The sequence below is a fragment of the Malus domestica genome, chromosome 16, assembly GCF_042453785.1.
Source record: "Malus domestica chromosome 16, GDT2T_hap1".
Classification (NCBI taxonomy): domain Eukaryota; kingdom Viridiplantae; phylum Streptophyta; class Magnoliopsida; order Rosales; family Rosaceae; genus Malus; species Malus domestica.
Genome location: NC_091676.1, coordinates 24,082,216 through 24,154,304, shown reverse-complemented (window position 1 = coordinate 24,154,304; position 72,089 = coordinate 24,082,216). Strand labels below are relative to the sequence as shown.

The 72,089-nt window shown below is 35.5% G+C and overlaps 4 protein-coding genes across 6 annotated transcripts; 3 read left to right on the top strand and 1 right to left on the bottom strand.

Moving 5' to 3' along the window:
* Nucleotides 1-31,930: 31,930 nt before the first annotated feature.
* LOC103404065 (26S proteasome regulatory subunit RPN13) lies at nt 31,931-38,676 on the top strand. 2 transcript variants are annotated; one of them, XM_029095769.2, is made up of 14 exons: nt 31,931-32,216; nt 33,136-33,195; nt 34,335-34,427; nt 34,566-34,625; nt 34,944-34,982; nt 35,069-35,143; nt 35,222-35,288; nt 35,715-35,796; nt 36,400-36,518; nt 36,610-36,633; nt 37,571-37,665; nt 37,757-37,834; nt 37,939-37,993; nt 38,387-38,676. In XM_029095769.2, the coding sequence occupies exons 2-14, from the start codon at nt 33,157-33,159 to the stop codon at nt 38,527-38,529; spliced, it is 969 nt and encodes a 322-aa protein (XP_028951602.1). In that variant the 5' UTR covers nt 31,931-32,216; nt 33,136-33,156; the 3' UTR covers nt 38,530-38,676. The 2 variants fall into 2 exon arrangements, with proteins under 2 accessions (XP_028951602.1, XP_028951601.1); XM_029095768.2 differs by having other exon boundaries at nt 31,958-32,216; nt 35,712-35,796.
* A 1,235-nt stretch (nt 38,677-39,911) lies between these two features.
* LOC108169750 (uncharacterized) lies at nt 39,912-42,089 on the top strand. Of its 2 annotated transcripts, none has more exons than XM_029096614.2 (5): nt 39,912-40,217; nt 40,305-40,396; nt 40,499-40,567; nt 41,151-41,211; nt 41,892-42,089. In XM_029096614.2, the coding sequence occupies exons 1-5, from the start codon at nt 40,020-40,022 to the stop codon at nt 42,015-42,017; spliced, it is 546 nt and encodes a 181-aa protein (XP_028952447.2). In that variant the 5' UTR covers nt 39,912-40,019; the 3' UTR covers nt 42,018-42,089. The 2 variants fall into 2 exon arrangements, with proteins under 2 accessions (XP_028952447.2, XP_070671934.1); XM_070815833.1 differs by having other exon boundaries at nt 39,936-40,217; nt 41,163-41,211.
* Nucleotides 42,090-46,884: 4,795 nt separating this feature from the next.
* Nucleotides 46,885-56,484, top strand: LOC103404064 (U3 small nucleolar RNA-associated protein 21 homolog). Its single transcript, XM_008342918.4, has 18 exons — nt 46,885-47,289; nt 47,411-47,438; nt 47,916-48,016; nt 48,300-48,503; nt 48,635-48,878; nt 49,925-50,100; nt 50,866-50,948; nt 51,319-51,391; nt 51,487-51,552; nt 52,618-52,660; nt 53,020-53,159; nt 53,392-53,604; nt 53,948-54,032; nt 54,134-54,428; nt 54,948-55,209; nt 55,351-55,561; nt 55,686-55,900; nt 56,063-56,484. The coding sequence occupies exons 1-18, from the start codon at nt 47,164-47,166 to the stop codon at nt 56,210-56,212; spliced, it is 2,715 nt and encodes a 904-aa protein (XP_008341140.2). The 5' UTR covers nt 46,885-47,163; the 3' UTR covers nt 56,213-56,484.
* An 86-nt stretch (nt 56,485-56,570) lies between these two features.
* LOC103404080 (cycloartenol synthase 2-like) lies at nt 56,571-70,913 on the bottom strand. The gene is made up of 18 exons (XM_029095704.2): nt 70,684-70,913; nt 70,354-70,557; nt 67,928-68,020; nt 67,152-67,346; nt 62,345-62,429; nt 61,367-61,533; nt 59,951-60,139; nt 59,623-59,736; nt 59,258-59,380; nt 58,971-59,093; nt 58,614-58,712; nt 58,219-58,275; nt 58,070-58,116; nt 57,835-57,978; nt 57,525-57,702; nt 57,144-57,224; nt 56,957-57,040; nt 56,571-56,741 (listed from the first exon to the last, which is right to left on the bottom strand). The coding sequence occupies exons 1-18, from the start codon at nt 70,879-70,881 to the stop codon at nt 56,637-56,639; spliced, it is 2,286 nt and encodes a 761-aa protein (XP_028951537.1). The 5' UTR covers nt 70,882-70,913; the 3' UTR covers nt 56,571-56,636.
* Between the last annotated feature and the right edge of the window lie 1,176 nt (nt 70,914-72,089).

The following is a 72,089-nucleotide window of genomic DNA, read 5'->3' as shown; positions in this document are numbered from 1 at the left end:
TGATAATGTGGGTTCGGTACCATACTAGAGTTTCGTTAAGAAACGTTAGGGTCCAAAATATAAGGTAACAATATTTCTTTTTCTTTTATTCAAATATATCCATTTTGTTTTTAGTACTTCCAATCCATAACAATTATGTTGAATAAATTCTAGATATATAGGAGATAAGTGAGAGATTCAAGAAAATGAGGGCAAAGCAAACTGTGCTACACACAATGAGTAGCAAAGGCTAAGCTCGCCTTGAAGATGAGATGGTAAACTATAGTTTTTTAGACTTGGCATTCGTGTCGTGTTTCCCGTGTTCGTGTCGTTTTCGTGTCATACCCGATATCTTAACGGGTCGTGTCGTGTAACACCTGTTAAAATAAACGGGTAAAATGACCCGACCCGATAATATTAACGGATAATATGACCCGACCCGTTACCCGTTAAGGAAAATATAATTTAAACCAATAAATAATTAAATAAAAAACATAATACTTTTTTTGAGTGAAAAAAAGGTTGAACCCACAATTGCTTGATTAGAACCAAAACACAAATCAATCTTCTAATCGTGCAAGAATGGTATTGCAGGCCACCGACGAAGACTACTCTTGCTATGTGCCATTAGAATTACCAAAGCACCATAGCAATGATGGTGAGTTCTATGGCGTAGGAAGCTTTGTGCGGAAAAAAAGGGTTTAGGAAGCAATAAGTGAATGAAAGAAAAAAGGCGCGACAATAAAAATAAGAGCATAAATTATCTACTGTCAAAGGAATGCATGTGGCTCAGTTATTTGATTGGTGCAATTGACAGGAGGATATATATATGATTGCCATGCCTATAGGCACTGACAATAAAGGAGATCATATGAGACTATATGATTATGCAAGGGATCCCATTGCCCACCTTATTGCGAGTGTGATGCCTTACACAATGGACATAACCTAGACTTTCTAGAGTTTGCTAGAGCCAATATGTGTACACCAATTTAATTCACACCCATACCCCTGCTTCCAAATAGTCATATTATTTGTTGGTATGGTCTATAACGATAGATAATACATACCATATTGTCACATCCAAAACCAAAACATAAAAAAGCATTTTTCGTTTTAAGTATATATTTACATATCCAAAATAAGAGCATAATAAAAAAAAAACATTAGAACATTACAAAATATCAAATGTTCAAAAGATTTGCAAAATTAAGGACAATGGAACATTAGAACATCTTGCACATTTTCTTCCAATCAAACCCTTCAATTTTCCTCAATCACCATGGGAAAAAGTATTGGAATTTTGGCTTGATATATTATCTTCAAGAGTTATATTGAAGATGTTTTCATTGAGGCTTTCCACATTAGCACTCTCTTCCGCATAAACTAAACATAGAAAAATCAAACATTGTATGTAAACCATTCAAATTATGGGTACTAAAAATAATTATGAAAAGAAATAAAAAATAGTTTTATATTATAAAAACGATATACTACCTCCTTTTCCAAAAAGCCAATCTCGTGTACACAGCAAAGCTTGAACCGTGTCTGGCAACAATAAAGTACGATATTGATCTAGCACTTTACCCCAAATACTAAAAGCAGATTCTGAAGCAACAGTTGAAATAGGAATTGTTAGCACATCTCGTGCTAACTGAGAAAGTATTGGATAATGAAAACGCTTCATTTGCCACCAAGAAAGAACATCTATATCTTGTCTTCTATCTGGTCTTTTATCATCCAAATACTTTTGTAATTCACCTTTTTCAACTGAGTTTGGACCATTGTAATTATTATCAAAATCCTACATCATAAAAATAAAAAATAAAAAATAGAAACATCATAAAAATTATGCATAACCCAATTTCAAATATAATATTAATAATTTTAAAGTACTATGTATAAAAAGGAAAATACAAACTTTATGTTACCTCAAAGAGAGCATCTCCACCTTCTGTTTGATGATTAGGCATTGAGTTCATTGGAATATTTGAATAATTAAGATGAGCAGATATTTCCGAGTACACATTAAAGAGAGCAATCAATGTGCCATGAACATTTTTATATTCCATAGAATTCACGCCATGAAGCTTTGTGTAAGCCCAATCCACAAAATGTAGCTTATAACGAGGATCCAAGATGATTGCAATTGACATAATCAAACTGTGGTATGACCAATACTTCTGAAACTTCATATGCATATAATCCCCCATCTTATTCATGAAACTATCACAATCATCAATGGTTGCCTTAATTTGAAACTGAATTACGAACACTTTAGGGAAGAATAAATTTGATGTGGGGTACTTTGTCCCAGAGAATAAGCATGTAACATCATAAAAGTACCCTAAAAACTTCGAAATCTTCACCACTTTATCCCACTCTTTAGAAGAAGGACAACTTTCAAAATTTGAATCACTCAACCCTAAATTAATAAAAGCATATCGATAGAAAATGGCACTATCTAGCATAAGATAGGTTGAGTTCCATCTAGTAGGGACATCTTGTCTCAAACCTCTTTTACTATCCAATATCCCTACTTGCTTAACACATTCTTGAAACTTTAGTTTCCTAGCCTCAGAACCCTTTACATACTTGATGCATTCACGAATTTTTACCACCGAAGAATCAATTTCTTTAAGTCCATCTTGGACTATCAAATTCAAAATAAGAGCACAACAACGCACATGAAAAAAGTCACCATTCATCAAGAGAAGACCTCTAATATTTAATTGATTCCTCAAAATGTTAACAAAACAAATATTTGAAGAAGCATTATCCAAAGTAATAGAAAATAACTTCTTCTCAATCCCCCACTCAGTTACCAACTCACTTATTTTCTCACATAATGCAACACCAGTATGCGAATGAGGCATGTGACAAAAACTTATAATTCTTTTATTCAATTTCCAATCCTTGTCTACAAAGTGAGCAGTAAGTGCAAGATACCCATCAATGCACTGAGATGACCATAAGTCTGATGTCAAACAAATTCTACCTTCAACCGAGCCTAACAAATTATGCAATGCTTGTTTTTCAATTTTGAACATCCTCAACACACAAGCTTTGATAGTATTTCGACATGGTAGCTTAATATTAGAAGATGCATATGCAAACAAAGCCTTGATTCCCTCATGTTCAACAAAATTAAAAGGAAGATTATGCTTGATGATTGCCTCTACTAATAAGCCACAGAATACCAAAGGATCAAACTTTTGGGAACACAATTCAAATGCCGACATAAACAATTCAACATTATTCTGTGCAGGGTATGTATTCAAATGTCTTTTCATATTTCCTGTCCCATGATGACTATCATCTATCATTACCTTCTTACAATCCTTGCATTGAGCACGTCTTTTACTATCTTCAAAAATAGTATCCAATTTAGTGAAAGTGTTCCAAACAGGAGATCGAAGTTTTCGCTTACCTAAATTGATTGCTCTAGCCTTTTTCTTTGTAGAACTCGAATTTGTATTGTCTATACTTTCGCTTCCAAGATCTCGTTCTGTTCCCATTATAATCTCCACGAACTCATCATCGTTTACTGAATCTGAATCTCTAGCATCCATTGCTTCTGAATCAAAATGGGTATAAATTAATTAATAGCCTTTTAAACTAGTAGGATATTACTAGTGGGTTGCAAAGTTGCAGTACACACACACACAGCAGTGAGATGCAGACTTGCAATACACACACACACACACAGTGCACACACACACACACACATCAGTGAGCTAGCTGTAAAGAATATAATTTACATATGAACCTACAAGAAATTGTCAAGAAAATAATACTATTTTAATATATTGTTCAACCTCAAAAACATGTAGGTCCGTTCAAGATTGAAAATATAAAATGACATTTAAATGATATCCGAAGAGGTAGTGAGTTTCACACTCTGTTCTTTTCATTATGCATTTATTTCTCTTTTTTATCAGTTCTAAGACCAGAAAAAGCAAGAAGAATGCATGGAGAGAAAGTGGCGAAAATATTTCCCAAAGTAAATAGTTGATGCAAATTAATGTATAGACTTGATAATGTAGAATCCAATGAAAGAACACAGCTTCTTTGCCTTGGTTTTATGCATGGATGCGGGTCTGTCAAGCACTAATAGCACACACACTGGGTTGCAGACTTGCAGTACACACACACAGCATGATCTAGTAGTTTAGATGTTAGCTCGATATGAAAAAAAAAAAACTAATTCATATAAAGGAGTGTTTCAAAAGGTTGTGGAAGAATAGACACAGACACACACAGCACACACAACACACACACAGAGCACATACACACAGACACAGAGAGCATAGACACAGACACACACACACACACAGAGCACACACACACACCAGATTTCATTCAAATATTGTTATCCAAGTTTTAGGTTTTAGATGTTTAATGCACAATTGAAAACAAAACAATCAAAATTGTACCAAGTGTAATCGGACATGAACGCATATCAAAACTGGGTGTTCAAAGCAAGGGAAAAATTGGGTGTCCAATCCCGATTCATAAAAAAAAACAACAATAGATGATGATAGTGAATTTCTTACCTGGACAATGTAACACTGAAAAGATCAACAAGAGGAAGAGAGGAATCCAACGCAAGAAGCTGTGTCAATCGTTCGTGGTCAAAAATGGGAAATATGAGCGTAGAAAGAGTGAAGAGAGAAAAAGGTTGGAGAGGGAGAAATACTTACATAGGAAGATGTCATACGAATGGAAGACGAGAAGATCGTGGCTGTCAGAATTTTGGAAGAAAGACGGCGGGAGAGAGGGGCTAGGAAGAACAAACGGCGCCCTGGGCGGGTTGGGAGAGAGGGTTACGGCCGGGAGTGGGGAGACTAGACAGAAAGAATTTAGGGCTAGGCAGTGGGGTTTTTTTGTTTTGATCAAATCAGTCAGGACTCATATGGAAAACAATGGAAAATATGAGGGGTTTTTTTGTCCAAAAAAATTGTAATAATATAATTGAAATAGAATCCAACTGTACAGATTTATTCTCATTGATCTAATGGCTGTTATTTAAGTAAAGTCTTTAATAGTTTTTTAATTAATGTAGAAGTATAAAAAATATATAAACGCTCGTAATAACAAGCTTTACAACTTTCGTGAAGAACTTAACTTCGAAATTCGCCACTACAATCGTATAAATCATAGATCAAAATTTAACCATTGATTATTGTTTACATTTACGCTTTATTTTTCTCATCAAATTTTGTTTTTTCAGATTTTCTTTTTTGAAAACATGATCTATTAGAGGATGCAAGAAGATGAACGGTTTGGATCGTTGATATTATGTTCAGAGTTTTACGATTAGTGAAAATATTGCTTGATGTTTATAAAGTTTATACAAACTATATGACATCGACTTATATTTCAATTAACCGTAAATATCGAAACGTGATATCAAAGATATGAACCGTTCATCTTCTTACATCCACCAGATGATCATGTTTTAAAAAAAAAAGAAAATTTAAAAAATGAAATTCAGTAACAAGAATAAAGCGTAAATAATAATCGACGGTTAAATATAAATTGAAGGTTTATGGATTATAGTGTTGGATTTCGAAGTTGACCCCTTCATGAAAGTTGTAAAGCTTGTCATTATGAGTGATTGGATATTTTTTTTACATTTTTTACACTTCTACAATAATTATTATTAATTTTATTAATTTTGCCTTCAAATAAAAAACATTATTCATGAGGAATTGGGAGGATTTTAAAAATCTAAACGATAAAGTGTAACCATTATCTACTCGTAGAGGAATAATGATGAATCACAAGTGTTTATATATTCTTTCACATTTTTCATACTTGTATTGTATGTATGTCTTCTTAGTTCTTGCCTATACAAATACTATACTAGTTTATTTTAATTTTGGACAAGAACATGTTAACTGTTAAGTAAAATTTATTATCCTAGTAAATTAGTAATGATAATAAAGAACTCTCATAATAAAAATAAGGGGAAACTTGATATAAGTCCAATTTTTTTAGCCAATAGTAGGAATAGTCCAATTTATTAAAATAAGTCCAATTCTTTAAATTTAATTATTTTATTATCAATAATTATCTATTCAATAATAAGATTTATTATAAAAATCAAATTTCTTCCTAATTATCTCTTTGATTATTATTATTATTATTATTTTGTTCTTTCTTGTTCTTCCTCCCTCTTTAAACCTCATTTATAGATTTTATTTTTAATTTTTATAATCAACCTATATCACAGGTTAATTATTTTTATATATCTATATGACAAATTCTTCTTTATAATTAACATGTTACAGATTAATGTGTCTTGCTTCGCTTGTAGGTATATTATGTTTTTCCTACTTTTTAGTTAGGTTTCATATCTCACTTACAGGTATAATATATATTCATATATTTGTTGCTTGAGTTAAGGTAGAATGTTTTGTAGATAATTTATGTTAGTATATTAGTTTTTTATGTTATAAGATATTAATTAGATTTTTTGGAGTTGAAAAATGCTTCACATTAGAAGATTTTAATTGATTTTTAATATTTTAAAAAAATATAAAATGAGTATAAAAGAAATAAAAACATGTAATTATATAACTGGACTCACTCCTAAAAATCATCTATATTTTTGGACCTAGATCTAAAAGCCCCTAAAAATAAATAATGACTAAAACTTTTTTTTATAACTTATATAGAATAATAATACAAAACTATATATTTAATATAGAATATATTGTATATATTAATATGGCTATTGTATTTTATAATAAATCTTTTAGTAATTAAACTTTAAAATTATCAAATTAATTTTTTTCTTAACGGGTCGAAATGGGTCACCCACGTGTTACCCACGTGTATACCCGTTAATAACGGGTTCTTAACGGGTCACCCGATAATGACCCGATAAGTTATCGTGTTGACCCGAAACCCGTTATTTTCGTGTCGTTTTCGTGTCGTGTCAGAAACTGCCAAGTCTATAGTTTTTATTTTTGTTAGTCATATTTTACTTTTGGAGAAATTAGGTTCTCATCCTTTCTTTTGCTACTCAATTGATTAAAATCCTATTCATTTTCAAATTTTTATCAAGGTCCTTGGGTATTAATAACATCATTAATTATTTCAATAATAAAATATTTTTTTATTTCTAAATATATTCATTTAATGTTAAAAATGTTACAATTAGTATATTTATATTTATGACTAAATTTTTTCTCATATATTTTTAGTTTTAGTTTGTACCCATTTTTAATTTGTAATTTTTTTAAATTTGTACCAATTTTCTTTTCACTTTTAATTTGTACCCATATATTAATTTCTTTTTGTGCCCATATTTTTTAAAGTTTATTTGTATTTTTACCCATATATTTTTTTTATTTGTACTTTTTATTTTGCTAAATGTACCCATGCTAATTATATGTACCCATTCATGTAAAACTTTTTAATCTTAAAATGTACTCATTCTTAAATATACCAATTCGTTATATCTAAAATGTACCATTTTTTTAATATAAAATCTATTCAATTTTTTTTTCTAATCCATTTTTAAACTTATATGGGTACATTCTTTTTTCTTTGATTTTAAAATGTATCCATGTCAAGTTTAATCAAAGAAATTTACTAATGTTATTAAGCCTAATATGTTTTTTTTTTTTTTTTTTTTTTGTGATTTTGAAGAATGTACCCCTGTTTTGATACAATAATTTTTTTGGTTAATTTTGATGAATGTACCCATGTTTATATATATACACATACACACAATAGTATATTTATATTTTAATATTTTTAATCCCACAAATTATGATTTTTTTATTTAAAATCTCATTTATATAAACAACTAAAATTTCTAATTTTTAATTTAAAAAATATAGTAACGTACATAGAAATAAATTATCACATTAATTTCAAGGACCTCGATCAAAAATTAAAAACTAACAAGGTTTCAATCAAAGAATTTTCATAACTAAGGACCTAATCCAAAGTCTCCCTTTACTTTTTAACATAATTGTGAGTGGTGTTGTTGTATGGAGACTGTGATTCAATATTTTCTCTTTGTGTTTGTTTTTTAATTTCTAATGATGTAGATAAGGGAAAGTGAAACGCATGATGCAATAACAAGGGGAGCTGTATGGATTCGTGGGCACACAAGGAAATCTGATGAATTTTTAAACAAAGAGGTTGCAAATACAACGGTAATTAGTATTATAGTCTTTATTTTATAAGTTAACATTTTGCTTTATCATCTTAGAAAAAAATAAAAATAAAAGCAAATAAGAATATAACAGATGTTGGTAAGTACTCTATTAAGAATGATGCTCTTGCCGAATCGCTTGGACCCGAACTTAGAGGTAGAGTAAGGGGGCTTGGGTTTGGTGCAACACCTTCACAAGTGAGCGTTCAAACATATAATCGTGAGAGGGTTATTATGCTAGAAAAAGAGTTGAAAGATTTGAAAAATATTGTCCATTCCTTACTAGTTGGACAAATGGGGAAAAATGCTAACTCAGTAAGTACATTTTGCCTACTCTTTATAATTTATTAAATATTAACTTAACATCAAACTCATAGATTATGGTATACTTTAATGGCAGTCTCCTTGTGTTAGCACAAATCATCATGAATCTAGAAACTTACCAAATAATTCAACTAGGGCCGGCCCTGAGGGTAGCCGAGGTAGGCGGTCACCTAGGGCCCCCAAGTTCGGGGGCCCAAATTTTTTATATATCATGTAGAAAATGTAAAAAAAAACATCTCAATTATTTCGTTGGTGCAGTGGAAACGGTTCCACTCCGTTTTCATTGGGGTGGGTTGTTTGAAACACCTTGTAGGCATTAGTTTTGCTTTTTTCAAATCTATGAAATTAAAGATAAATTGCTTTTTAAAAATTTTAAAATTACAAGAATCAAAAGGAGTTAAAATAATTCAACAAATATTAATTTTGAATGAATTTCAAATTTTCAACTTTAGAAAAAAATAACAAAACCTCATGTTATTGGGTGGTTTATGTTTAAATTCTTATTTATTTTCAAAAATATTTTAAATAAAAAATTTGTATAAATAGAAAAAACTTGAGTTTTTTAAATAAAAAACATACAAAGGCCAATTGTCACACGCCTACGCGTGTGACAGAAGGCTAGTGAAATTAATGGCCTCAATTGTCCAAATGCTTTTTTTTTCTTTTTCTTTTGAAAATAACCTTAAAAAATAACAAAAACTAGAAGAATCATAACTTTGTAATCCTTTTTCTTTCAACTTCCCAGTCTTTCTATTTCTATTGAATATTTAAGCAACTATCACTTGATCCTGAAGATTGTAATTTGAGGTAACCATAACTTTGAATTTAAATTTTCTTTTTCAATAATTTATTGTTAAAACTAGGTTATTCTAAAATTTGATTCGCTAGTGTGTGTTGATTTTAGAAAGAACACAAGAGAGCCACTTGGCGTTGTTGAATTATTATATTCGTCAATCAAGTTTTATTGTTTTTTACACTTAGTGCATTTGGTGTAAACACATGTGACATGTAATATTAAGTAATGTTAGTATATCTTTTTTATTTTGATATTAATTTTTAATGATGTTCGATGAAGAAATAGACTTTTTATGTAATTAGCGAATTTTTATTTACTACATACCAATATACAAGTAGTCGGAGGTCCGAGAACTTTAGGGCTCCACTTTGAAGACTCGCCTAGGGCCCCCAAATTCTCAGGGTTGGCCTTGGATTCAACCAATCACCATGCTAATTCAGAAAACCATCATACTACTTCTTCCAAGCCTTAAGCTAAATCTTCCAACCTTGATGCCTCTTTTGGTAATCTAAATCATAATTCTCCCAAACCTTAAGGGACTAAGTGCAAATTACTAAATTGGACAAGGACTAAAGAAGTTGCACTTGCTGAAATTGCAAATCCTTAAGATTTGGTGCATTTTGTGCCACTTGGACCAAATCATTGGAAATTTTCTATCCTTGAGATACTTGTATCTGGGATAAACTTACCTCGACCAACACGTGAGTTTTTTCTTCTCAACAATACACTTCTTAGTACAAGGGCATGGCCAATCGGATCCATCTCCTTTGACTAGTTCTTAACTAAAAGGTACTAATTTTTGTCATGATGGTTCACTAAATTTATATTAATTTCTACTTTAGTTATTTCTTGTTTTTTCTATCACTTGCTTTGTTTTTTGTTGGTATGGTGCTCCTTTGTGATCAAATTGGTTGCTTCATGGACATGGAGGGTGCGCTTGAGAGATTACTTTTTGGTATGATGTTGCCTTGTAGTCATCATTAGTTTTCTCCGTGAACTTTAGGATGTGCATCAGTTGAAAGAGGACAAAACAATTCAATTTTTTTGTAAACTTCCAATCGTACTATAATCGACAACTTTTTACTAATTAATCTAAGAATATGGAGTTTAATGTGTTTATGATGACTATTGTTATCTTTCTATTATATTCCTTACAATATTACTTTAGATGTTATGAAGTGAAGTCCGTCTAAAATGAATAGTTAAAAATAAAAATAAATGTAAACTATGGCATGCAAAATCAGCAGTAATTGTTGATGGTAGTCTTCTTTTATGATGTATAGTGTATGACGTAATTACCTTTACAATATTACGACACTCAACAAATGTCGTATCAAATATAAATTATGGCACAAAGTATGCCGTAATTGTTTTTGCAGTATTACGACACTCTATTAATGTTGCATCAAATATCAATTAAGGCATGCAAGGCACGCCTTGAAGAGCATTTACGATGTGTTTTGCTTGAATTACTCACAACTACTAGAGTATGTCATAGTTTACAAAACATCTTCTACGACAGGGGCTTTTACTGCTTGAGGGTACACGCCGTAAAAGACCAGTTCTGTTTTAGTGTTAGTAAAAATGCAAGTGAATTAATCTTGGAAAAGTACTTCATGCAAGAAATACATAACTGGTTCTTTTTCCAAAACGCATTTCAAGTGCTTTTGGAAACCAAAAACACTTTTAGTCATTTTAAAAGCACTTTTGATTGTATGTGAGCACTAGTCCAACATCACTCAAAAGCAATATTCCACTCTTATAAAGCATTTTTTATTGCCTATGAGAGAGAAGTTGTTAGATTATTCCAAGTTACTTTTTAAGGAATTTTAAAATACGTAGTTCAAATAGTCCAAATTTTTCAAAATTGGAATGAACATTGAAATTCTGAAAAGTGTCGAATTAGTATTAAAACCCCCTTAATCCCAATCTGATCCATTAGAAATCAGGCCATATGAGAAGGTAACCAAAGTCTGATGGTAGGTCTTATGCCAATGATGATACAATGTCATGTGGAGGGGAAGTTGCACATGGAACTATGGAATTGGTGTGAGACGTTATAGTAATAGTGTACACGTGATATGGAAGTAAAAGATTTTAACTTTCGATTTGAATATAATGCAAGAACCTCAATATAAACCTATTAAAGAGTACAAGAGCAAACTTATCAATAAGACATTATATTATGCCTCTTGTTAATGCTAAACACAATTGCGTTTCAGTTCGGACATTATCATGTTGGAACAATATTAGAAAATATGAAAATAATACAAGAATTACAATGATAATAATCATAAAGAAACTCACAACATCAATAGTATACAAGATTAATATAAACAACAAGAGATAAAGTTAGAAAAACTGACAAACTTGGAGATTGAGGCTTGCATAAATGCAATGTCCTAAAGACAAAATTTCGCCCCTACTCTCGTGCTTATAGTTTGGTAGGCGTCCATCTCCCAGGATTCAACAATCTATAATCTGAAGTCAAAGCACTTCAATCTTCAGACTTTGGCGAACTTTATATATTACGTACTCTTAAGACACGACTCAAAATTTGACACACGAAGCATGAGAGAAACAAAGTGGGAAAACCCTATTTCACAAGAGTACAAATTAACTCTAATTTTCTATCTTAATGATGATGGTTTCATGAGTTTATATAACACCCAAGTACTTGTTAAAGAGATGTAACTTTTTATCTATAAGTATACATCATTTGACAAGATAATATACCTAAATAACATAACCTTTCTAAGAAATATGGTTAACACTATTTTTCATTCAATTATTAAAATTATAGATTACAATATTTTATATTATAATAAATAATTTCCAACATATCACAACAATAAATCTAGAATAGCCCACACAAGTTCCAATCAAATTTGACATTTTCTGTACAAAATTCTGCAGCAAGGATTTACATGCAACAATTGAATGAGAACATAATTGTTAACTTTTGCATTAGTACAAAAAGAACGTTTTGTATCCGAAGTTTGAAGTCCTTTGCACTTTTGTCCAAAATATATCATGAAAACATAAAGCTCATTTCTTAATATGTTTGCTTCTCATATTCAATTTCAAGAGATTAGTAAGCTGCATCTACATGAACTTTATAGTGAATTCATTCCTTCGAGATAAGGCAATCTTGTGGATCAAATTCTTCATAACCGACATCAACAATATTGGATGTATATGTCACGTCAGTAAATATACCACATCAGCTAACATGTCAGCAAATATGCCACATTAATTGTAGCTTAAGACATAAGCCATTGGATGTTTAAAGTGTAGACTATAAATAGTTTTCCCTCTCTTGTATTAAGTGATAAGGTTGGTTGTAATAACTGAAAGTGAATATACAAGGATTACATTTTCTTCTTCTCTAAGTTTCTTTCTTCTTCTTCGTTTCTGCAATATTTCTACAATCATTCATGGATGTTAAAATGGTATCGTAGAGCCAGTATTGCTTGCACTATTGATGTTACTTGTTTTTTTTTTATGCTTAATTTACTTTCTAAGGTCATTTCATGCCTCTTCATTATATTGATTGGGTGAATTTGAGGTGCAAATTTTCTGATTCTTGCTATCTTGGAATTTTTTTTTTTTTTTTGAATTGAAGATCATATGAAGGTCGATGCCATGAACGATAGAATGTTACGAGTTTCTTGATTTTTTTAAGGAATGTTGATGCCATATTTTCTTGATTCTTGAAGATTTCAGGATAGTAATAGTTTGAAATTGATCTGTTTACTTTTCATCACTTATCTGTAATTTTGAGTGAAGTTTTGTTTCTTTCCCATCTGGGTTCTCTTTGCCCATCTGGGCCATTCTTGCTAATCGTCATCATGTCGATTTTTGTGAAGATTAAGAGTTTGTTGGTATGCTTACCATTAAGCTTAATGATGAAACTGTCTCAAATGGAGTTTTCAGTTTTGTTCTATGCTATGCGGTTATGATCTTCTTGATCATTTTACTGGAGAATCTATTTGTCCACCAAAATTTTTTCTGAATCCTAATCTAGGTGTTACAAAAGAAATCAGTAATGCTTATAAAGAGAGGGTTAAGATATATATAGCTTTGCTTACAATTTTGCCCTTGACTTCATTCGTTAATAACTCATTCGTTAGTCTATTAATTGCTACATTGAGTAATGATGCAATAAAGCATGTAGTAAGGTGCAAGACCTCTCGCAAGGTATGTACTTTATTTTAAGATCAAAATGTACATGTCTATTTGTAGTGCTAGTGTGAATCATTTGAAAGCTGAATTACACTATGCAGAAAAAAAGGTGATGCCATTGATAAGTATTTACTGAGATTGAAGGCAATAAAAGATCAATTACAGTTGTTACTGGTTTGCCTTCTGCTCTTGATATGAATAAGACTGTAATTTTGGCAAGAAACACTTATATTACACTCAAGGAATTTAGAGCACAGTTGTTTGGTGCTGAAAAAGAGTGTTGAGGCTAGAGTTCTATCTTTGATTCATAGTATGGCTGCAATTTATGTGAATGGAAATTCTCCAATTGGTACTGGGATGAATCCTTCTAGAACCTTTGACTCTTCATCATTTTCATCATATTTGAATGCCATTATCAATTTCCAAAGAATTTTGGATATGGTTTTACTAGATCGAGTTCTCAATCTTCTTCTCAAAAAGGGTATCAATCTAATGGTAATGGCAATAACAGTGCTAATGGTTTTCATTCAAATAATAATGTTGGTGGTAATCTAGGATAGAGATCATATGGTAATGGTTCCAATTCATATATCCCTGCTGGAAATGATGGTTATAAGCCTAGGTTTAATGGATCTAAAAATGGGAATCCTTGGCAACCATGGTTAGTAGTCGCCTCTATGCCTGCAATTGAGTGCAATATGCCTTTTTTACCACAAATTTGACATTTTTGTACAGATTGGCCATTATCATTCTTATACAGACATGTGATAGCAGTGTGTCCATTTGTAGAACAAATTTGACACTCAGGAAATACTTCAAATCGATTTGAGTCTATTCTTGAGTGTCAAATTTGTTCTACAAAGGGAAACACTGTTGTCATATGTCTGTATATGATGATAATGGCCAGTTTGTACAGGAATGTCAAATTTGTGGTAAAAGAGGTCACATTGTCCTTAATTACAAGCATAGAGGCAACTATACTTATCAAGGAACTCCATCTCCTAATTCTCTGTTTGCCAACTATGACAATAAAGGCTTTTATCCCAATAATCCATCTCATATTCCACTAGTCTCATCCTCATCTGAATACACTTCTCAAGGCAATGATACTCAGTACTCTTTTTATTCACCTCATATTAATGTAGTTTAATATCCACCTCAGATCAATATTTCACAGGGTAATTTGTCTTCTAATCGAACAATTTTCCAAGCAATGTCAGCTAAAAATTCACATGAGTTTGAAGGATGTGATTCTTGGATTGTAAACACATGAGCTTCTCATCATATGAGTCATGATATAATTGTTCTTACTATAGCTGCTTCATATGAAGGCAATGAGAATACTGTTGTGGGAAATGGTGAAGGTTTGGGAGTCAAACACATTGGTCATGCCAATTTACAAAGACAATCTCATATTTTACATCTTAAAAAACATTCTACATGTTCTCATGTTGACTGTCAATTTACTTTTTGTCAAAAAGCTTTACAAGGACAATCACAGTTGGTATATATGTGATGAATCTTCGTTTTTTAAGTAGGACAAGGCAACATGGATGATTTTACATCACGGAAAGAGAAGCAATAATGAACTATTCAAGATTCTTATCCATATGTTTCCAACATTGATGAATCCAAGTGCTATTCCTTTTGCCCTTTGGGAATATGCAGTGAAAACATCTTTATGGCATCAGAGACTTGGACATCCTCCTAATGACATCTTAGGTACTATGCTTAGGAATTCTAAGGTTGCTTGTAATAATAATGAACATGTTAAAGTATGCTCACATCATATAAGTGGAAAAATGAACAGATAACCTTTCACAGAAAAGTTTGATAGAGTTGATATTCCTTTTTACAAGATCCATAGTGATGTTTGGGGACCCTCTCTTGTTGTTTCTCTGAAAGGGTTCATACTATATGTCTTTTATAAATGAAGCTATTATGTTTGTAATTTGTATAGATATTCCCATTAATGAATAAGGTCAGAGCTGGCTTTGAAAGTGTGCAAGTGGTGCCACCGCACAGGGCCCCCAAATCAGAAGGGCCCCCGATTTTTCAATTTTACATGAATATACGTATATATACCAATATGTGTAAAAACATTATGAAATCAACTGTTAGCACAAATGGTACTTATGTTTCTTTGTATCCATTTGGGAATGGGTTCGAGGCTTTACCTCCATGACTTTTTACTTTATTATTATTAAATGCATAAACTTCCATAAAAATTCCACAAAACCAAAATAAAAATTCTAACCATGTGTTATAAATAGGCAAAAATTATAGAGATAACCTTTACTCGGGACAGGAACAAAGCAGTTACAAAGTATTATACCAACACAAGCTGTTGCAGAGGAAGTAATGTATATTACTGTTATTGGATGTTTTCTCTTCCTTTTCTCTTTTTAATGTTCTCTCTTCATTTGAACAATCTAAGTGCTCTATTTATAGAGCCACTTCAATGGAAAATTACAAAAGGATTACTATTTAGCTTGTGAGTTTATACTATACACATGTGATACTTTACTATACACATGTGATACTTTACTATACACATGTGATATTTTACTATACACATGTGGGCAAACATACCCACTATTTACAACACTCCCCCTTGGATGCCCACATATCAGTATCAGTTGCCTCATTAAAACCTTGCTTGGAAAAACCCAGTGGGAAAAAACCATAGCAAAGGAAAAAGAGTACAACTTTACCTGGATGGTGTTGAGCATGCTTATGTTGCCTCGTTAAAACCTTGATAGGAAAAACCCAGTGGGAAAAAACCATAGCAAAGGAAAAAGAGTACAACATACATGTATCATGGATGCTCCCTCTGAATTGTATCTCCCCCTGATTCCGCATTCTTCAAATTTGTAAGTCGACGTAATCCGATTCCCTACACCAACTTCTGAAATGTGCACTTTGGTAGAGATTTGGTGAATAAGTCTGCTAAATTTTCATTGGAATGGATTTGTCTGACTTCAGTAACTTTACCCTTCTGAAGCTCATATGCACTGAAAAATCTTGGAGATATGTGTTTAGTCTTATCACCTTTGATGAATCTTTCCTTCATCTGGGCGACACGAGTTCTATTGAGCTCTTCAGGGGTTCTAACTAGGTTCATATCATCGACATATACTGCCACTATAGCAAATCCAATATTTGATTTCTTAATGAACACACAAGGGCAGATGACATTGTTGGCATATCCTTCTTTAATCAAATACTCACTGAGACGATTATGCCACATTCGCCCAAATTGTTTCAGCCCATACAATGATCTCCTTAATTTGATTGAGAACATACCTCGTGGTTTGTTAGTTGCTTCAGGCAACTTAAGTCCTTCTAGGACTTTCATATATATGTCAGTATCTAATTCTCCATATAGATACGCGGTGATGACATCCATAAGTCGCATGTCAAGTTTTTCTAAAATCACCAAACTTATTAAGTAACGGAACGTAATTGTGTCCATTACAGAAGGGTATGTCTCTTCAAAATCAATTCCAAGTCTTTGTGAAAAACCTTGTGCAACGAGTCTTGCTTTATATCTTGCAATCTCGTTTTTCTCGTTGTGTTTCCTTGTGAATACCTATTTGTAACCTACGGGGTTCACACCAGGAGGGGTTTGGACTATTGGTCCAAAAACACTTCGTCTTTCCAAGGACTTTAATTCTGCCTGGATTGCATCTTTCCACTTAGGCCAATCTTGTCTCTGTCTGCATTCGTCAACAGAGCGGGGCTCAATATCATCACTTAAGATAATTTCAGTGGCTATTGCAAATACAAACATGTCGTCGATGATTATTTCATTTCGATCCCACAATTCATTAGTACATGCATAATTTATGGATATTTCTTTACTTTCATGTACTTCTGTCTCTTCAGTGACAGATGTCCCATCAAGGGCATTTTCTTTTTCTGGAAGTACAGATGCATGAATTATGGATTTATCATTCAATTTCTTTTCTTAAATGATTTCATTTGGGTTCAACTATGCCCTCATCTTTCTCTTTCGAAGGGCTGAATCTTTTGAACCTGGAGGTCTACCACACTTCAGGCGTGCACTAGAGGAATCATTCGCTGCCACTTTATTTTGTCCAACAGGGACATCAGTTTTTGCAGGTGCATTTGCAGCTAGTATATGTAACTTTGTCACTTTCGAAGCATCATTAAATGCATCTAGCATTTGATTAGCGATATCTTGAAGATGAACGATCCTTTTCACTTCATTTTCACATTGAGTGATTCGTGGATCAAAATGAGATAAGGTGGGAACAACCCATGTCAGTTCTTGCCGTTCTTCTGGAACAATCTTTTCTCCCTCTAACGACGGGAAAACTGTCTCATCAAAATGACAATCAGCAAAATGAGCTGTAAACATATCACCAGTCAAAGATTCCAAATATCTAATGATAGATGGTGAATCAAAACCCACATAAATTCCCAGTCTGCGCTGAGGTCCCATTTTAGTTCGTTGTGGTGGTGCAATAGGCACATAAACAGCACAACCAAAAACTCGTAAATGGGAAATGTTTGGTTGTTGTCCAAACATGAGCTGTATTGATGAATATTGGTGGTTGGCTATGGGTCTCAACCTAACCAATGATGCAGCATGTAATATGGCATGTCCCTATGCAGAGACTAACAATTTCGTTTTCATGAGTAGAGTGCGGGCTATTAATTGAAGCCGCTTGATAAATGCCCCTGCTAAACCATTTTGAGTATGGACATGAGGAACAGGGTGTTCAACATCAATGCCCAGTGCCATACAGTAATCATCAAAGGTTTGAGACGTAAATTCACCAACATTATCAAGTCGAATGGACTTAATGGGATAATCTAGGAATTGTGCTCGCAACTTAATTATCTGAGCAAGAAGTCTCGCAAAAGCTACATTTCAAGTAGACAATAGGCAAACATGTGACCATCGCGTAGATGCATCAACCAAACCATAAAATATCGAAATGGTCCACAAGGTGGTTGAATAGGTCCACAAATATCCCCTTGAATTCTTTGCAAAAATGATGGGGCTTCATCATCAACCTTTAGTTGTGATGGTCTAATTACCAACTTCCCTTGGGAACAAGCCTTGCAAGGGTTATCATTTGAGACATCAATATGTCTGCTCAATAATGGATGTCCATTAGAGTTGGTAATGATTCTACGCATCATGGTAGATCCTGGATAACCTAGACGGTCATGCCAAAGCATGTAAACCTTTGAATCAATGAACTTCTGGTTCATGACAGTATATGCCTCAACTGTCCTTATGTATGTATAATACAATCCACTCGATAAACCATGTAACTTCTCCAATGTATGCTTCTAGGTATCATTGGAGGTAATGCATAAATATTCCACATTTTCTACACTTTTCGTTTCAATGTGGTATCCATTTAGACGTATGTCTTTAAAACTCAACAAATTTCGAATAGATCGAGTAGCATATAATGCATTCTTTATAGACAATATTGTTCCATTTGGTAATGTTGATGCACAAAACCAGAGGTCTTGGTACAACGTAAATCCGACCGTGAATCTGCAAGTAATGTAAATAACATAAGATGTATCGTGGTTCACCCCAAGGTTTAGGCTACGTCCACACTGATTATGTATTTATTTGAGGGAGAGAGAGCTCTGAGAGTGAGAGCTTTGAGAGGGGGTGAAGAGCCTTAGGAATTGGTCTCTCCTAATTGTGACGGTGAGGAGTCCTTTTATAAAATAAGGACTCCTCACTTATTACATATTTGCCCCTTCTTTTATCACATAATTACATTTAAATCTCCCGAGTATTTATACGAGGTTTAAATACGGATGCCCTAAATATGGTATAAACAGTAGTCCCCCCAAGTCTTCAGTCAAGATAGTCTTTTGGCTGGAGACTTGAAATTCAGTCCAAGTATGGGCAGAAGTAACTAGATGTTGCCTAGAACTGATGCTTGATATAAGGCAGTGCTCAATCTGAAATGATGTTCAACTAGAAGTAGCACATGCTGCTCGGCTCGTGGCTTATGCTGCCTTGGTTGGCTCGTCTTGTGGCGTTGAAGGTGAAGGAGACCCTTTTATAGAATAAGGGTTCGTTCCTCAATACATGAATGATGGGTTAAAGTTGATGCTCTCTAATGATGGTGAGGGAGTCCCTTTTATAAAATAAGGGATCACTCTTCAATACATAAGTGATGGGTGCTCTCTAATGAAAGTAAGGGAGTCCTTGAGAATTTTTCATGAGGCCCAGTTGAGGCCCAATATATGGTACATAATGTAGTCCCCTAAGTCTTCGGTCAATAGAGTCTGTTAGCTGGAGACTTCAAATTGAATCCATGTATGAGCCGAAGTGGTGGTTGTTCGGAGGCGATATTTGTATACCCTACACTGAAGCTTTGTAGGTGAAGTTTTGCAAGTGAAGCTTTGAAACTAGAGTTCTGTAAATGAGGCTTTCGAAGCTGGAGCTTTTGTAAATGAAGCTTTTGAAGCTAGAGCTCTGTAAATGAAGTTTTTGAAGCTAGAGCTCTGTAAATGAAGCTTTCGAAGCTGATTGACATGAGTGATGCTCATGAATGTTAACATAAGTGATGCTCATGAATGTTGACATGAATGATGGTCATGAATGTTTATGTATGATTGTCATGAGTGATGCTCATGAATGTTTATGTATGAATGACATGAGTAATGCTCATGTATAATTTGGAATATTGGGCGTACTTTTGATCACCTGGTTGGTGGCATGAAGGAGAGTACAGGTTGTACATTTCATCACCTGGTTGGTGGCATGAATGGCTAGTTGCCAAATGATATTAGAGTACGGGTTGTACATTTCATCACCTGGTTGGTGGTAATAGCGGCAGGTTGCCGAATAATTGTGGAGTATAGAGCGTACTTTTGATCACCTGGTTGGTGGTAATAGCGGCAGGTTGCCGAATAATTTTGGAGTACTGAGCGTACTTTTGGTCACCTGGTTGGAGCTATTTTGGGCTTATGGGCCTTCGTTCTCCACACAACATTCCAACCCATTTATTTTAGGCTTTGCCCTTTTTTTTTTTTGACCCTCTAATGGGGTTTATACAGATATCTTCGAAAGATAAGAAAAATAAATTACATCATACAAAAACAAGAAAAGTAAATCACATCATTCTGGTGGGGTGTTTATTCCTTGCTTTTGTTTTCTCTTTCTCTTTTGCTTTTTGCAATATTCTCCCAACGACATGATCTTTTTTCTTTTTCTTTTCTATTCCTTTACCCTGATCTCTCCCCCTCCAGACACACTCACTTGTTTTTGCTTTTACTTTCCCTTTTTTGCTTTGATTTTGTTTTTGTTGGACTAATGTGCCTTTCTTTTTCTTTGCTTGGTGGTTGAGCTGGCAGGGATTGCGTCCGAGCATAGTGAGAGGTCAAAGTCGGAGAGCATGATGTGACCGTCCGATCTGACCAGCACGTTCTCGGGTTTTAAGTCCCTATAGATGATTCCCAACATGTGGAGGTATTCCAACGCCACCAGGACCTCCACAGCGTAGAACCTTGCGGAGTTGAGGGAGAAACGTTTGTGAGGCTGAATGTGGCGGAGGGAGTAGAGGTTGCCACTGGAGCAGTACTCCATGACGATGCAGGAGAAATGCGAGGCTTCGAACTCGGCGTAGAAAGTGGGCAAGAACAGGTGGTCAAGCATTTTGATGATCTTTCTCTCCATCTCGGCTCTCTGCACCTTCTTCTTCATCGCTAGAGCCTCATTGTCGATGACTTTCATGGTGTAAAGGCATGAGGAGGACGAAAACTCGGTATCCTGATCGGCTGGATTTGAAGAGTCGCTGCTTCTAAGATTCAAGCTGCGGGGAGAAGAAACCGATCAAGAGATTCAAGATGTAGATCCCCAGACCATAGGAGACAACACGGAACCCCTGAACGCAGAATGGTACTGGAATGCGTTGATCGATCCAAATAGTACTGGAATGTTCTCGCAAAACCGCTCAATCGTTTTCTCTACTGTGAGCTACTCTTGTTCCCCATCAGACCTAGCAGCACTTCAATCCATCAAAACCAGACTCACCGATTCCTCATTGGGCATCTTCAACTTCTGGGTCGGAACTGCTTGCTGCGTAAACTAGTATGGAACCAGCGGCTGCTGCTGCAGAAGCTCATCCTCCGCCACTTAGAACCAGTGACACCCGCACCGACGATGATGACGTCGACGTCACCGTCAATGGATCTACCTTCTCCGTTGGAGACCATCACGCTCTTCACGCACTCACTCATATTCTCCTCCTCTACGGAACCTCTCTCTTTCTCGTCGCTGCTCTTCGCCAGTGCTCTGTAAAGAAACACGGCGCCCAGTAAGCACACGCTCTTGAAGATCTGAGAGTATTGAGATAGCTTGCACGTGTCAGGTGAACCGTGCTCGTCGCTGCAACATTACTGCGGTTGGCCGAATGCTTTGCATGCGCTCTTGCACGCGACTCCTTTAGTTCCGTCGGCGCTAGTGACCTTGAGCTCTGAAGGACAACGGGTGTTGAGGTCAACAACGTAACCGGTGTTCGTACAGTTGGTCCTAGTTGTTAGTAGCCCAAGGATGGTTAGTAGAGAAACTAAACATCGATGGTAATCGAGCCATGCATTCAGAGGTGAATGTTTTCGTATGGAAGCTAGACTTTGTAGAAATGAGAGAGAAAGAGAGAATCCTGCGAAGGTTTTCTGGAAAAGCCAAAGAGGGAAGTTTTTTGGGTTCTTGGGTTTTACAGTGTTCATTTTGCAGATTTTGCAGATTCACGACGAAGGTGAAAAAATGAAAGAGAACTGACACAACTTTTCGTATCGATTCCCACAGACAGCGCCAAATGTTGATGCACAAAACTAGAAAAAAAAAAGGCAAAGCCCAAAATAAATGGGTTGGAATGTTGTGTGGAGAGCGAAGGCTCATAAGCCCAAAATAGCTCTAACCAGGTGACCAAAAGTACGCCCAATACTCCAAAATTATTCGGCAACCTGCCGCTATTAACACCATCCAGGTGATCAAAAGTACACCCAATACTCCACAATTATTCGGCAACCCGCCGCTATTACCACTAACCAGGTGATGAAATGTACAACCTATACTCTCCTTTATACCACCAACCAGGTGATCAAAAGTACGCCCAGTACTCCAAATTATACATGAGCATTACTCATATCATTTATACATAAATATTCATGAACATCACTCATGACAATCATACATAAACATTCATGTCAACATTCATGAGCATCACTCATGTTAACATTCATGAGCATCACTCATGACAACATCCATGAGCATCACTCATGTCAATCAACATAAACATTCATGAGCATCACTCATGTCAATCAGCTTCAAAAGCTTCATTTACAGAGCTCTAGCTTCAAAAGCTTCATTTACAAAAGTTTCAGCTTCGAAAGCCTCATTTACAGAGCTCTAGCTTCAAAGCTTCACTTGCAAAGCTTCACCTACAAAGCTTCAGTGCAGGGTATACAAATACCGCCTCTGAACAACCGCCACTTCGGCCCATACATGGATTCAATTTGAAGTTTTCAGTTAACAGACTCTATTTACCGAAGACTTGGGGGACTACATTATGTACCATATATTGGGCCTCATGAAAAATACTCGGGGGACTCCCTCACTTTCATTAGAGAGCACCCATCACTTATGTATTAAGGAGCGAGCCCTTATTCTATAAAAGGGACTCCCTCACCATCATTAAAGAGCATCAACTTTAACCCATCATTCATGTATTGAGGAACGAGCCCTTATTTTATAAAAGGGATTCCCTCACCTTTAACGCCACAAGCCGAGGCAACCAAGGCAACATAAGCCACGAGCCGAGCAGCCTCGTAGCATGTGCTACTTCTAGTTGAACATCATTTCAGATTGAGCACCGCCTCATATCAAGCATCAGTTCAAGGCAACATCTAGTTACTTCGGCCCACACATGGACTGAATTTTAAGTCTCCAACCAAAAGACTCTCTTGACTGAAGACTTGGGGGACTACTGTTTATACCATATTTAGGGCCTCCGTATTTAGACCTCGTATAAATACTCGGGGGATTTAAATGTAATTATGTGATAAAGGAAGGGGCAAATATATAATAAGTGAGGAGTCCTTATTCTATAAAATGACCATTCACCCTCACAATTAGGAGAGGCCAATTCCTAAGGCTCCTCACCCCCTCTCAAAGCTCTCACTCTCAGAGCTCTCTCTCCCTCAAATAAATACATAATCAGTGTGGACGTAGCCCAAACCTTGGGGTGAACCATGATACATCTTGTGTTATTTACATTACTTGCAGATTTACGGTCGGATTTACGTTGTACCAAGACCTCCGGTTTTGTGCATCAACAGGTAACATAATCTAGGCTTTTCCTAAGCCTTCAATTACATCTGATTGCCCTGATATTGTTGTTACCTTTACTTTTGCAAGTACCAAATTCGAGAAATACTTTCGATCTCGAAGTATTAAATGTGTTGTTGCGCTGTCTGTAATACAAAATTCTCCGCCATTGCTCTTGTTTTGAGAATAACCATAATTTTTATCCATGTTCTCTGAGTAAAGAAAAAGCAGTTTATTCATACTAGAATACTACTTTTATTGAATTGAAAATGCGAGCATTAAACCACATGTACAAATAACAGGAGTACATTAAACATAAATAATTCAATCAGACCCATAAACTTCATTCCCTCTTTCATTAATAAAGTATGTAGCATCCATGTGGGTTGTGTTTAACTGTCCTGATAAATTGGTCACTGGATCAGGGGTTTCCATTGGTTGAGCCTGGTCGAAGAAATTGATCTCGACACCCTTCTCCTTGAAGGAGGCTTGATACAGCTCCACCAGATGCTTTGAGGTGCGACAAGTATGCGCCTAATGTCCGTTGCCACCACACCTATGGCAACCTCCTTCATGATTTCTAGGAGTGTTCACATGAGCTTTTCCTTTCTGGCGATTTGCATTTTTAAAGTTCGGGCCTGGATTATGCCTTGGAACCTGGTTGTGAAACTGGTTGTGAAACTGGACACCATGGTTCTTGCCTTTCCCTTTCCACCGGCCTTGCTTGTGGCCACGTCCTTATCAAGGGAAGCAGCATTCACTTCTAGGAACGGTGCTGATCCAGTAGGTCGGGAATTATGGTTTTTCATCAAGAGCTCACTGTTCTGTTCAGCTACCAGAAGCACAGATATCAGTTGGTTGTATTCAGTGAAGCCTCGTGCTCTATAATGTTGCTGCAGTACCATGTTAGAGGTGTGGAATATGCTGAAGGTCTTTTCCAATAACATCTCCTCAGTAATAGTATCCCCACAGAGCTTCATTTGAGAGGTAATTCTGAACAACGCCGAATTGTACTCAGCCACTGACTTGAAATCTTGGATCCTTAGGTGAGTCCAGTCATAGCGAGCTCTTGGAAGAATCACCATTGTCTGGTGATTGTCTCTGCTTCTTAAGGCATTCCAGAGGGCTAACAGATCTTCAACCGTTAAGTACTCGCTCTTTAGTGCCTCATCAAGATGGCAACGAATAAAAATCATGGCCTTTGCCCGATCTTGAGAGGATAAGCTGCTCTCTTCCTTGATGGTATCTCCAAGATTCGCTGCTTCCAGATGGATCTTGGTATCCAGTACCCAGGTAAGGTAATTATTTCCAGTAATGTCCAGGGTAGCGAAATCAAGCTTTGCCAAGTTTGCCATTTTCTTTTCTGAAAGAAAATTGAGGTGTGTAAAAACTTGCAATAATATGTGTTCTGGAGGAATATATTGTTAGAACTTCTGGTTTTTACAAAATTTGATCTTCAAGCCAAAATGATAAGTACTCAAAACTTCAGGCTCAAGATTTACATAATTAATGAGAAGGGCAATTGTACCGCACCATTCTCATCGAAACAAGTATAGGATGTGCGATTATTCTGCACTACTTTAAACAACAGGAAAATTTAAATATGTAGAGCAAGATGGACGATTATACCGTACCACCTAAAATTGCGATAAAATTTAAATATACAAAGCAGGGTGGATGATTATACCGCACCACCTAAAATTGCGATAAAATTAAATATGTAAAGTAGGGTGGGTGATTATTTCACACCACCTAAAATTGCGATAAAATTAAATAACAGGCAAATTTAAATATGCAGGATAGGGCAGGCGATGATACCGCTCCACTTAAAATTTGCAGTAAAATTAGATCTGCAGTCCAAGATAGGCGATAGAACCGCACAATCTTGGATTGCATAAATAATCAGTGGGTTAGTAGTCAATATCTACACCAAACAAAAAATCAAAGATATAAGTGACTGTTAGTTAGAGAACTAGAAGTAAACATGGTGCAAACAGTTCTTCGCGAGGGTATACCCAGCAATTGAGGCAGAAGAAGAAGAAGAACAGTAAAAACCTTAGAGGAAACATTTTTTTTTTTCGATGAAGGGAAATGAGAAATGATTAGAGAGTCGTGCTGATAACGTGTTATAAATAGGCAAAATTTATAGAGATAACCTTTACTCGAGACAAAAACAAAGCAATTGCAGAGTATTATACCAACACAAGCTGTTGCAGAGGAAGTAATGTATATTACTGCTATTGGATGTTTTCTCTTCCTTTTCTCTTTTTAATGTTCTCTCTTCATTTGAACAATCTAAGTGCTCTATTTATAGAGCCACTTCAATGGAAAATTACAAAAGGATTACTATTTAGCTTGTGAGTTTATACTATACACATGTGATACTTTACTATACACATGTGATATTTTACCATACACATGTGGGCAAACATACCCACTATTTACAACACCATGGACCTTTAAGTTTTTTTGTTTTTTTTTTGAACCAACGATATTATTTACGCTAAGGGGAAGGGGGTGGGCTAGCAATAATGTGGTTCAAATTCATCTTTGATAAGAATCGAACCTAAGACCTCTCACTTATAAGTGAAGAGGAATACCACTAGATTGTAGTACTAAGTGACTGGACCTTTAAGTAATTAAGAAAAAATATAATCACTTTTTTGTCAGTTGATTTGTTATATTTGTTTGTGCTATTACAATTTATAGAAAGCAAAACTGAAAATTGAAAAAAAAATCACAATTTTAGGGCCTCTAATTCATTTTCGCACAGGGTCCCTAAAATCTCAGGGCCGACTCTGAATAAGGTTGAGGTTTTTGGTGCATTTCTCAAGTTTTGTGCTTATGTTGAGAATCAATTTCATGCTATAGTTAAAGTTTTATAATTTGATGGTGGTGATGAGTTTATGAGTAATGTTTTTAAGACTTATCTGGAGAATAATGGAATAGTGCATCATAGATCATGTCCATACACATCTCAACAAAATGGATTGGCAGAGTCCATGACCGAACTTCTAATGTAATGCTCTTTCGATTAGCCTTACTCCGACCCTAGAAAATCAAAGTCCCACAATTGCCCTTAACTATGCATCTAAAAAGCAACTTATTCCTCTTGAGGATGGATAGCTATCCAAAGACTATGTCTTTCTGAGTAAGCTGGAATACGTACCGTTTGGTCTTCCATTACTTTATGGTAGTTCGACTACTAGAAGAGTAGTGGAGACATTTCAACCTTCAGACGTGTAACTACAAGTTCTGTGTCATAAAGAAAGTAATGATGAAACTTTTCGTTTTGTCCTATAAGCAAGCAAAATGAGATTTTCGCAAATATTCCCTTTTCATCTCATCCGCTAGATTTGTTTCCTTCAAAACACGCATGTTTATATTCACATCCCAGCTAATGGCATCATAAAGTAAATCTCCCAAGAAACCCAAAGCATCCCCTATAACCTTCCTCTAACTAGGGTCCGCAACCAAGTTTAATGCTAGGCTTTCATCAAAGATCGTTTAGATGTTCTTGGTCACTGTAGAGTTTGGTGAGAGCCTGGGCATGACATTTGTACCCCTCTTCTTGCATATTATGACCTTCTCGTCCTTGCACCAGAATTTATCCCTGATTCCTGGACCTTGGCCTACATTTTCCTCTCTCCAATCTTTTAAAGAGCATCTTGTTGTGTTATGACATAATGATTTATAATATGTCCTTGACTGCCTTTAGGCTCATCACATGTTTTGAGCTGCTCAATCACTGGTATAAGGTTGAACTGGGCATTCAAGAATTCAGGGTTTTATACAACATCTAAAAAGGTTTTGATGATCACTGCTAGTTTTCTTTGTAAGCTGTACATCTTAGACCTTCCTTGGCAAGATAGAGATTGGTATGACAAAAATTTCATTGTGGATGGCGAATTGGGAAAATGATGTTAAAGGAGTTAGGGTTAAAGCTATTACTTCCCCTGAGCTAAGGTTTAGTAATAATTTGGTGGATATCGGAGTATGTGGCCCAAAATTTATCATTAGGTGATGCGAATCTCCACTGCACACTATCAGTGGAAGTGGTTATTTTCCTCTAGACGCTTCTATGAGCAGCGAGAGGATATTGTTACTCACCATTGTTCTAAATTTTGTATATCTTAGTCGGAGTGGGCTAAAGCTAAGGACATTCTTTCCAAGACCTACCTCTTCAAATCTAAAACTTATCTTACTCTTGAGTCAAATGAGCAAAAACAATCAAGTAGTTCTTCTTCTTTAACCCTATTAGCTCCACCGCACTCATAATTGCTAATTTATGGACATCGCACTTGAGGGCCTTGAGGAGGAAGCTCCACTAAGGAGAAAGAAATATTCTAATTGTCGTATCCTTCTGATTATTGAGGAACCTGCTCTGTTCTTCATAGTTAGAGGAATGGAAAGTTCTTCCTATCCAGTATTGCGAGAACTACTTGAAGTTCGACTCTCACCTACCCTTCTTTCTTTCTTACCTCATGATGTTATGTTCACTCCGATCGTCTTTTCTTCTACCCTTGCGGGACTTCCAACAACATATCTTATTGATACATCTCTCAATATCACCTATGTGGAGCCAAAAATAATCAAGAGATGACATGTGAATTCTGGGGTAAAAATGACAAAATTACCCTCGAATAACACCAGAATTCCTACGCGCGAGCAGTGGACAATCATCCCACAATCAAGTTAAAAGTGCCCAAAATAGGTAACCCCCAAAACATTCATTTCAAATTATATTCCAAAATAGGTAACCCACAAAGGGCCGGTTACTATCTCTACAAAGGAGGCTGGCCATGCCCTATATATACTACCCCATTTTCTCTAAAACCTAAATTCCAATTCTCTTGCTAAATTCTCTAAATTCTCCAAACACTTTTCTTTCAAAATTATAACTTTGGCATCGGAGGTTCTTCTGCCAAAGCCCCCCCATTCATCGTGGGCACATGAGGCTTTTGGCCTTGATCTAAGGTGTTATTTGTTTTGTAGGTGCAGTTTTGTCTAAGAACAAGGAGAAAGAAATTTGCATCCACAACCTCCACCTTCTCTCACTTTGGCTAAGATTGAAGGGACAACTCATCCTCTGCTCGTAATTAGGCCGTCAATGGACAATGTTGCCCTTCCAGTAGACGCCAGTGGACTCCAGAACATGGACTACACTAGGGCCCTTCCTTGGCATTGCTATCACACCTGTCAATTACAAGGAGATTCACATGTCTTTTTAAGGTGTCCTAGTGCGATGCCATGCAAGCTGCTGTAAAGCAATATTTTAATTTTTTTTCATTCATTCTGCATTCTTACCTTTTATTTACTAGGCTAACATGTGGACGGAGGTCCCCTTATTTCGCCGATCGGGATGAATACATGAGCTTGAACATATGTCTTCAATGGAGTCAGAGAGTATAATAAAGCCAGAGCAATAGATGTTGGCTTAGTCAAATGAGCTTAAAAAGCTTCGCGCAGATCATCAAGCATTGAAGGAAGCCCACGAGGTGGATATTTGTAAGTATAGTAATCCTGCTATAATTGAGGAAATCAATACGAAGATGTTTCGAGAGAGCCTTGTGAAGGTAAAGAAAGAGTTGATTTCTAAGCGTTTTCCGAAAAATGAAGTGGAGCATGCCTTGTTGAACTTGAAGGTCTAGTTGGAGCATGCTTTATCCTGTGCCCGAGTATCTGGGAGACAGAAAATGTCGATTTTCAGGTGGATATAGGGAGGAAAAAGGATGCTCGCTTAGCAGACCTTCAGAAGCTGATGGAGGTGAATGAAGCGGAGATGTCTTCTCTTCGCGAAGATCATAGAGAGACGGTTAGGAACGTATACACTAAGAATTATAACTATGGTTACCTCACAGGCTATGCCCGAAGTGATCAAATGAACTGGTGGAGAGTTCATTAAATCCTCAAAGAGATTCGGAACGTTGGTTGGTCCGTCCTAGAGTGCCTCCTCAACCAAATCTCAGATTTAGAAGCAAAACAAGAGGATGAGTCTCATTCCAATGGTCATCTGCCATCTAACGCACCAGTTGAACCCTTATATTCTTTTAAGGGAAAAGAAGTTGCTAAGGGTGATTAACTGTTTTATTTCGCCAGGATAAGGGTGTGTCCTTTCCTTAATTAAACTTTTCTGATTCAACAATGGGTTTCCTTTTGCTTGTTCCCTTTCCCTCTTGTTTAAACGCACTTCCTTTTTTTTTTTTTTTTTGGTAGGAGATTTTATGATCTTCATTTTTGTTTTTCATTTTATTTGTGAATTTGTTTATTTATTTTTAATTTTTCATCTTTATGTCTTCTTGAAGTTATTTTTATAATTGTTTTAATGTCCAAGTAAGCAAATAAGTGGAACCCATTGTTGCCACATGTACGTACATTTAACAGAAAAATTAAATGGGACTTAGCGAATCTGAAATTTTCAATAGGTTAGGTACTTGTTTGAAATGTTTAAAAAGATTGGGACCAATTTAGAATGACATTAAAAAGTTAAAAGGTTTTAGGTATTTAATCCAAAAAAATAATAATTAATAATAAAAAAGTACTATTGTTTTATTAATTTTTATTAAATGTTTTAAAAAATAAAATTTTAATACCCAATTGCTTGAGCAATTAATTTCCAAGGTGGAGATGCATTTGATCAATTACTATTTACTAAGACAATATTATATTTATCTACCTATTTACTAAGACAATAAAACTTTAATATCCAATTGCCCGAGCCATTAATTTACAGGATGGAGATGCATTTGATCAATTACTGTTTACTAAGACAATAATTATCTTAATCTAATTAATTGGACTATTGGGTTGGAGGTGCTCTAACTAAGGGTGGGGCATAAAAACTGTGGAACCACGTAGCTAGATCAAATTGCAACAAAATAAACTGTAAAACCCCGTGTTGATCGAAAATAGTCAACATAGGTTCAAGAACTGAACCAAACCGTTCATACCGGTTTCGGTTTTCATGTTGGTAGAACCACTTAGAGCCGAACCAAACCATGAATACAAATAAATAATTAAATTAATAGTTGAATGTAGGTGTCACTAAATGAGTGGTGAAAACCAAACAGGTTTTCCCCTAGTGCAACTGGGAGCATTTCTCAATTAGGTATTTCACTTGCACGGTTCACCTATTGAGATAAGGCACATATTTGAAAAAAGAAGGTCATTTTCTCTCCTAGATCTCCAAATTTGACATCAGGTTGCGATTTTTTTTGTTTTTTTTTTTGTTTTTGATAGAGTGATGTTAAGGTGTTCAATAACATTCTGTTTTTTTTTTTTCTATTCTTTTTCCTGTTTTTTTTTTTTTTAAAATCTCTCGATAAGTCCATTTTGGGCTTAAATATTGGATTTATACTAACATTTTACTGCATACTGAATGTATTTGTATGTGTGGATGTATATTTGTATTATGAATGTTATATGTACATTTGAATTGTGTTCCTTTTTTTGTTTGTTTGATGTCAACAATATTTGCATTTTGATTTAGTATTTGAAAATGATATGTTTTGTTTGTAACTTTATATAACCATTTTAGAAGTCGTATTTGACCGCAAGCATGCAAAAAACAAGAGAAAACTTTGAATACCATTTTAATATGGTATTTAAATGACCTAGTATTCAGAACTGTAAAACGGCATGGATCGAACCGAAATTGGTGTGGACCAAACCGTATGATTTTAGTAATAAATTTAAGCGAAACAACACTGAATCCAACCATTGATATTTTCTAGTTCCGATTCCGTTTGAGGGTGTAACCGTAGCGAACAACATCATGCCCACCCATAGCTCTAACGTCAGTAATTTTTATAGTCCGTTTCCGGGTCATAAATGGACCACGTCCAAATCTGGCCAACTCTCACCCAGACACAACGACTACTAACGTCTGAACTAAGACCGAATGTCACTTTCGTAAATATCTCCAAAAGTGATGCCCAAGTTGAGAAAGCCCCAACTCATCATCTGCCTTGAGTTAGGGGTGGGCAAACGGATCCTAGACCTGCGGGTCAGGGCTGGTCCTCTCGGTTCAGGACGTGTCTAATATTTTACGGAAGAAAAGGGACGAGGCGGGCCGGATCCAAATGTTAAGAGGAACGGGCCCCCGGCCCGAACGGTTTCCAGAGTGGGATATTGGATGATTGTAAGGATATATTCACACCTCCATGCTCCTCCATTCGACGGACACTCGGTCTTCCTCTCCCATTCATTCACAACTCAAGTTACTCGAGCCCTCGACAGCCGCCATCGCCAATTCTCCGTCTCTGTCTCTGTCTCCCTCTGGCGACTTGCGAGTTGCGACCACCATCACCATCTTCTCCTCCCAACCGCGACTACCCCATCACCGCCGTCTAGAACACCAGCATCATTCTGCGAATCGAAATCGACCACTTTCATCTCATCTTCTCTCCCAAATTAAGGTAGTATAGTTTCTTAAATCTTAACTCTCTGGAGTCTCTGCATTCTGCAATCTCTGATTCTCTCTGGTTAATTTCTTAGATTTAGGGATTTAGGGATTTAGGGTTTCCTGGATATATGCCCTATCTGACTTTGCAATCTCTGACTCTCTGCATTCTGTAATCATATGGGATTTCAAAAAAACCCCAAACTGAATCCATAAATTTGCCTTATATGAATTGGGAGGGGTTCATAAATTTGCCTTCATAGGATTACCGAAGCCGCACATGCTGATGCTGTGATTTTGTTGGGTTCTTGAATCTTGACTTCTGTTCTGTTCCAATTTCAATTCCTTTGTTGAATTGAATTTGATGTTCTGTTGAATTAAATTGAATTTGAATATATATGTATGTCCAGCGAGAGTTTCAGACTTGTATATATTTGAATCTTCTGTTTCAGATTTGGGTATTTTTAATTAGATTATGTTTGGTTGATGAGAAAATTTAATTCATTAGTCTGTACTCGGCAAATATTTACAAAGGAGATTATACAGACTATTATACACAATCTAAGTAACCTGTTCTGAAAAAAAAAATGTAATTTGGACCTGTGGACTTGGCCCGAACTGGTGGCCTGTTTGAGTTAGGTCCGGTTCGAAGTCTCAGAATTCATATACCCGGCCCGGCCGGCCCGTGCCCACCGCTACCTCGAATAGCTAAAAACAAGCCAGAATAATCCTGAATAAAACTCCCTTTCTTTTTCTGAAACAAAATCTCTCAAAGCATGTCGCCAAAAATTCATACATATAGAGACAGCTACATATAATCATCAAGCTGATTATTATTTATCTAATTTTAGGGTTTGTTTGTTTTTCTATTGTATTTATTTCTCTTGGGTTTTGGGTTCATACTGCATTGGTTTTCTCTTCATTTTTCCTTGCAGTTTTGTGCCCTTGATTGAACAATGGGGTCGTCTTCAACCACGGCTGTTCCACAAATGCAGGTAATATAGATACATATTTGTATATATATATATATATATGTATATACATATATTATGTGTAGGTAGTATTTTGTTTATTCAATATGTGGTATATATGTGCATTTGAATTGGAGATTATGGTTTGATGCTAATATGCTTGGGTAGAAGAACATGGAAATTGATTTTGACCCTTTTTCATAGAAAAGACAAAGAGATTGAAATTGCCTGGTTGGTTAAGAAGTGACAGTTTAATTCATCGACAAGATAAGATAAACATGGAACATTATTCCAGTGAACGGGGATTCCACAGACTGAGCATTTGATTATGGGTGTGAACATTTTCTTTTCTGGTTAGTAGGTACTGATAGTTTGGACTACAGAAAGATCGGTGAAAGACTTGTGAGTGGTGAGGTCAGGTTTCATCGGAACGGGATTGAAACTATAATCAGTTATGGTTTACTAGCCGATATGGTTGGAGATGTATGAGTTGCGTTTCTATATTCTGACGAGGTGAAATAGGTATAGATGAGAATTTTTTGTTAGGGACATATCCACTGAAGCTTCTGTTAAGTTTACAGACCTCGTGGCTAACTACTGAATTGGAGCCTCATCACATCTGTTAATATATTAGTACCCTTAACAATTTTGCTTCTCTTCTTTATATGTTCTGCTTAGAAGTTTAGTATTTCTTTGTAGAATTATGGCACTGGCTTCTCCTTTATACATTATTTGTTACTTTCTATGTTCCATTTTGTTGTATGCCATTGACGTAAGAAAATGAGGGGGATAATCTCTGCTGGTGTTATACAAATTTGTTTCTTGCATTGAGTTTTGTGGGTTTAGGGAGCAAATATAGAAATTCACAATATTATACACAGGTTCAGAAGCTCTAATTGCATGATTCTGTTACTAAGAGAATTTAAATTATAAGTTTACGCTGGATGTTTTATTTCACGTACTTTACCACATCTGCTTTGCTGTTATGCTGTTTGTTGGTATCAAATGTTGGTTATTCAAACATTTAATTATGCAAGTATGTGCAGAATTCTATACATATGTATCCTTGTGTCTGTGTGTGAGCTGCATACACATGCTCTGTGTTCATCTTTTGTTTTCTTGAGCATGTGGACTTTCTTTGTCAAACTAATCTATATTGACAGGAAATTATGCTGGAGTTTCGCGCTGGTAAGATGGTTTTTGAGGGGAAAAAGGTTGCTCCTGATACTCGTAGAGGACTTGTTCGCATAGCAAGGGTATGTATAAGTTGATGTAGTCTTGGAGAGGTTTTATTAATCAATTCTAGCATATAAAAGTTGACATGCATTCTATCTAATATTTATTTGAACTCATTCTAGCAGTCTTTTAGTAAATCTATCTTCTTTCTGTATCAGGGTGATGAGGGGTTGGTGCATTTTCAGTGGCTTGATCGTAGTCTAAATGTTGTGGAAGATGTATCCTGGTTTCTTTTTCATTTATGCAAGACTTTCTCCAGTTTCTAGTCTTGTTTATGGTGCGGTAACTGTTTATTCACAATTTTCTGAAGCATGTGGTATTTTTAAGCTCTTTATGATCATTTTTATCGTTGTTGTTATTTCTTGGAAGTCTTTGTTCTTCCATGTTTTCTTAATTTTCCACTTCTATTTGTACATATTTATTTTTTGTAATTCTTGTTCACTTCACAGTTTCACATTCCATTTTTTGTTTGTTTACTCTCCCACTTAATATTTGTTTAAACTTTTCTTAAAGTTTCCTTAACGAAAGTACCACAGGATCAGATTATATTTCCTGACGAGGCAGTTTTCGAAAAGGTATGAATCAAATTTTGGATTTTCATGATGTATCTCTGCCCCCTCTCAAAACTACGGTTCAATATCATAACTTTTTGTTCAATCAGGTTAATCAAGTGTCAGGAAGGGTCTACATATTGAAGTTCACCACCGATGACAGGAAGTTTTTCTTTTGGATGCAGGTGAGGTTCATTGTCAATCTGTTTTCCTTTTTTTAATTGTTCTAAGATTCTTAATTACAGTGTTAATGTGATATCCAGGAGCCTAAAGCTGAAGGTGACTCACAGTTGTGTAGCTCTGTTAATTACTACCTCAATCGACCATTAGGTATATTAAATTTATTTTATTGCTTTAGGCTACAAATAATATTAGCTCCTCTATGTCTATTTTCTTTTTCTTTAAGTTTGTGTTAACTGCATCATTGCGTTGTATTAAGCTTTGTCTCAAGTTCTCAACCATATACATGAACATGAGAAATACTGCCTGTCGTTGGCATTAAATGCCATTATGTTAATTCGTAGATATTTATATTATATTGTTAAATCATAGAACATTGTAAAACATTACCTAAAATGTGAATTAAAATTAAAGAGATTTCACCTTTCAGATTTCAATTCTCGTACTACAAAAATTCTTAAGGCTTCAACTTTAACAAAACTGTTTAATATAAGTTCAAAGACTTGGAGCTTAGTCTGTATTCTATTGCATTTCTGCCTCAAGTTTGATTTTGTGTTTATCTTGACGCTTCAGCAGAGTTCCTTGACGAAGAAGGGCCTGATGGTTCTATTCCCTTACAAGTTTCTGAAGATATGGTTGATGATGATATTTCATCAAGGTATAGTTCTCATATCCATGAAACTTGCTACTTTGTTCTCTTAGTGGCCAGATGGGGAGAAGGGGGAAGTGGCAGAACTCCGCAACTAGTAATGAAACAAGAGTGATGAACTTACAGTTGAGTTCTGGGGTGCTTTCAATTGGGTAGCCCCTAAAATAAGAAGATCAAATAGGCTGCCACCAAATAAATTTGTTTAGATTGCAAGATAATTTAACTAGCTAGTTTATAAAACAATTGTTGTCTTGACTAGTTAGTTTATTGGCATTTTTTCATCAAAGATAGACAGAACCAAGTCTGTTTGTTAATTGTTAGAAATGGTTTCTTAAATTCCAAATTCTTATAGAAGTTGTTTTCGTCTCTTCTAGTGACTTGCAAGAAAACAAAAGTTTCCCCTCCTGGTGTAGTAGTCATTATAATATTAAAAAAATTATGTTTTTACAATCAGACTCTCCCCCAAGAAAACTAAGATGGGAGGGTATTAGGGACGCTAGATACCTTTAAGAGTTTTTATGTTGTGCGATGTATCTGGCTTGCCATTTTCTGCTTGATGTTCTTCTCATTTGCAGTACATTACTCTTTTATGATTAATGTTATGTTGTCCAGAGCTGGAATCTTGCTGGAACCAAACTTGGGTGGGGAAGTAAGTAGCGATGTAACTTCTTCAGCTGGCCCAGTGAAATTGGAAGATCTTCAAAGAATCTTAAGTAACATTGAGCCAGCAGGTACTATGTTTTCTCCATGGAGTACAAATTTTTATACAAGTTTTCCCTTTCTTTTAAATTGAACTTACATTCACACTTCTGCTATCTGCAGATAGGGCTGTGGATACAGATGAAGGTAATAATATGATTTTTTTTTATATTTTTTTACCATTAATGTTGTTTTTGGGATAAATACAATAATGCTTTAAATCCAAATTTTTGTGATTAAATATGAACTGGTTTCCTCTGTATAGGAATTTTATTACAGTTTTTGTTATCTTAACCATCTAATGTGTTGCATAGTTTTAATGCAAAATGCTCTTCCTAATTTTTACTGAAAAGATTTAACAGTTTTGTGAATATTGAATATGTTCCTTATTTCCTGTAGTGAAAATTGTTAATGCATTAGAAATTACTTCAGCATGACATGTCAAATGTTTTGAACCCCTGCGAACTATGTAGAATATTGCAATTGGGTTCATATTGTTGACCTGGTTTGCTTCTAGCACTGAATAATTTGTTTCTTTAATTTGCTCAATAATTAACAGTGTTACAATTCAAAAAGGATGACGCAGCGGGCACCGCATATGTAAAAGAATATTTTGCTAGGAAGTTCAGTTTCCCTATTGCCCTTAACCTTTTCTGTTTTCGTTCTTCCTTTTTGTGGCCTTTCTCCTAACTGTCTTGGCAGTATTGTCATGTTGCTTGTGGCAAACATTCACTTTACCCGATATGTTATGTCCAGATTCCACATTGACCCTCAATTGTTCGGTGAATCTTTTGTGAAGTGCAAGTTTGGTAGTGAGGTGTAAATCGATTTATTTAATTGGCAGAACCTAACAGAATTGATCACATAGAGGACTAAAGTGATTTTAACCCTTAATTTTTCACATTAGCCTCTCTTAGTTCCCTATTGGTACCTGTCAATGATTACTAAAGAGTTCTAACAACATGCATGCCAGCCCATTGTACTATAGTATCTACAGTATTACCTAAATGGCTGCTGTTTCCAAAGTTTTTTCTTGAAATACGATATGGCTCTAATCTTGTGACTTTTGTTTTTATTGGTCTAGGCTTGAGTTTGGAGGATATATTCAAACCCGAGTTGATTATGCCATTGATTGAGACATTGCCACTGGAACAGGGTTTAGGTTCTTACTTACCTGAGGTATGCAAATTTCTGGTTCACTACCCTTTCTGTATTCTTGATCTCTTATACATTAGTTTTTCTCCATTGTTTAATTCGGTTGGGGTTACAGGGTCAATGGTCTCCTGACGATGTATTGGAGTTGCTGCAGAGTCCACCTTTCCGCCAACAAATGGATTCATTTGCTTATGTAAGAATTTGAAAACTCATCTTGTGGCATTTTGATTGTGTCCGTTTCTTTAATGAGTGTGAAGCTGTTTCTTTCTTTTACCTTTCCCTAAATGTTTATTATAGGTACTTCGAACAGGACAGATAGATTTGACGCAGTTTGGTATTGACCCAAGTAAATGTAAGGACTCCATATCTCGTAGCTTGCTAGTATACCTATGCTTGCTGAACAATTTTTTGTCTTCCCTTTCGACGGGAAAAATGTTTATACCATTATTGGGTTAAATTCAAATTGAGCCTTGCCTAGTAACTTGACAATAAAACATTCCAGCGTGTGAGAAAGATCCAACTACTTGATAGACGCATCTTATGCTTGTGATAAGAAGTCAATGAGTTGTCATCATTCGTGGGTTTATACCTAGAGGGTCTGATGCTAATGTTGTTTTCAGTCTTTTGCATCCACTTGCGGATGTAGGATCTCGTCAAATGAGATTATATGCCATCACTCTGTATGATGATAATTCATGGATTTGCTACTTACGGTTTTTATTACTTTTCATTCTTGCTCTTGCAGACAAGTTCACTGTATTGTCCTTTCTTGAGGCGCTTGATGATTCGGTTTCAAAGACGTCAGAGTCTGAGGAGTCGAGGCAAGACAGGAAGGATTTAAGATCTGAATCTTGTAACCGTAATGACCCCATGGATGAGTCCAAGTAGTGGAGGCACTTGTTTATGCGTTCTTGTTAAATTTATCCTTGTTTTATTTGTAGGACTTTAATGTGTAGGACATCAATCTGGTTGTCTTGTAAACTCTGTATACATGGTTCAAGAAAGAAAAGGAGCAAGAAAAAGGATTAGTGTTGATCTTTGTTTATATTTCCTACTATTTCGTACAAAGATCAATTCGACGAAACATTTTCTTCGATTGGTAATCGTCTTCGAACATCAAAAGTTAACAAGCTAACAGATGAATTTTTTTTGGTAAAAAGAATGTATATTTGAAACTCACATGACCTAGTTTTGAAAGAAGTAAAAGGGGTGTATTTGTATTTCGGCGAAGCTTTTTGGCCAACAAGATATGTAAAAATGCTCGTTTAGAGGCAATTTGAGGATATCAAATCAAATGGCTTGCTAGATCATTCTCAACTATTTCCTACAACATTTTTTTGGGTAGTTAATTTTCTTGCAGAAGCTATTAGTTGTGTTGGTCTTTCTTTGCCAAGATTCTCGTATTTAGGCAATATTTATCTTTTTATTAAGTTGTATTGGAACTGGTTGTACTCGTGGTTTTTGTTTTTTTTTTTTTTTTAAGGGGAACACCTAGTGGCAAGCCACGGTTATCCATCCTTTATGTAGGCACTAAATAGCTCGATGTCCCATCTGGCCACAAGTGAGGCATTCGCTACTACGAGTTGGTTTGGTATTGCTGTGCTTTGAAAAAAAACTGTTGTGAGAATAAGCGGATGTGCTGTGAGAATAAGCAGTTGTGAAATAAATCAGCAAAGTGTTTGGTAAACTTTTTTGTAAAAGTGCTTTTGGAAAAAAAAACAGTCTGATAGTGGGTCTTTTCATTAAATGAGCATTGTAGCTCCGTGTGCTTTGAAAAAAAAGCTAGTTTTCCAAAACTGCAAATAGCTGGTTCAGTTTTTTCCTTTGATTTCAGCTTATTCTTACAGCAACTTCCAAAATAAGCCCTTTTTTTTCAGTTTATCAAACACCTAAAACCCTCACAACTTTTTTTCATGGGTGCTTTTTTTTTAAGCACCTCACTCCGAAACCACCCCTGCCTCTCCTACACTCCCCAAAATGCCGATTATTGCACCTACGGCACAAGGGAGCACCTGTACTACTGGAATCCCTCTGTCTCTGGAACCGAGAACCTCCTGAAAATCGGCCACCTCTCCTCGGTGCAGTAGAACTCAAACCCCCACTGAAAGAACTGGAACTAGTACCACTTCTCTTAAAACTCTGCGTCTTGCGATGTAACACCCGCCCCCTAATTATAAAGATTTATGTTTGTAATTACCCCTAAATGTTTTAAATATATCTATTTCATCATTTTTGTCTACCAAATCAGGATCCAAAGCATTGGATCCCTTTTCTTTCTAAATCTGCCACGTGGCAGCCCCCCAAACAACTTCTCTTTCTTCTCTCTCTGTTCCCCCGTGAACCCCCCCTTCCTTCTTCTTCTTCTTTTTCTGTCTGTCATGTCTCTCTCCCTTCTCTCGGACCTCTCTCAGCTCCCTTATCTCTCTTCTCAACCGCGAACGCACGCACGCACCCATCTCCCCTGCGCGAGGAAGACCCCTCATCGTCGCCATCTCGTCCTTCTCCCCCTCTGTCCCGTGCTGCAACCCCAGGAAACCCGGAAAGGAACTCCGGCGAGTTCCTATTTTCCCGGTGAGGTAAGCCTCAAATCTCCCTTATTTCGTCCAAGAATCTTGTGGGTTGAGTTTTAATTGAGTTTATTGTGTGATTTTTGGAGGTTATAGGACGAAATCGAAGCCGGGTGTAGGCACACCCATCTCCGACGACTTTCGAGAGAATTTCCGGCCAAACCACGGCGAGTTGGCCGGCGTGCAAGGTATCAATCTCTTCGTCTCGTCGAGTACTATAACTTTCCTTTTTGTTTCACTCAATTTCATTGAGTATTGAAGAAGTTATACTCATTTGAAATCTTACCCAGTTTCCGGCGACCTCCGAGGCTTTCGAGGAAATTTCCGGCCAAACTACGGCGAGTTAGACGTCGTGTGAGGTATCATTCTCTTCGTCTCTTCCAGGGCTACAACTTTCATTTTTGTCTTGCTTGATTTCGTTGAGTAGTGACAAAGTTATGGCCGTTTAAAGTTGGGTAGTTTTCCGGCCGAATTCCGGCCTTCTCCTCCCTTTGAATCCGGCGACCCACCAACCCAAGGCCTTTGGGCCTTTCTGCCGAGCCCAACCCAAAACTAACCTAAACCCCTTTACCTAGAAACCCAACCCAACCTCCTTTTATTTTATTTTGTTTTTAGTATATTGTTATTATTTGTTTAAAAGGCCTTGGGCCTCATTTGTGAAAGCCCTAAATCCAAACTCATTTTCCTTTTAAAACCCAAACCCTTTTAGCCCTTAACCTAACCCAAACCCAAGTCCTAAAACCCTAAACCTTAACCGATCCAAACATTTTTGGGGAATATTCCGTCAGGGAATATTCAAGGAATATTCTATGGACTTTTAAGAAATTTATCCGGAAACCTTCTTAGGGTAATTCGACGTCCTAAATCCGTTTCCTACGTCCGTTTTCTCAAATTCAATTGTTATGCTAGAGTTTTATTAATTGGACCCCTTTATGTGCTTAGGGGCAATTATAGTGGCGTTTCTGTCTTCGCTAGCTGCGTGACTTTTCGACGGCGAAGTACTGTGAGTGGACCCCTTCTAAAATGCATGTTTTATAGTAGAAATGCATACATGAAAAGCATGATTTGATGATTACGTTTTATGAAACGTTTTGTGAGATAACATGCTTATTGAGGCTACTTTAAATTATTACTATTTTTCCTATAACCCGTGTTCTTATAGAATATCTGATGGATGACGATATGATATTTTGAACATGTTTCGAACACCTCTTTATAGTATAGATGATTGATGACTTTATACTATGAAGTTGTTTTTCAATATATGTATGTTCAATGGTTTTGTACTTATCTAGTGGTCCTTTCCGCTACGGGACGTAGGGATAGATTCCGGTCCGTCCCGGGCAACGGTTTGGTGTTGGCATAGGGCCTGGAGTGTGTTTCCTCTGGCTATTTAGCACAGGGACGGGGAGCCGGCATGGGGCCTGAAGTGTATTTTCCTCTGACTGTCTGCTCAGAGACGGGGAGCCGGCATGGGGCATGGGGGTTATCGGACAATTCACTAGTGATTATTATATATACAAGTTATGATTTGAGACACTGCACATCATGCTAGGTTTCGGAAAACCTATGGTTATCATTATATATGTGTTTTCATAAAACTTGGGGGTTAGTACGTTGATAACTGTTATGTTATATTTATATCAAATTGGTCCACTCATGTTTGTTTTGCGTCCCCTTCAGGATTTAGGATCGAGGCATACAATCCCGGCATCCAGGCACTTCCGCATCGGTATCTTCGAGTCCTCTCGGTGTAGGACCCACTTCTGTGTTCATTCAATTTTTATATTAATTCTTTTAATGTTCTAGATTAGATGTGTGCTCTGAACACGTTCCTTAAATATGTATTCTTTATTCTCTTATATTTATAAGTCTTATCTATCCCTTGTTGTCAGCATTTGCACTCAATAAATGGCTTTCGTCACCCTTCGGGTGTCGGCCAGCACGTGACCATCCCTTTGTCCCTAGGACATCGGGATCGGGGCGTGTCATGCGAGGTCCCTATGATGACTTGCCATTATCTTTATTATCATTTTTCTTCTGGCTATTATCTTTTTCTTCCTCTTCCCCACTGTCATTGGGCATATTTTCAGAATCCTCAACCTGTAGAAGAATCTCATAAAACTCCTGATATGTAGCACAGGGAGTCATGGTCGCCATGGAACACCACTTCTTTCTAGTACCCAATCTAAAACGGCGAAGCATCTCTGTAGGATTTGCAGCAATCTCTGGGCAATAACGAGATAAATCAGTCGATTTCCTATAATATTCATTAGCAGACATCTTCCCCTGCTTCAAGTGCGTGAATTCTTGCTTCTTACGATCTATATACTCTAGAGGTATGAATCTCTTCTGAAATACCTACTTAAAAATTTCTCAATCAGCAGCTTCCTCTGGTGATAACTGAAAATATTCTTGCCTCCACCAGGATGCAGGCTCTTCCCCCAAAAACCAAGTGGTCATCTCGATCCATTTATCCTTAGGAAGATTCCTCTGTCTCTGCATCAATTGAAAAGTTATCTCAAGATGATTGAGCCAACGCTCAGCTCCCTCAGGTCTCGTAGTACCCACAAAATTATTCAACTTTAAATTATACATAGTCTCCAGGGGAGTCCTCTGGGGAAGACGAAACAAAGACTGAATGGCATTGGCAATTGCTTCCCCAAGTTGAGCAATATCAGGGAAACTAGATTCAGCTGAAGTACGTGGCTTTCTACGAGGCGGCATGGTTCTGACAGAAGATATCAAAATAATTAGAATACTCACAAAATATGCAGGAACCTAGGCTTTGATACCAAACTGACACACACCGACCTAAATTGAGGTATGATGGCCGTTACGTGAGGGTGACGTAGCCATGTGCGCAGTGCGGAAGTGATAGCGATATAAAAATGCGAGTAAATAAAAAAACCAATCTAACTAATTAACACTTTACTAATATATAAGTGCGAGGTATATAAGTATAGTTACATTTATTCAGAGCATAGGTAACCTAAGTGCAGTCCAGCAAGTCAAGTATTAATTATATAATACCAGAGAGATGATCCTACAATATTTATAGTCTGTTAGAACCGCCGTCATAAGCCACCAACAAGCACGCCTATTTAGAACCTGAAAGGGTGCAGAACAAAAAGTGTGAGTAGGCAAAAACAAAGTTTTTCAAAACCATTTCTTTTTCCAACAGTTATAACCCCTCGCCGTAAAACCTGTATAGTTTCCCAAAAAATAGAATACATACATATATCAAAACCATACTCGAAAGTAGTGAAATCCAAATATATGCCATGTCAAATATCTCAGCATAATAATTAAGTAAACCAGATGAAGTAAATCAATGTAAGTGATATGTCAGCCGGATCCACCTAATGTGGCATGTACGGCTAAACCTATAGCTCATCAAATATACTTGCACACGAGTCGGAACCACCTATTGTGGTCTGTACGACAGGGCTAGGTGAAATAAGTACGCTCAAGTGCTACGATCAAGTGAAGGCTGTGCGATAAATCGCAGGTCACCAACGAGTCGGAACCACCTAATGTGATTTGTACGACAGGGTTGTGCACCAAACTTGGATCCAAGGTGAGCGTGCGGTGTGGGAGGTGAACATTACGTGAAGGACTATGCCCTGGCCAATGGCGGGAGCACTAACACCGGGGTGCAGGTTTATGAGCTCTAAATGCCTCTAAGCATAACCATTACAATGCAACACACATTCATCAATACATATACTCACTTGGAACTTACCTAAGCATTCGCCGCATCAAACAATAACCTACACAACTACTAAATGCATATTCTAAGATATAAGCATTTGACATGGCATTTAAACACAAAATCATTTAAATCAATTTTTCTGGGAAAAACGTAAGGCATATATTCATATATTGAAAATCAAAAGCCCACTCATTGATATGTAGCAGGGTCGTAACCCCCGAGCCTCGCCTGAATACGCTTATCCTCTGGAAACGTCTCACCTATATGTGAAACAACTATTTTAACATTAATTTTAAGCACATACTCAAAACTATGTAATAACTTCTCATACGTTGCTCAATTGAGGTGTTCGAATATACCATCGTGGCTAACTCAACACCACGAACATCCACATATTTTTAGAAAAAAAATTTGATGCCCCACACGCCCTCACGCGCCGGCCAAGGCACGGCCACGCACAGTCACGTTGGACGAAATCCCTAACAGCGTTAGGGAATATTCTGTTAAATAACAACATATACCGTTATATTTACTTGACGTTGTTAGCATATTCCGTCAAATTGACAGAATATTCTCCTTTTTCTCCAATGGTTCGCCGAATTCCGACGCCAGCCGCTATCTGTATCACTGGTTTCTGGAAAAACTTTAAACCTGAATATCTTCGCCATTTCTCAATCAAATTTCATGAAATTTATACCAAAATGAAGCTCTAAACGAGTAGAACATATTCTTACCACTTTGAAGTCCTAAAACCCAATGGAAATAGTCGGAAAATTCCTCGACATTCCGTCCAAAATTGCAACTCACGAAACTAACCTATCCTGATGTCCAAAACCTTCCAAACTTCTTTATAATATTCGTGAAGTTGTTTTAAAACTCTCTTGGACTTTAAAACCCCATGAAACACCCATGATCATGACGGAGTAACAGAGCACCTGATCGAAGTTCACTAGTTCCTGAGTTCCCGAGGTTCTTTCTCCAAACTAATGGTATATCTATGCTTCTGAGTTTGCAAGGACTTCATAAATGACCTCCACTAGCTCGATCTGTGCAAGAGGAAATTGGTAGAGGGTATGAGTGTACGGACTGTACGGATTAGGGAAGGATCGAGAGAGAAGGTGAAGGTATACGTGTGTGTGTCCGGATTGGGTGCATATAAAAATCTTAAGCCCTAATTGGGCTACCAATTATAGGGCTAACATTCATCCAAAACAACCCCATATTTTTAATTGGGTCCAAAGAAGTAGGAAGTGAAGTAGTTGGTCCATTTCTTAGCCCGTTTATACAATCATATTATGTCTTTTCAAGGGCAAAATCATCATTTCCATGCCTTCGGGGATATAATATATTTTATTTCGGGATGGGTCGTCATATTTAGGCTATTTTTTAAATTAACTTTAAAAAAATGAAATTATGTAGACTATCCTAAATTAATTTTATGAACATTTTAACCTAAAAATCAATTCGACGAAATATTTTCTTTGATTGGTAATCGTATTCGAACATCAAACTTAACAAGCTAACAGATCAATTTTTTTTGGTAAAAAGAATGTATATTTGAAACTCACATGACCTACCTTTGAAAGAAGTAAAAAGAGTGTATTTGTGTTTCGGCGAAGCTTTTTGGCCAACAAGATGTGTAAAAATGCTCGTTTAGAGGCAATTTGAGGATATGAAATGGCTTGCTAGATCATTCTCAACTATTTCCTACAACACTTTTTTTGGGTAGTTAATTTTCTTGCAGATGCTATCAGTTGTGTTGGTCTTTCTTTGCCAAGATACTCATATTTAGGCAATATATATCTTTTTATTAAGTTGCATTGGAAATGCTTGTACTCGTGGTTTTTTTTTATTTGTTTTAAAGGGGGACAACTAGTGGCAAGCCACGATTATCCACCTTTTCAGGGGGCCGGGAAGACTCACAGAGACATTTCAGCCTAACCTTTTCACTTTATACATTTTTTTTCTTTTTACGATTAAATAAAAAAATTATAAAAAGCTTATTCATTGGTTAAAAACATTCATCATAGCTTAAAAAAAAACATTCATCATTATATATTTATTACACTATTTTCCTTTTGAATAATCGATATTATCTACACACTAACGCGGTGAGAAAGTGGGTTACGTCTCATAATGGACTAACAATATTGTGGTTCAAATTCGCTTTTGGCGATAATGGAACCTAAGACCTCTCATTTATAAATGAAGATGATCATAGTACTCTGTGGGTGAAAATGTGTTAAACCGTTGCGTGGTGGCAAAATTCGAACTCCGTCGGTGGCTAACCTAACAAAATCTATTGTTTGTTAAAAAAAAAAAAAAGAAGTATAGAAGCTCTATTAGACCATCTCCAACCCTTGGCTTAAAACCTAAAATTTTTAACCCATAATATTTAGGTTTTAACCCAGATACAACTTTTTTGCTCCAACCATTATAGCCTAAAATTTTACTCCCATATTATTAAAGAATAAATTTAGGCTATTTTTTTAAATTAACTTTTAAATAACAATAAAATTATGTGTACTATTCTAAATTAATTTTATGAACGTTTTAACCTAAAAATATTTAAATTTCGATAAACATTGAAAAATCATTAAACTGACACATGAAACTCATAAAATACTACAGAAGAATATGAAACACATGAGACACATAATTTTAACCGTTGAATTTAAATTTGGGCCGTTAGATTTGATCATAATCGATTTCAGTCGTTGGATTCAATAAAATTTTAAATATAAAACAAAAATATTAACTAATTTAAATGTGGACCGTTGAATAACCAACAACTCATTTGAATATGAGCCGTTGATCAACCAAAAGAGCCGTTGTGCTCAATTTTATTGGCAAACAAGTGGGAGACACACCTATGTGGGTGGGGGCTCCACCACTAATTTTGGCCTAAATCTGACTTTTTTTTTAGGTTTTAGGTTTTAGGTACAAATTAGAACTTGGGTTCGAATGAATTGGAGGGAATAGAAGGGTAATTATAGGTTTTAGGCCATGGCTTGGAGTTGGTCTTGCAATTTTCAATGGCTAGTGAAATTGTGGGTGTAAACATACTTTGGGCTTCAAAACGCACCGTGTTGGTTATCATCGTTTTCCTCCTCCTAAACCCTAAACCCTCCTTCGTCTCTCAGTCCCACTCCTCGTCGCTTGGCGTCTCCATTTTCTTCTCTCTCTCTTCTATTTATTGTCTTTCGACAAGCTTCAGAAAACCCTAGAGAGAGGGAGAGAATGGGAATATTCGAGCCGTTCAGAGCAATCGGCTACACAACCAGCTCCGTCCCCTTCTCTGTTCAGCGGCTCGGCACCGAAACCTTCGTCACTGTCTCCGTCGGCAAGGCTTTCCAGATTTACAACGTAATTTTGAATCAATTTCTATTCATTTAATTTTTTTATTCTTCAAGTTGCAACTTTGATGCCCGTTAATTTATGCTTAATTATTTTTTCGTGTTTTGTTTGAATTTGTCTTTTGTTGCAGTGCGCAAAGCTCAGTCTCGTCCTCGTTGGTGTGTTTCTATGTTCTTTTGTTTTCAAATTTGAATTTCATGGTTTTTTTTTTAATTAAGAACAATGTAATTATATGATTTACTATATATTTTAACGTTTGGAATTGATATTAGGTGTATCAATGAAGAATTGGGACTAAGTTGGCAATATAATTTGTCTAAATTCTTTCGAAATTATCTGCTTTAGACCAATCTATGCACGAATCTGCAAAAAAGTCTTCTTTGGCTTTTTAAAAATTAGCTTGGAGTTGCTTAAAAACTTCAGTTTTACTTTCACGAAAGAAAAAATGAAAAAATGGCTCCGGGTGCTTAGGAACAACACTTTTAATGTTTGGGGAGCAGCATGACGTTGTGCTGGCAATTTTATTTTTGGTCTTTTTTTTTTCCCAAATACTTTTTAATGCTTTCTTGTAGGGCTTTTAGGTAATTTTGTTCATGCAGTATAATTATGATCACTTTTTTTATTACCTATAAAAGGTCCACAATTGCCGAAGAAGATTCGAGCTCTTGCTTGCTACCGTGATTATACATTTGCTGCATATGGGAATGAGATAGCCGTTTTTAAACGAGCTCATCAGGTTGGTTAACAGTTTTTTTTTTTTTTTGATAAATTTTGTTAAGGTGAAAATGTTACTTAAGTAGTCAGAGTTATTTCTCCTGATACCTCCACACCCGTCCATTGTTTGTACTTTTCAGAGTCATTGCCTTCTTTCCCTTCGATATTGATTAACTATCCTAATTCCAAAGCTCTTAATTAGAATCTTATAAATAGTGTGCTACAGGGGAGTCATATGCGTCTGTTATCAGAAGTATCTGATGGACTGAACTTCATGTTTAACACGTTATTTGATATTGTAACAGGTAGCAACATGGTGCAGCCATAGTACCAAGGTCAATTCGTTGCTATTGTTTGGAGAGCATATCCTAAGTGTTGATGTTGAAGGTCATCTGTTTATATGGGCATTCAAAGGAATTGATGAGAACCATTCTCCGATTGGACATGTTATGTTAGACAACAACTTTAGTCCTAGCTGTATAATGCATCCGGATACCTACCTAAATAAGGTAACTGCATTCTCAAAGAAGCTCTATTGCAATTTTCTATGCAAAATAACCATAAAATGTTCAGTCATTAAATTTGATGCAACCTCATTTTTCTCTCAATTAAGATTAAACGCTATCTATAATCTGTCCAGATTATTATTGGGAGTCAGGAAGGTTCACTTCAACTTTGGAACATCAGTGCAAAGAAAAAACTATATGAGTTCAAGGGATGGAATTCTTCTATCTGCAGTTGTGTTTCATCTCCTGCACTAGATGTTATTGCAGTTGGTTGTGCTGATGGAAACATTCATGTTCATAACATTCGTTATGATGAAGAGCTAGTCACATTTTCTCATTCAACACGAGGTGCTGTGACTGCCTTATCTTTCAGCACAGGTAAGAGTATCAGGAATTTGGTTTATACTTTACACTTTATGTTAATAACTGTCTATGAATTACTACGTCACCATGGTGCTGTGGAAGTTGTTGTGTTAGGCTTTGATACTGTAGACGTATTTCTTTAAGGAAAACTAATCAAAAGTGCTTGAAAACTTTGAGTTTTAACGATAAGGACAAAATAAAGGGTAAAGTGAATAGTACCATGATTGACTTTTTAGTGTAAAAATGTGGTTTTTCGTTAAAGTGAACAGTACTGGGAGCTTTTCGTTAAAGTTCCCATTTCTTTAATGCTCTTAGTTACTAAAAAAATAGAAAAATAGGAAGGTATTAGTACTATACTATCCTGGGCCTCTTTAATGGAAATAGATTGAACCCAGGACAGTATAAATTATCATGCAAAGCTTAGAAATCTGGATATGGGGTTCTATACTTTAATCACACCTGCTCACATGGAAACATACAATGGTTGATGTTGAGCATGTTTTGCTGAAGGATTGGACCAAATGGAGATAAGTTGAACGTCCAAAATCTTATATATTGTTATGCAGGCTTAGATTTTCCATTGTGGGATTCTATATTCTCACCACGACCCTTCACATGTGGGCAACCAAGCCAAACACGCTGAAAAGTTAAATTGGGTGACACGGAGCATGTAAGGCTTTGATGTCATGTTAATGTTAGAGCATCCAACTAAAAAGCAATTGGAAATGGGTGGAGAGGCCCATATCATTAAATCTTGTAATGCAATGCTTGAAATCCTTGATATGAGATTTTTTTTTTTTATTCACTATTAGGTGCATTTTGGAATGAGTGCTATTTTTCATGCTGCTCCTGTCTTCCAAATAGTCTATTTTTTACGGGGTCATCAATCTTGAGTTATGTTTCATAGTTGATTCTCAGCTGTCTCTTTTGAGTTAGGAATTATATGTTTGTCCTACAAACAAAAAAAGAGAAATTAAAGGGTTGTGACTGCTATATTTTGATGATTATCCATGAAGTCAGTTTCTAGTTTATGCTTATGTTTACTTATGCCTCCTTGTTAGATGGGCAGCCTCTACTAGCATCTGGAGGTTCTTCAGGTGTCATAAGCATATGGAATCTTGAAAAAAGAAGGCTTCAATCAGTAATAAGAGATGCACATGATGGTTCTGTACTTTCACTTCACTTTCTTGTGAATGAACCCGTGCTAATGAGTTCATCATCTGACAATTCCATCAAAGTAAGGGCACTTTATTGTTCTCTCTTAGTTTCATTTGCATCTAGTTAAGTTTCATTTGCATCTAGTTACTTGTCAAAATCTGTAGGGAGAGCATAATTTCACGATTACATATGATATTGCCCTAATCATATATATAAATGGAAATTTATTTGTTAATGCTCTGAAGAAACATGCAACCATGGTTAATCCAATTTCCTTCTTCATCAAGCAAAGAAGCCCTTTTATGAGTAAGAACATGACCTTTTATGATTAAGAACGTGACCTCTTGAACTGTTTCTGCTGCTTCAGATTTATAAAATAGGTAGATACTAGATGGTACTTACTTAAGTGTGTTCACCAGGTCACTGACATAGGCATATTGGTTAAAAGTAGAACCCCAGTGTTTATTAGTATCAAATAAAATTTCTTCTTTGGCCTTGCCAAGATATTATGTCCTCACTTCCAAAGGATCCGATTGGTGCTCACTTTATATCAATCTTTAGTTATTTTCTTCTCTCTTATTTGCTTTTTCCTTCAAGTTCCACTGTGAATTGTTTCCTTTTTCATTTTATTGTTACAATCAAGAACATTGTTTTTTTATTTTTTGTGGTTGAGTTGCTGCTTTTGTATTTTGAACATTTCAATCATTAATATTTGAAGGAATTAAGGCATTAGAAGGTTTTTTACACTAACATTATTGTATGACCTTGTTTTACTTAGAAAAAAAAATCATGTTTTTCTGTGCACCCATATAATTGATTTGTACAACTATTTATGCCCCTCTAGATGTGGATTTTTGACACAACTGATGGAGATCCTCGACTTTTACGCTTCAGAAGTGGTCATAGTGCTCCTCCACAATGCATAAGGTATATTAGTTGTGACATTAATTTTAAGTGAATTTTAAATTCTTCCGGTGTTGTTGTTACCATAGATTTGGTGCTATAGGATTCACATATTCTGCCCATTGATTTCATGATCTTTGACTTCCATGTATCTATGTTATCTTGTGGTGCTTATATGTATGAAGCAAAATCCAGTTTTCTATTTCTCTATCTGTTGCGACTTATCATGCAGCACTTCTGCACATCAAGTTAAGGACTTCCTCGATTTTAGTTTAAATTGTACGATAAATCATATGTAAAGGCTTTGGGTTTTCCATGTTGCTTAAGCCATTGCTTTACTTTGAGGGTATTGGTTGGATTTCAACCTTCTTTATTAACCATGCTTGACTTCTAGGTTTTATGCGAATGGGAGACACATTCTATCAGCTGGTCAGGACCGTGCATTTCGCCTTTTCTCTGTAATACAGGTTCGGACTCGGTCAGCATCATGTTTTTTAACCACCGTTTTTATTTTTGTTATTTATAATTCTCTTCAGTGTTTTATTTAGTTACATGTTATTAGGATCAGCAAAGTAGAGAGCTTTCTCAGCGTCACATATCCAAACGAGCAAAGAAACTGAAGATGAAGGTATGGCTTGGAAGTACAATATCTTCGTCCTTATATACAGTACTTAGTATAACTAAACTGTGTTGGTATTATTGATTTTTAATTTTTTTCTTTAATTGAATTTCAAATGACTCTTAGTTCTTAGACAAATCATGATGCATGCACTAAAAATGTATGAAAGCACATAAATTAGTTGAAGATTTGTCTTTTTATGCTTGTAACACAGAATATTCTATTTATTGTGTTATTGAATGATAGTTTTAATTATGGATTTCATCGAGCATTTTTTTGTTTTTTATTGTACTTTTTTGTAAGAGTTTTTTTTTGCTGACTATGAAAACATTACAAAGTGAACTTGATATGGATACACTACACTACATGAACTCAGATGTGATTGTGTGATGTGGGTATGCATACAAATGTCTCATTTTTTGTTTGTTTGTTTTTATGTATTTTCAAAAATCTGTCCACACATTTGAGTGTCTGGTACCCGTACTGTTACCAGTGTCTTGTTTTGTTGACATTATTATGCCTGGGTGAATTGAAGGGTCCATGTGATGCTTTATGTCACGTTTCAGTGAGGTTCATCCATGAAGGATGATTTAGGTCCCAAGATCAGGCCACGACTGCCTTTTTGTATTTATATTTAAGTCACCATGATGGGTGATGGGTGATCATGAGACATGTCGATATCATACCATTCTAATGATTTCATAACATATTAATGTGTTGCAGTTTGGATAGCAATGAAAAGAATGTCTGATCGTTTCTCAATGTTTTTAAAATGTTCAAAACCAGAAAATGTCTTAGATGAATCCATAAATTGATCACACTACATCTTCATCCTCCCTTCCTCTCTCTCTCTGTTTCCAAATGTTTTGCATCCTTCTGATGCGTGTCATGCTTCTCATGATACTCTGTTGGTGAAGTATCATGTAGTCAAGACCATGTACCATGGCTTAGACATTTATACCCATTTCCTTGATGGTTAGATGAAACATTTTATCGCGTGAATCATAAGTTGACAAAGCTATTTGAGCTCGCTGATAGTTTGACTATGTAATTTCTGTTTTCTTTACCTTTTAGGAAGAAGAGATAAAACTGAAGCCTGTCATCGCTTTTGATTGTGGTAAGGTCTTTTTCTCTGTGAAACTTTCTGTATTTGTTTTCATTTTAAACTTTATTAGCTCTTTTACAACAAATTTTTTATAGCACTCTACTGAAATACTACAGAAATTCTAAAAATTTCTGTAGGTTGCAATTTGCAATCTTATATTTCAATGTATATTATGATTGAACATAATAAATTTCAAATTTGTTTTGGTCTCTTCTTGAAAAAAATTACTGCTTTTGTTTAAAAATCAATACCATAGATCTAATGTAGTTGAAGTCATTAAGACTGGTGTTAATTCCTATAATCCATATTCAATATGAGAAACCTTAACATTTTTGAATCATCTGATTTCTTTATGCGACAAATATCTTCAGCTGAAATAAGAGAGCGAGATTGGTGCAATGTGGTTACATGCCATATGGATACTGCACAGGCATATGTATGGAGACTTCAAAACTTTGTTCTTGGTGAGCATATTCTGAAGCCAAGACCTGAAAACCCTACACCAGTGAAGGTTAGATTCTGCTTGAAGCCTTGAATATAGCTCATTTTTTGTAACATCCATTTTCCAAGGTTGAATAATCAAATTTGGAATTACTCTCTTTGGATTCATATGATTCCCGATGAACCAGTTCTAATGACTATGCTCTGTGCAATCTTAAAGACTTGTTAAAAACACTTCCATACTCAACCATTTTTTTAACAGTCTACAATATTAATGAATGGTTTTCTGTTGTTGGTAATAGGCTTGTGCCATCAGTGCATGTGGCAATTTTGCCATACTAGGGACAGCGGATGGTTGGGTTGAGCGGTTCAACCTCCAATCAGGAATCAGTCGAGGCAGTTACAGAGACACGTCAGAAAGAGGGAGCTTTGCCCATGATGGGGAAGTGGTTGGAATTGCTTGTGATTCAACAAATACTGTAATGATAAGTGCAGGATATCATGGAGACATAAAGGTCAGTCTTTATTTCTTATTTCAAAAAAATGATGCTCAACCTTTATGTCAGAGTTACTGGTAGGCAGGCTCATATAATAGCATACGAGGTCTGTGGTGCTCAAGGCGGGATTTACATTGATTTATGAGGGTGGTGGTGGTGGTGGGCCTGGCCTAAACCTTGTTTGTTGAAAGATATTACAGTTTTGCATGAAGATGCCTTTTGCCCTTGTATATATTGTCATCTTGAGTTATAAGAATCAGCAAAGTAAAGAAATTTTCTAAGCTTCCCAAGTTAAAGGAAGAAAGAAAATGGCTAAGTTTAGTTGGATGTTTCATCATGCCTCACTCGTTTTGACCTGCAGGTTTGGAATTTCAAGGGACGTGATGTAAAATCTAGATGGGAAGTTGGGTGCTCCGTTGTCAAGATTGTATACAATCGTTTGAATGGTAACCTGTGTTTGACATATTTTTGCCATTTAGAGTTATTTGGCTTCGTTTTTTGGCACCATAAATGCCTTGGATAATAATGTGATCAAAATAACTTCCAGGTCTTCTGGCTGTTGTGGCTGATGACTTAATCATCCGTTTGTTTGATGTTGTGGCATCAAGAATGGTTCGTAAATTTGAAGGTCATATGGATCGTATTACAGATATGTGTTTTAGTGAGGATGGAAAATGGCTTTTGTCATCAAGTATGGATGGAAGTCTTCGAGTCTGGGATGTTATTTTAGCAAGACAAATAGATGCGTTGCATGTTGACGTAGCTATAACAGCATTGTCTCTGTCACCGAATATGGATGTTCTAGCGACTGCGCATGTTGACCAAAATGGGGTCTATCTTTGGTAAGTCTTCATTTCTATTGACTATTGAATTTTTATTCGGAGGTTGAGTTTTTAAATGTGATTGTCATGCATATAGAGTGGACACTTCTTTTAAAGAAAAACCTTATCTAATCAGGAATACAGCAACAATGAGAGACTAAATAACTGATGCAGAACATAAATAAGAAAACAGCGTTAATGATTACAGCTCAATAACTTAGCCTATGGCTTTCTTCCAATCCAGCTCACCTAAACTGTACTCTCTCCAACCCTACCCTCTATAACCTTTGAAGACCCTTCCATACCTTTCCATCCAAATACCCAGTTTAGAGTCAAGACACTGCAACCTCATATAACCTTAGTATCCCCTCCGCCAAATGCATCATGATGTAGCATAGAACCAGTGGAAAGCTAAAAATATCAATTATCTTAAAATTTTAAAGTGAATGGTTTAGCATGCAATAGATCGTTTAATATTGTAGTATTTCTTATTTTCATTCCTTATTTTTTACCTGAAATTAAACCTGACAATTTGAACAGGGTAAACCAATCGATGTTTTCTGGAGCTTCAAAAGTCGATTCTTATGCAAGTGGAAAGGAAGTTAGGAATGTTAAGTTGCCATCTATCTCTTCAACAAAAGGTTCTCTAGAGGAGGACTCTGACGAGCCTATTGTGGACCATCCGGAATCCAAAGATGCTCCTGCTTTTACTACTCTTGACCTTCAAATTCCCGATCTTGTTACTCTCTCATTATTGCCTAAAAGCCAGTGGCAAAGCTTAATCAATTTAGACACTATAAAGGTACTTTCTACTGGTGATTATTGTTCTGATTCCAAACGTTTGACTTCATTTGGAAATATTATATATTACATTTGTATCTGTTTCCCTGTACATTTTGTTGGTGACTGATCAGTAATTATGTTGTGGCTCTGCGATGCCCAGGAACGGAATAAACCAATTGAACCACCAAAAAAACCGGAAAGGGCTCCTTTCTTTTTGCCTTCAATTCCCTCTTTTTCAGGAGAAATATTATTTACGGGATTAGAAAACGAGGAGGCGAAAGGTGATGACGTAGAACACACTAGAATAAAGTCTGGTCTGGCACCATCACAATTCTTGCAACATCTTCAGTCATCTGCAGAAATGAAGAATTGTAAATACTTTTAATCTCTTAGTACTGTAATATTCCACTTGTAATTCAGTTGTAATTTTGCTTTCTTGATTGTTGTAACATCTATGCAGGACATAATCGTCTTAAATTGTGTTTTTGGTTGCAGTTTCAGCATTTACTGATTATATTAAAAGTTTGTCTCCATCGACTCTGGACATGGAGCTTCGAATGCTTCAGATTGTTGATGATGAGGATGAGGAAGAACTTGAAAGCCGCCCAGAATTACTTTCAATCGAACTGCTCCTTGATTATTTTATACATGAGACTTGGTGCAGAAACAATTTTGACTTTGTACAAGCTGTAATCAAGGTGTTTCTGAAGGTATAGATTTCTCCTTTTTTGCTTTTAACCAATTAGTAGTGTTATCAGAAGGCTTTTGGAGCTTTTTCAATTCCAGTATATACCGACTATTGCTACTTCCAGTTGGTGCTCAACCAACTTCAAATAACCTCTTTCATTTACTTCTTTTTCTTCCTTTAACAGATCCACGGCGAAACAATTCGGTGCCAATCAAGACTGCAGGACAAGGCAAGGGAGCTCCTAGATATTCAATGCAAAACATGGCAAAGAGTAGAAAAATTGTTTCAAAGTACCAGCTGCGTTGTCGCATTTCTTAGCAATTCACGGTTTTGAATGGCCCGAAATTTTGTCTCTGTATTTCTGATAATATTTAGTCGAGCGATTGTTCTGCCATTAACTAATTCAAGCCAGGACTGATTATGATTCAAGGATTCTGAGTTGCAAACTTCAACTGAGAGTCTTGACTTATTTCCATGGGAGTACTAGTTCGAGTGAAGACGATATGTTACATATTCGCAGATGTGTAGTAAAATTCTGTTGTAATATAGTTTTCTGTAACTCCGCCCCTGTTTGAACACTTTTGAATTGCATGTCCATTTTTCTTCTGGATTGTTTTCAAATACATTATTATACACACATTAGATTCACCAATGTTATATCAACATCGTAGTAGGGTTTGGAAAACGCCAATGAAATGCATCATTACATGACCATTTGACACTCATTTTCTAGCAAGTTGATCTGTACATTTATACGGTCAGAATACGCGATTGCGATACTCTCCAAGGGCCCACATGGGGAAGATGTTTCTGTACGCAGAATAACTGATCATGCAGTTCTTGTTAAACACTCCCATGATTTGCTGTGAAAATAAAACAAAGTAATATTAATTGCAAGATAAGTATATATTACATGTATAACCTTCCACGCTAACTTATAAATATAGGGAAATTGGATTTCCGACACTATTTCTTCTTGATGCACGCTCTTGTTTACGACCCTAACTTATCAAGAGACGTAATTGAACAACTGTGTGCAGAAGAAGAAAACGGGGTGCGAAAATCTTTCTCGGTATACCTGTTGTGGGAAATCTCCATTCTCCATCTGTGAATTAATCAACAGCTTTGATGCACGGTGCAAGGCCGCAGGGTCCCTCTCAGCCTAATCAGTAAAAAACGGTAAAAACAATATTACACGTGAATTTATCTGCTATTTCTATTAGCATATCTTTTTGTAGAAGAAACAAACAGAGAGTGAAACACACCTGCCCTGCATCAATAAGACCCAGCATTGCCCATCCAGTGTTCACTATATGTGGCTTGTTCCCTTCCAGGTTTGTGTATACCTATTTAATAACAAAATATTGTGTTATTCTATAACCTAAATGTCTTGTCAAACAGTCTGACGACATATTAACATCAAAATGTTTTTATGTTATAACCGAAAATGTTCTCTTGCCATAGTGTTCTCGCTACATAGAAGCTTTACGCTGTCTGACAAGATGTTGACAGTGTTGGGTTATTCTCTATATTAACAATTAGTTTTATGGTGGAACCTCAACTTTCTACCCAAGAAAACATTACCATTTTAAGGGATAAATCATACATCCCTCCCCATCTTTGAATTATAATCATTGGTCTCTTACCTTGTTTTGGCATGAAAGGTAGCTCTCTCCCCAGCCGCCTGAATCAAGTTGTTTGGACAGCAAGAAATCACATGCTTTTCTAATGCTATGACTTGTTTGGTATGTCTTACCGCCAGCCACCAGCCCCTTTATCCCAAACCATGTTCCATAGGTGTAGCAGACTCCCCAAGACCCATACCTGAAACATTATTCGACTGATAAAAAAATTCCACGGGGCAAAGTGAATAATTCAGGAGGCATAACATTAATTAGCCTTAATTTAATTAGTACTCTTCTAATTAATGAGTTTACGTATGGAGAAGGCAATTACCATGAGCCATCAGGTTGTTGTATGCTCTCGATGAATTTGACTGCCTTTGCAATACATGCTAATATTTCTTTCCTCCTATGTCCTGGATATAACTTCATGAATGATTTAAGGCCTTGTATTGCTGCTGATGTGCATTCCACGTACCTACATTTTTTTATGAAGATGTATATTATTTGATGTAATTGCTTTGGAAAATAAAAGTAGAGAAATAACTCAAACTATCTTTGGAGCTTACTGATAGTCAATGATGATATCTCCGAATGTTTCAGCTGGATTGATCATCTGGTATTGAAATATGTCTCAGATTCTCTCAAAAAAGTTAATTAACCACAATTAACAATCTTTTACTTTAAAAGACTGAAAAGGAAAGAATTGCTTCTTCACCTCCAACCAGGGGTAAGATCTTGTGAGTTCATAGGATGCAAATCCTCCAGTACTGTTCTGTTGTGTTCAAGAACAAAATTTAATTTAAACATAACAATAGACAATTGTATGTGCAGAAACCAGACTCTACTGTATTATTGACGTTCTCTCACCAAACTTAATTGTCAGACAAAGGCATATTTTGTGTGAACCTATATAGCCGACTCATGCAAGAGTGGACCTGATCAACTATTTACATTCATAGTCTGACAACATATAAATGTTCTTATATTGTCAGACAATCTGACAAGAGAACTTACAATTGTCAGAGAAGCTTAAGCTATTTAGTCCCATGTTTACTTAATCAGCTGCCAATAGAATTGTATAAGATACTAATCATTAAAACCATTTTTTACCTGTAGGGATAATATCACATTAACAGCATCATATAGGTGATCAGTCTGTACGGCTTCTCCTACTATTTCAGACGGTATACTTGATAGTAAGAGGGCTGCCTGTAAGCAGTCGGATAAATAGTCAATTGAGATGGTACGCATAGTTTTAGTCCGCATATCATTTCAGAAAAAACCATTTGCGCGACAGATCTTTGTGCGACGAAAGCTTAGTTGCGCAAGTATGTTTATCGTGACGAAACTGAGGCGCCGTCGCTCAAGTGCGCCGCACCAAAAGTAAAGTAGCAAAACATTTGCGCGACGCGAATATTCGTTGCGCTAAGGGACTTTACACACTAGAAGCCAACTCAAAAAGATTACCTTCAAACCTTCTGCCGTACAATCTGAGACAGGCCAGCCATTGTCTGGAGTGGAGAAGGGCCATCCACCCTTGGAAATGTGACGGTACCAGTTACTAGGGTTTCTGGAGCTGTTTGTCCGAACCTTAATTGATTAAAAAACAGTTAAGTAGTTTTGCATGCTGTAGTTTTGGCATATATCTATATATATATATATATATATATATATATATATATATATATGTTTTGGCAGTGAATTCCAGACGATATCTAGTTTAAATTAATACAAGTTATTTTGAGTTTAATTACTTGTGTGTTTTTTATAAAATCGTGCGCCTTCTTAAGCATGGAAACAGATTCAGTAAAGAGGTTGGTTGCAAGGATTGCTTGAACAGCCAAAGCAACATCCCAACATTGAGATCCATTATATCCCTATATATGATCAAAATAATGTACGTTCAGTTAGTCCCACATCTTTTAAAAATTAGAGAACTATTATTAGCACTCCAAAAACCTAATTGTGCACTTCTCATAACAGTATTTTTCCATCCAAATATAGAAAGTTTAGAGTGCACAATTAGATTTTTAGAGTGCTAATAACAATTTAAAAAAAAAAAAAAATCTCATCTTTTATTAATAAGAGAGAAATTATGTTAAAAACTCTTTTTGAGGACCTGCATCTTCATTCCATCTTCAGCAACCCAAAGATAATCTTTGATTCTTGAGAGATGATGCTTGTATGGTTTTGAATTTGGATCCTCCACCCAACAACAAATCATGTTTAGTACCTGTTGTTTATATAGACAATGCACTTAGTACATTTTTCTGATCGAGTAATACCTTATTTTACACTAAGGTATAAAGGATATGGGCTAAGTCACACGATAATCATATAGCCTGCTTTTCTTCTTGGTTCAAAGGGCATGAGTATTATATAAATAATATTAAATATTTATTGTATACAATTGTATTCTCCTTTTTATTTAATATTTTTAAACAAACCTTATTGACAGGTCCAATGCAAATATATTGAGTATTTTCATCCTCATAGTGTATGTGTTGCATTATAGTGCGGAGAGCCTTTTGCCTTAGTTTAGAGAATGGCCATCCCTTCAGAAGAGGCTCCCCAACCTTATGAAGAGATCCCCACAACATGTCCTGTAAAAGGGGATGTGGGTAATACAAATCCTCCTGCAAATTTAATATGGAGATTAAAACATGAAATAAATTTAGGTTTATGGTTTCGATTATTGGTCCAACTCAACCAATAGAAAAAGTATAATTAGCAGTTGAGCCAACAGACCCTAAACTTAATAACCTAATGATCTAATTATAATTATGAAATATAAAACATTTCTTTCTCCTTTTTGAGCTGGAAGTTGGAATAAATCAAGACATCAAGCATATTTCAGACCTAACCCGCCCACCACAGTTTCCCCTTTTTGTTTTGTTTTGTTTTGTTCTGATGTCTAAACTTTAGGTCATACATCTTTCTAGTGTCATTTGAGCCAAAATTTAAGGCTAATTACACTTTTCTTTTCAGTAAAAAAAGGGTTTAGGAGGAGGTGAGGCTACCCATCTCAGGGCTAAGGCATACCACAAGTCTTTTTCTTTGTTTTCTTTTAAAGATCGTCCACCAAGAGGAATTGCCGGCAATAAGACTCGAACCTAGACCTTGGTCTAGCAAAGAAAAAGATTTTTACAAACTCAACCAGCACTAATTATGCTTTCTTATATCATTTGAGTTGAAGCTTACGAACAAGCCACGCACCCATTTATTTTCAAAATTAAACTGTTAATTAATTACTTTATATTATTACCGGTGTGTATATTATATTCTATTTAAAACATACCTGATTATGCGGAAAATGATGTCATGAGATCAGATTTGGTTAGGTAATTAGAAAGAAAGCCACCCCATTTATAATTTGTTTGTCAAATGACTCCACATCTGATCCTTGATTGGTTTGGCGGGTCTTACATCCTTCCTTCCACCAAATTTGACTTTGCTTCATTGTCATCCTTCCTTATTCTATATTATATTAAACTCTTTATTTTGTATCTGCTGCACAACTTCTTATTCACGTGGAAGCTATAAATGTTTTAATCGTATTTGCTGCGATGTTCATGAATGGTTCATAATATTACAAAGATTTGAGTCTTTAGACCATTGGGGATGTGGTTACTTTGCCAGTTTGTACGAGTATTTTTTATGAGAAAAAAAAAAGAAATGAACAGTTGCTATTCATCTTCTCGCCATATCAAAATATACTCCAGATAGCTCAATTGCAAACCACAAAAAAAATTTTGAAAGAAAAATAATAGACGAAGTTAAGCGATAGGGAGTATTTGTATAACTTTTTTCTCTTATTTAATAAGAAGAAAAATAGTAGAATGAATACTACTCGTAGTACGTACCTTAGCACATAGATTTCTTGCTTGATCCCAATCAATCAGGTGATAGGAAAAGGTATAAAGTTCTCTCCTGAGAGATAAAATAAGGCCGTCGATAGGACCTACAAATCTCTTTCCGTATAAATATGACATGGGCAGATAAACCATCCTACAGTGACACCACATTCGACCTGCACCATCATTGCATGCATATGATTACCTGAAAATCATTTCATGATTGACTTTTGATTATATTTACTTCTTAGCTTTTTCCTTTAGGGTTTAGGGTTTAGGATTTAGAGTTAATTAAAAGGGAGTTTTAACGAAAAGTCCATGGTAATGTTTACTTTAACGAAAAACCACATTTTTACACTAAAAAGTCAAACCTGCTACTATTCACTTTACCTTTTATTTTTTCATTATCATTAAAATTCAAAGTTTTCACGCTCTTTTCATTAGTTTTCCTTAATTAAAAATCTCACATACATATTATACACGTAAGATGGAGAAGAATAGAAAGAAAACAGTTTGATTTATATATACCTGGGTGTATTGGGAGAGAGTAAGGTAAAAGCCACAGTTCTGGAGGCAGAGTAAGGTAAAAGCCACAGTTCTGTAGGATAAAGAATTTTTTATTATCATCTACCTTCTTACCCCACCCACCACCCTGATCCTGAATCTACTTTAGACTAGCTTTACATTACGAAATACCACTCAGGGAGTTCGAGGGAAGAACCCAGAACCCGATCTACGGCCGAATAGCAACTCGTACGTAAGCATACACATTTCAAGCAGAACTCAAAGCGATCATAGCGCTGATCCCCTTACCTACATAGCCATTCTTGCAGATACTATTCACTTTACCTTTTATTTTGTCATTATCATTAAAATTCAAAGTTTTCACGCTCTTTTCATTAGTTTTCCTTAATTAAAAATCTCACATACATATTATACACGTAAGATGGAGAAGAATAGAAAGAAAACAGTTTGATTTATATATACCTGGGTGTATTGGGAGAGAGTAAGGTAAAAGCCACAGTTCTGGAGGCAGAGGATTGTTTCCGCTCCATTCATATACACCAAGCACCTTCCCAATTCCATTCCAAATTTAGTTATGCATGCAATTAAAATACATATTAAATTGAGTAAGATTGAACATGATGAAGGCTTTATATAGCTAGATTCACGTACGTCTTTTCATGTATGAACATATTATGCCGCGACCAAGAGAACGGTAATGTAAACATATATATATATATATATATATATATATATATATATATATAGAGAGAGAGAGAGAGAGAGAGAGAGAGAGAGAGAGAGAGCTTTTTCATCGGTAAAGAATACATCGGGCCATCGACAAGCTATAGGGTTAAGGTCTAATATTGTCGTGTAATTTTACCTTTGTCACCTCATTCGATGGTGAGCCTCTTGCATGATGAGACTTGGTGCCTTGAGAGGCTGATGAATATTTCAGTTTAATTTTTGTTTGTTTGTAATCTTACTTCCGTTTGTAATCTTAATTTTGCCCTCTAGTATACATAGAATTTGTGAATGTTTCAACTGTATTCTTCTCACTGGGAGGAAATATATATAGTTGTATAACCCTAATCACAATTAATCTAGGAAATAATATACGAAATTTATTAAGGTAAGGAATCCTCAATACAATCAAATTAAAATATTTACCTTCCTATTCTAACAAGTATGACCACAAAAATAAAAAGAAAAAAAAAATAAAAGTAAAAGAGAGGTGTCACTGTGTGTTTTTCTTTAGAATAATACTTGTGTGTTAGTAAAAAAAAAACGTTGCTATTTAAGGATGAGTATGAATTCCTACTTAAAAAGCTTATGATTGAAACTAGTCATATGAAAATTACATTGTAAATTAAGATCATCTCTGTAAAAAATAAATTAAAGGAAAAATTAGTATCCGGTCCTTAATTTCTAATGTTGACTGAGACCTTATCAGTTTTTAGATTTTGATCAAAGTCCCTAGCATTAATGCATTAATGAATTACATTTCAGTTACATAATTTTTTAAAATAAAAATTAGTAATTGCTTTAGGGTTTTAATACTCACATCCTTACTAAATTCCTAATTAATTTTCAATTCAAAACATTTCCAAAATATAAAAAATAAAATTAGAATAAGTTTGTACCCATTAATTTTTTCCAGTATTCTAAAAATCGCTCTAGGCGGCCGCCTAGGCGCTGGGCGGTGGAGGCCCGATGCGATTTGGGGCAAATCGTTTATAGAAATCGGGAGGAAGCTAGGTGCTCCCTAGGCGGTCTAGATGCTCTAAGCGATGCTAGGCGGCATGTCTAGGCGGATGGAATCTCGTTTCCTCCGTCGCTGGTTCTGAAACTTTTGTTTCAAACTCTTTTCTTCGGCTCTAGGCGGATGGAATCTCGTTTCCTCCGTCGCTGGTTCTGCAACTTTTGTTTCAAACTCTTTTCTTTGGCTCTATGCACAGTTTTTATCATCGTCTTCTGCACTACTCTAAATCATGCTATCTAGTTTAAACAGACTTGCATCTGCAACTCAAGCTCTCGTGAAGCCAAACTTGAAGAAGAACGAAATTTACAGAGGAAAGAGGAGGAAGACGAAACAGAAAAATAACCAAATAGGAGAGCATATGTGAGAGAGGAGGAAGAGGAAACGAAATCAAAATAAAGGGCTTTTCGTATTCCAAAATGTAAAAAAGGTATTGTAATGTGCACCACTTTTCTGTATTTACTGTCATTGCCCACCACTAACCTTATCATTAAATATTATAATTGATTTATTTATTTATTTTTGGCACTATTAAATCTTTGACATGGGATTGAGACCTTGGGTAATGTGAGAGAGGTCGAGTGAATCTTTCGATTTGGGTTCCACCGATTGGAGTGATGTGGGAGAGGTGGAGGGCTCGTGGGTTTTTTTTTCTTTCTTTTTTCTTTTTATTTTTTATGTTGTATTATCTTTTTAAACACCAAACCATGTTATATACTAAAAATCTTAAGTTACAAAATTATATATCTATATATTATTCTTTTTAAAAAATAACAAGAAATTTACCTATATATATTATTCTTTTTGTAAATGTCAATATGCACTTATTTACAAGATATACAAGAAATTTACCTAAATCTGCCTGGGTCACCTAGGCGCTAGGCGCCAGCCCACCACCCAAGTAGCGCCTAGCGTTTTTTAGAATCTTGATTTTTTATTTTTATTTTTTTTATAAAAAATTTCAATTTCAATTTTTTAATCTTATATGTACCCATTCATATACCAATTTGTTATCTGTAAAATGTACCTTTTTGTAATATAAAATGTACCTATTTTTTATATAAAATTCATTCAAACATTTTTCTTATCCATTTTTTTAACTATTTATTGTATCATGTGTTTAAGCAATAAGGGAATCCAAGGAATGTATTTGATCTAAGAGAGAAGTGATTTAAGTAAGTTAGATTAACGAGACATTTCTCTTATGTTCATTCCTAAAACGTTCCTAGCCATAGGATTGCCAATTGGGCATTGACAATCCGCTAAGGTTAGTACGTGTTATGTCAACTCAAGCCTGAGTATGACTAGTCTCAAGTCATTTAGTGTTGGACACTAAGACAAACACATAGGTGCTTGAAAGAGTAATTGAGTACACTGAAAAACGATCAAAAGAGAGTTCGAACATACATGTCATGTAAGAACTCGTTAGTTGCAATATGCAAAGTAGTCATTTGACCTGAGGCATCATAGATGTCTAATGGTTAGGTCCTTGATCTTTGATCATGTCAAAGGCATTCCATCGAGAGTGTCCACGGTATTGTTAGGGTCAAGCTATCTAGTCATGTAGGCATATGAATGCACAACAAGGGATCTCTAACCTTCCATGGTGAAAGGAGAATACTCTAAGATATGATTCGGGGAGTCTTTGGTCAAAGCATACGAATATGACTTAGGAAGTATGTTCCAAATCATATTCAATTGAATCATATAGAGAAGTATCACATTGGATAGTAGACATGATACAAACTATCACTCAAACAATGTGATTAAGAGTATTGTATTAGAGAAGGACCGTATTGCATTGTAATTGTAACTGGATAGGTTCTCCAACCAATTCTATTTAGCTTGGGTAGCCATGACATGCTGCTAGGTGTCACTCATGGCTTGTGGAAGCCCTGAAGATTAGCAAACACTAATCATAATCAAAGGGAGAATTGAAATGTAGTTTCAATTCACAATCGATCGTTAAGAGTAACAATCGCCCACTGCCTCGCTAATTGGAACCTAATGGATCGTACACCGAGTAAGGGTGAAAGTGAAGAAATATAAATGAGATGGATAAGCGATTAAATGGTTTAATTGAGAATGGTCAAGATTAATTAATTAGTTAATTAATTTTACGAAAGGTTCGTATTGGGCTTTTAAGTTCGTATTGGGCTTTTACGAAAGGTTCTCATTAGGGTTTTCTTGAGACAAAGAAGAGAAACATTTTCTCTCTTTTTCTACAAGGAGGCCGGCCACATAGGGAAGATATAGCTAGCAATCTTTTCTTCTCTAAGTCATCCATTTCATCTTCACATCTCATCCTTGGTGTGGAGACTTAGAGACACCAAATCTTTGGTGTTTTTGGAGATCCTTTCCTCACATCCTCAAGGAGCAAAGGAGCATCAAAAGGAAGAAAATCACAAGGAAGATCCAAGGAGCTAGGAGGTGACTTGAAGGCCCTCCACTTGGGTGAATCCCTTGTGTAAACAAGGATGAGCTTCAAGGGTAATGAATCTCTAAATCCTTCATTCTCTTTAATGTTGTTAAAGAGTCTCATGGTTCACCATTCACTAGGCTTTGAAAGTCATGGGTTTTAGAATTGTTTTTGAATGCATGCCTACTTTAATGTGTTAATAGTTTGCATATGTGTTCAAATATTCTCACATGTTCTTAGCTAGGACAAAATTTTTCCTTCAATATATATATATATATTTTTTTTTTAAATGTACCCATGTTTTGGTGCAATAATTTTTTGGTTAGTATTGATGAACGTACCCATGTACACACACACACAATATATTGGAGAGTATAATTTATCTTCAATATTTTTTTATCCCATAAATTATGGGTTTTATTTAAAATCTCATTAATATAAATAACTACAAATTTTATTTTTAATTTAAAAATATAATAACTACATAGAAATACATTGTTACATTAATGTCAGGGACTTCGATCAAAAACTAAAAATCACAAAAGTTTCAGTCAAAGAACATTGATAGCTAAGGACCGCATCCAAAGTCTCTCTAAATTAAAACTAAGGTCATCAACTGTATTAAATGGATAGGTGGTTCATAATACTACAGTCTATTGACTAAACAAACCGTCTATCTATTTGTTACAATAGACCGCGAATAATTTTGAGTACAAAGTATTACTCCAATATCCAAGTACTATTCTTTTCTTTAAGTCCTGCCTTACTTTTCATTAAAATGTAATATCTATCTAATAGGACCACATTTCTTTTGGTCAATATTGGACCACATTTTTGTTTTAATTGGTTAATATAGGACCACATCAATAATGAAGATTTTTTTTAAATTTTTTTATCTGTGCGTATATTAACTTTTTCCTATGATTTTACATTTTGAAGATTTATGCATAATAGATATTCTTGACATTTTTTTTTAACAAATGATATTTTCTATTTTCTACACTATCCAGATAGAGAAACTCTTAACATTTAAAACCAAATTGAGAGAATTTGTTAAGAAAAAAAAAAAAAAACCAAATTGAGAGAATTTGTTAAGAAAAAAGATTGCTTACTGAAAGCCACATCTTTCCCCATGATGGTATGAAGGTAACTCCACCACGATCAAGAATCCATTTTCTTGCCTTATCCATTGCGCCATCACCACCGTCAATTTCCTCTCCAAGCAATCTCAAGGTGACATAGGACAGAGCTGTACAAAACATTGTGCTGGGCCCTTCTATATGTAGTCCCCAACCTCCATCTATATTCTGCATTTTGTTTATCCAATTTAGTTTGCAGCAAAGGAAAAGTGTTAGTCGTACTCTCTCATAAGTCATACCCAAGTGCTAGCACTATTTACTAAAAATAAATAAATATCTTAGTAAGATTAATCTTCACACATGAGCTAATTTGTTGTTATACCATAAAAAAAGAGTTAAGGATCGAACACAAAACTAATTGAAAATAGAATGAATAGCCAAACTTTTTATAAACTTTTGTAAGATTTCTTAACGTTTCTATGTCACACATTTTTTCACAATTAATTGTAATTTGAAAATTTTGAATAGGAGTTGGGGCCTCGAGAATTATTAAAAGTCGCATCAAATAATAGAGATCTAATAGAGATGTGCAGAATTATACAAAGAATCATTTTATCTATTAATAATATACCCATGCAAAGACAAGGGATCAGTTGAGTGGTTTAGTTATGTCAACCCCATCTTGTTAATTAGATTCTGAGATCAAGATAATTGATTGGTTCCTATTCCTAATAGATGGCAAGTCAGCCATGTCAATTGACAGGTAGCAAAGCATAAAGGAAAAGAAATTAGATACTTGATTATTATACCTGATGGTTATACAGATAGCGGCAGATCTCCTGTTGATGCTGGTCATGCGGCAAGATTGTATGAAGGGCCCCAGTTACATATAAGCCAATAACCTACGACACATTTCATTGCTTAAGTTAATTAGTGTGTTATAAGAGTAAGAAAACTCCCATGTTTAGTGTAGTCATACGATGTGAACGACATAATAAGGCATGAAATTCATATAAATAAAGTTGAATACCAATTAACCGTACGGCTGATGTTGACTTGTATGATAGTTAAAACTGACTAATTTGTATGATTGATTTGCAACGTTGGTGCATGATATAAGAGAGGCTCGATTGCAAAATAAGAAGCTAGCTAGTTAGAGTTCATGAGTAACTGTGTCTGCGATTATTTTATTGTTGCTAATCGTTCTTTATATAATTATTCTTGTTCTTCATTAGCTAGTACATCATTGCATGCATGCTTAAAGCTCCTGTTGGTGTAAGATTATTTCTATTCCAAACAACCAAATAAATAATTAAGGGTTTTAACAAACATTTAAATATACAGAAAACTAACATGCAGCAGAAACAACAACAAAAAAGGGGGAAAACAAATAAAAGACGAGAGGTGTATATATATATATATATATATATATATATATATATATATATATATATATATATATATATATATATATATATATATATATAACAGATGGGCAAACGGTCTCTTAGTATAAAACGAATAAGCGAAAATAGTGGACCATCAATAATGAAGGAGCCAGCTTGATTTTATTGTAAAGTTGTTTTCTATACAATTGTATACTAGTTATTGTGTATATACAAACATTATTATTTGGTGGTATAATTGATGTATATCCTATTCTATGTATTTACAATAATAAAATGAATAAATATGATAACGACGTAGAATTAATGTATATTATTTGTATGATATATATGTGTGTTGGTCTCTGTGTTGGAAACTAGGAACAAATTGGAGGGAATGAGAGGGAAAAGAGGGGACCATTAATGATAAAGAGAGATTGAACATAATTCACACTTGTTCAATAGTAAAAAGTTTTTATAAAAGGATGAAAGAAAGATTTTTGCTTAAAAATTTGTGATAATTAGTTTTCTGATACAACGAAATGTTTACACTAAGAGGCCGGGTAGCTAGGGAAATAATTTGGTATCGACCTCACCATCCATGAAATTCGCACTTAAAAATCTCTCACAACTGAAAAATGCTACCAAATTATAGTACTAAGCGGAATAATTACTACCAAATTATATATATATATATATATATATATGGTCGACAGTTTCATTATCATCTTACACTAATTTATGATATTATATAATTCTATTTGAACAACTACAAGTGGAAGAAAAGGGGACCATTTATGTAATGAAAAGGAATTAATCAATATATTATGTTAGTATGAACACCCCATGAATTTTCGAGGCATATATACATCTATTTATACCGTCTTCTGAAGTCATTAGTGTTTAATTATCGCTCATCACCATCAAAGAGAAGATAAGATAATTGAGAAGCTGTGTGTATGGAAAACTTTCATAATTTGGACATGAATAATGGCATTTTCGTCAAATCCATACAAGTTATGTGGTTGCATATAAAGTCATTCATTAGTTTTATTACAAGGGCTCATATCATATGAGAACCTTTATAGTGTGATCATCACATCTTCATGCGGTGTTATTAATAAAATCATGTTAGAACATGTATTTATTCATTAATATATACTTTAGGCCCACGAAATATCAGCTCTATTGTTTATCCATATCACAAAACCTTTCATGACTTATCGGTTGACTTGCTTGGGGAATAGTTTCACAAAAATAGAAACGAACCGGAATAACGTCCGATCTTGTTTTTGAGTGGAAAAGGGATATATGAAGTTTGCTATGTTCCTCTTTATAACAGTTGGATTATAATTTCATGTACAAGTACATGCACTCATAAGTTCAGTTTTGTCAAATATGCCACTTTACGCGTAGTGATATATTCCGAAAAAAATCATTGAAAATCCTTAGGTTAATTCAACTATTCACGCAGAAAGATATGTTTATAGAAAATCGTTCCAAATCACATATGTGAGGTTGCAGAGTCTAGAACTCTAGATCTTACTTTGTCCAAATCTCTCAGATTATCATGAAGCAACGTTGCATATATTACATTTTTAAATACATTAAATTTTCATATATTTAACAATATATTAAAGAAAATTGGCCAAGAGTTTTCTTACTAAAAAAAAAATGCTAAAAGCGGCTTTCTAATAAAACTCCCTTATTGTATTTTACGTTTTGGTTTAATCCAACGAACGATATTATTTATTTTACTTTCGAACAACGTGAATAGTTTTTTCAGCTCCATTTACGATAAAGCTAGTTTATAGCTAGGGCTAAATAGGGGTTAAATATTGAAATCTTACCAAGCCAGGTAGAAGAAACAAAGGTCCACCATAGTCACCAGGCCAGAAACCATCGTCAGCCTGCAGAGTTGAGTAATATCGCAACGCCCTCCTCAACGTGATTTCCACTGCTTCCTCGCTTATTACTTCCTCCTCCTCGTCACCACTTTTCACTTTCACCTGATCCGATACTACTTGCTTCTTTTCACTTGCTTCCTTTGCGAACTTTGTATTTATTATATGCATACATATCCAGAATCCATATTATTTCATATTATTTCATATCATCAGTTTCAAATAATGATCTTGTGAAAGATATCATTCACGCACGTACAGTGAGCTGAGTCTCACCTGAAGTCTCATTAGGAGATCGGAACTATGTTTTGTGCGAAAACGATTCTTGTGAAACTCAAGACGGACTTTGTCCACTTGAGCTCTCTCTTCCGGTGTTCCGAGGTTTGGATCAAACTCCCAATATTGTCTTCCGACGTGATTGTTCACACTTGTAAGCCATGGCTCTCTGCCTTCTGAAAGCTTCAACCTCCACATTATTTTCTGTTAGCTAATAATTAGACACATTAAGCACACTGCATACATGGGAAAACGTACCATGATTAACAAAACAACCATCTTTATTTATTTGTATCAAAGCTAAACATGACGATGAGTAGAACCTGGTGGTAAATAATAGGGGAATGTGATTTTCCGTGTGAGATTGCACACATTTTTACAACAAACAAAAGTAACATAAAGAAAATTAACTTTCTAATGATCTTGTGCAATATATAAGCATGAATTAAAGGAAAGTGTAAGAGGAGAGGAAAGGTTTCCTTAGCTAATGCACTTACGTTTAGGGTTTGGAGAAAAGTGTATAGTTGGCCAAATAGCTCAATTTGTGATCTTCTTAGTGTGTCACAATAACGTCCTTATATACATCTTACACATGACATGATTACCAAAGTACCCATCGACATGTTCTTGTACCTTTTTATTTTTAAAGCTACGGTCAATCACACTTGACATCGCTCTTATAATATCTAAAAACAGTAGGGTTCCCACTCCACCAAGAGAACCCAAATTTCATTAACATCGACATGTGTGTCAACATGTCTAAATTTATGGGAATCACGTGGATATCAATTGATTTATATGTATAAATTTTGTAGGAAATATTAGACATATGTCTGGGAGTGGGTGTGGTGGGAGGCAGGGGATGAGATAGGCACGGTTTTTTTAGGAAATATATAAAGTTTCTAGTGTTGTAGGCATAATTTACTGAACAATTATGGAAGCCAAAGAGAGGGGGTGCGGCGACATAGAGAGAAAAGAGAGATTTGTAATTGTGAGGTATGTGTTATCTCACATTGTGTCTTTATTTATAGTAGTAGGGAAGGTAAATTCCTCACCCCAATCGGATTACAACTCTAATAGGATAATATCTAGTCTAAGAGATATGGTAGAATCCCATAAGAATATCCCATATATGATAGGATTTACATGATCACATTCCTAATCTAATAGGACTGCAACACTCTCCCTTGAGTGTGTAAATACTCAAACAAATGGTGCATCAGGTCTTCAGCGATGAAGTAAGTACAGTTGATGAAGTCGTTGGCACAATGAGCGAATGTGAGTCTCAAATCAACGGAAGAATGCATAAAAGGTAAAACTCACAAACCTCGCTATGGTAAAACCTAAGGTTGGATAAAAACCCATAGACTAAGGAGAAAAATGAGAAGTTGCATTAAGTCAAAACT

Excerpts from the sequence above, each read along its gene's own strand:
- LOC103404065 (XM_029095768.2), top strand. The coding sequence starts at position 33,157 with ATGGGGTCGTCTTCAACCACGGCTGTTCCACAAATGCAG. Across the intron at positions 36,519-36,609 it reads AAGTAACATTGAGCCAGCAG|ATAGGGCTGTGGATACAGAT; the intron begins GTACTATGTTTT and ends TGCTATCTGCAG. Across the intron at positions 37,666-37,756 it reads TAGGTTCTTACTTACCTGAG|GGTCAATGGTCTCCTGACGA; the intron begins GTATGCAAATTT and ends TTGGGGTTACAG.
- LOC108169750 (XM_029096614.2), top strand. The coding sequence starts at position 40,020 with ATGTCTCTCTCCCTTCTCTCGGACCTCTCTCAGCTCCCTTATCTCTCT. Across the intron at positions 40,218-40,304 it reads GTTCCTATTTTCCCGGTGAG|GACGAAATCGAAGCCGGGTG; the intron begins GTAAGCCTCAAA and ends TGGAGGTTATAG. Across the intron at positions 41,212-41,891 it reads CTTTTCGACGGCGAAGTACT|GATTTAGGATCGAGGCATAC; the intron begins GTGAGTGGACCC and ends CGTCCCCTTCAG.
- LOC103404064 (XM_008342918.4), top strand. The coding sequence starts at position 47,164 with ATGGGAATATTCGAGCCGTTCAGAGCAATCGGCTACACAACCAGCTCC. Across the intron at positions 48,017-48,299 it reads TTTTTAAACGAGCTCATCAG|GTAGCAACATGGTGCAGCCA; the intron begins GTTGGTTAACAG and ends ATATTGTAACAG. Across the intron at positions 51,553-52,617 it reads CAAAGAAACTGAAGATGAAG|GAAGAAGAGATAAAACTGAA; the intron begins GTATGGCTTGGA and ends TTTACCTTTTAG.
- LOC103404080 (XM_029095704.2), bottom strand. The coding sequence starts at position 70,881 with ATGTGGAGGTTGAAGCTTTCAGAAGGCAGAGAGCCATGGCTTACAAGT. Across the intron at positions 62,430-67,151 it reads GGGGAAAGATGTGGCTTTCA|GTGCTTGGTGTATATGAATG; the intron begins GTAAGCAATCTT and ends GGAATTGGGAAG. Across the intron at positions 57,225-57,524 it reads ACCTTTCATGCCAAAACAAG|GTATACACAAACCTGGAAGG; the intron begins GTAAGAGACCAA and ends GTTATTAAATAG.